Source organism: Quercus robur, chromosome 5 (genome assembly GCF_932294415.1).
Source record: "Quercus robur chromosome 5, dhQueRobu3.1, whole genome shotgun sequence".
Taxonomy (NCBI): domain Eukaryota; kingdom Viridiplantae; phylum Streptophyta; class Magnoliopsida; order Fagales; family Fagaceae; genus Quercus; species Quercus robur.
Genome location: NC_065538.1, coordinates 50,134,245 through 50,203,659, shown reverse-complemented (window position 1 = coordinate 50,203,659; position 69,415 = coordinate 50,134,245). Strand labels below are relative to the sequence as shown.

Sequence of the window (69,415 nt, the reverse complement as noted above, 5' to 3'; positions counted from 1 at the left end):
TACATCACGTGCTGTTCCTGAAGCTTCACCGGCTAGTATTCCGCAAGCACAGACTGCTCCTCATACTGATAGAGTTGGCAGTGTACTTGAGCATATTCAGAAACGCGTTAATGAGCTTGTGGCACTTCTCTACTCCACAAACAACTATGTCCAAATGCATCTCGAGACTATGGAGAATCAGCTAGATGATATTCAACGAAAGTTGGACGAGAGCCTTTAGCTATTCGTGACAAAAAGGGGGAGAGCATTCAGTAAGGAAGAGAAAAGTTCAAAGGGAAGTGTGCATATTGATAGGGGGAGTACACACATACTTTTGTCATACTTTTGTTTTTAGTCTTATCCTCTAATCTTATGGTTTTAGGTTTATGTTTGTTGGGTACTATTTAATGTTTTTATGGGTTTGATACACTGTGTTTTGGTGTATAGCTGTTCCTAACTCTTAACCTATACTCTTGGTTTAAACTTTAATATATTTTGATGATGTGTTTTTGTGTTTGTACCCATGTGCTTTTGTAAGCTTTTAGGGTTAATGTTTTATGCATAGTTTGTAGGCTTTATGGTATGTACCTTGCTTAATGCAGCCTTTATGCTATGTTGTATTCAGTACTTTAATCTAAATGTTCTGCATTTTAGTTTATGTACTGTCACTCTTGTGCCCTTGTAGGATTGTTCCTAGATGCATATGCCTTGTGTGTTATGCATTGGTTGAGTGTTGAGCATACAAGTGTCTTGCCTTGTGCTTGTTAACTTGTATGTCCTTGTGTTCATTCCAAGTGTGAATGAGCACTATGATCACTACCTTGTGGTGTTCACTTGGTTGATCAAGCCATGGTTTGTTTCTTAACTCCATCTTTGCTTGATCACATATTGCCTGTTTCATATGCATTTATAATTTTCTGCTAACAATGATCATGGTGTATTGTTGTGTTTCAAGAGTATTATGTTCATATGATTCAAGTGCTTCACAGCTTCTAGAGTTAGGTGTGAGTGAGTTTTGTTCAACTGTTCCCAACTCACATGTTAAGTCTAGAGTCTGTTTTAGGATTTTGTCACGGAATAGCCAAAGGGGGAGATTGTAAGGTTGAATTTATTCAACCATCTAATTGGCTTTATTCCGAGTCAAATTTGCTTGTAATTCAGCATTTAGTAACCCTGTATTTAGGTGGGTTTGTTGTAAGGGTAGTGAGTGAGATAGAGTGAAGATTGCTCAAGAGTGTGCAAGAAAACAGAGACTCGCGGCTGGGACTCGCGGGTGACTCGCAGCTGCAAGCCGCCAGAAGCAGCACATGTGCCAAGCATGCTGGAAGATGAATAGTCATGCTAGCTGGAGCACTACAGGACAAAACAGGACAACTGGCCATACGGTTAACTCTTGACTGGATCTCGCGACTTAGTCAAGCCGCGAGGTCAAGCCGCGAGGTCAAGCCGCGAGCCACCCCTGTTTTGTAAAACCTGACGTTTCACATTCCTCTCCCACTCCAGTATAAATACCCCTTTTACCCACGATTAAAGGAGAGCTTCCAGAGAGAATTTTGAGAGAGAAACTCTAAAGAAAAACAAGATTGTTTCACCCACAATCTATACCTTAGAGTCTCTTCAAATTCCTCTACTCTCTTCCTCTCCATTGTCAAATCCTTGAGAGGCATTATACCAAACCTGGTTCTCACCATCATCATCACTGTGAGACAGTTGTTTGGATTTCTGGGAAGTAATTAGGAAGGAACTAATCTTCATTGGTTGATGCTACGGTCTAGTAGCGGAATCCGGGAAGCTAGAAAAGAAAAAGGTTCGGCGCAACCTCGTTGGAGCAAGAAGCTTGGAGGGCTTAGGTGCACTGGGTAGATTAGGCTTGGAGGGTCTATTGCTGTCCTTGTATCCCAATTGTATTTTCTAGTGGATTGTTTACCGCTTGGAGGGCGGCGGAGAGGTTTTTCGCCGAGGACTTCGGTTTCCTCTTCGATAACACATCGCGTGTTGTCTTTGTGTTTGCATCTTCCTTCCTCTCTATCTTTGCATTTTTATTATCTGCTGTGGTTTTATTTTGTTATGGCTTAGATAGTCTTTAACCAATTTCGTATTATAGCATGTGTTAAGTTTCCGCACACTAGTTGTTTGACATATTGCTTGTATTGGTTAAGTTGTAATTTGGGGGTCTAAACGTTCAAAGGTGTTTTGTACACGTTTTTGAACTTTCAAAAGAGATAAAGAAATGAATCTATTTTACACACTGCTTTGTTTGGCAAAGAAATTAAAAGAATTAAATGTCCGAATGATTTGTGATCCATGACGTTGCTGAGAGAGCATAGTAAATGAAATGGCGAGAAATCGATTATTATTATTATAATTTTTCTTTTTTAAGTGAGTGGTATCTGAACCCAACCGAGACTAATACTTGTATTGAGACTAGTTGAGGGAAAAACTAGAAATGCATGGGGAGAGGGGGAGAGCATGGGGCATTTTGCAAAATACTTTTTCTAATAATTATTCGTCATATAGAGAAATTTTCAAATTATTTGGGAACCCTTTTTATTTTTTGATAACACAAGTTTGGACTTACCTCTCTAGCTAGTAAAACTTATTGGCAAATGACGCCACCCACCAGAAACAGTTGCCGGGTAATCAAGGGCACTCACCCGTGACGGGTTAAGCAATTTATGCTCATGCCCACAAGCAAAATTAATTGGGAATCCTAATTATTGAATAAGAGGTACAGAACTAAAGAGTAATGAATTTTAACCGTATGGTGCAAAAGTGGCTGCAAATTTGTTGTTACTAAACCTGTGGCATACTCACTTGGAAACCCGCATTTACATTAGCAAAGTTAACAAGAAAAACACAAACTCTCTGAATTATTTGCTCCTATTCAGACAAGGAAACGTTTTCTAGTAACCAGGGCCTAAACCAACCTAATCAAGAATACAATTGATAAACATCTACATCCACCTCGAACCTCGAAGTACAGTGGATGTCATCAAAAAGAATTTAGTGCCTGAATCATATACTTTATACAGAGTGAATGAGATGTATACTACAACAGCTCGGGTCCTAAGGAAAATAATATGCAATGGCCAGTTTACCGAACCGAGGCAATCACAGTAGACCTAGTGCACACCATAATCTTTTCAGTATGGACTATCTTTCCCAAAGCATAATTAAAAAATTCATGAGTATTTTCATGCTAACATATTTCTCTTTAACGTGTGTTTTCTATGAGAGAGAAATAGAGTGGGATTCGCAAATAAAATATTTGGGAATTGACTAGGAAAGGAATTGGGATAGTGGAGTCATCCTCATATTAAAAATTCATGTCCAATAGAAAAAAAGGAACCCACCCAATGTGATGTAAAAACTCAACTATGAGTTTAGCAAACTGTTTAATCCTTGAGGAGTGTATAAATATAAAATAGAAAACTCTTGCCTACGCTATTATACTTTCTAAGATTTGATCATAAAACCTACCTCAACCTCACTGCCACCATAAGCCTCAATTTGCTGTAAGCTAAAGCCTCATCATGCGACTTATGATTTGAGAACTACAAATAATGTCAGTATTTACCAACAAAACAACACAACACTTTGAATTGATACAATTTCACTAACGAGAAACTATAAATATACAATATTTTCACATTTGCATCTAGACCAGAATAATCTATCACTACTTGGTAAAAAAAAAAAATGTTTAACATATTTACCTACATTAAAAAACTATACACAAAAAATATAAGACATCCATTGCAGATGGCAAAACTGCATGAAATGACCAGGTACATTGTGCCCATCAATTACAATATAAAGAAAAACCAGAATGAGCCCATGAAATCAAATTTTCTATATAATAAATAAATACATAAAAATTAAAGTTTCACATTACAAATTTTGCTGAAGGATGCTGCAATGGGAAATTTTCACATGGAGTTTCCATTGGGAAAAAATCAAAGCAAGTGGCTTGATTTGAAATTCGAAAAAACCATCCCACTCTCACTTTCACTTGAAATAAATCATTAAACCGACCATTCAAAAACCCAGAATCTTGAAGATAAATTCAGGGAAAAGGTATGAAGAATGGTTACCAAACTAGGTAGAGAAGTAGAGAGAGAAAAGAGACTTCTGTTTTTTTTTTTAAGAAAAAAAAGTGAAATCAAATCAATGGTTCGATGTATTAGTGGGTACCATACCCAACTTGAGATAATATATTGAGATAGGTAAACTAAGTATTTGATTGGATACAGTGGTCACATCTAACATCTGCATTTCACTTCTTTTTTTTTTTCTTTTTCTTTTTTTTGAGAAGAGCGTTTCATTCATTTTCAATGGGTCCTATATACTATTCACAGGACCTACAAATCTCTTTTTCAACAAAACTTTCATTAAAAATAGATCTCACAGCACTATTCACACATTTAAAAATTATTTTACTACAGTGTTTATAGTTTTCAGTTTTTAGCAAAATAAGTGATATCTAAACATGCCCTAATAGTCAAATGTTTCTATTTGGTATAAAACTCTTTATGATTTTAAGTAATAATTGGTTTAAAACTCTTTAATTTACTAGTCAATTTAAAACTCTTATTTTGATATAATAATTAAATAAATTAAAAATGATGTGCAAAAAATTGTAGGACTACCAAAGTTCTTCGGTAGATAAAATTCTGTTTATTAAAGTTACCGTGATTGAAATTTGTTGGAGAGATTTAGGAGGATTTGTTTACGTCCTCTGTGTTTTTGATAGAGTATTTACGTCATCCTAAACTTTATGGATAACAATTTGATTATACTATGATTTGTTCACCAAAAGACTTGTTATATACTATGATTCTTCTGTTAATATGAGATTTTTTCCCACTATAAATATTTGGACTGATTCCTGAATTCAGTCAAAGAGTATTATTCTTTTTTTTCTTCCGAACGTTCACAGCAACATGGCTGCTTTAGGAAAAGTTTACTTTGGGATTTTCTTTTGTTTTTTCATCCTCACTCTTTGCACTTCTGGCCTCGAAGTTTCTCATGATGGAAGAGCAATTACAATTGACGGTGCACGTAGGGTGTTGATTTCTGGCTCAATTCATTACCCTCGAACCACTCCAGCGGTATTATTCTATTGATAAAAAGTTTTTGTTTTCTATTATAAACTGTTGATATGATCATACGACTAATATTATTAATAATATTCTTGTGAATTTTTAGTTTCTGGTTTGTTTTTGTAAAATTTTTAACGAATTACCCTATAGACATCGTTTTTAACTCAACTAATAAAACATTTTTATTGTTAAATAAGAAATTTTAGGGTTTAAATCATGTATATACCACATACAACACATCTATCGGTAATTTTAACAATATTTATTTTATAACTCAACTAAAATTCATACGAATGATCATCTTAGTCGGATGATTTAACAATAAAAACTCAAGAATTAGTTTTAACAATATTTATTTTATAACTTAACTAAAATTTATACAAATGATGATCTTAGTCGAATGATTTAACAATAAAAACTTAAGAATTAATTGTCTAAGGTAGTTTTATGAAATCGATTGATTTTAGGCAAAACAAAATTAGTGAATTAGTTCGCAAGGAACACTAAGCATTTAATGTGCCTGGAGTCTATGATAAATCAAAGAATTATACAGAACTAAACATTTTTCTAGATGAGTAAATTAATCAAAAACATAATAACATAAGTATTAAAACCATAAAATAATTGTTAAGAACATACCAATAAATGGTTGGGTTTCACCCCTTACCTTAGCAAAGGTTCACAAATAAAATTATAAAAACAGTAAAAAAAAAAAAAAAAAACTATAAAAAAACCTAAATTACATTTGTGGGGCCCAATAGTTTATGGGCCCGGCCCGCTCGCTTATAGGGAGTCTACAGGCCCACACTGAAGGAGGCCAGGGCCCAAGCTCAAAAATAAGAAGCCCAAAGTGGCCCGAAGATACAGCCGAGGACAGCTTAGTCCTCGGCAGGCCCGAAGTCTCATGGATGAAAGTGGCCTACAAGCTAACTTGAGAGATCAGAAAATATCTTGGGGCAATTGTCCTTAATACCCTTCACTGATATGACACTGCACACAACAGAGCCGGATTTTTAGGCTTTATTGATCATCTCCAACAATTTCGGGATTAGATTGATGGGACAGATATCTGTCCCGGAAAGATCGACCCTACACGTGGACAAGGGACAACAAACGTAGGCTAGTATAAAAGGAAAGGTAAACTAATAAGGAGGGGACCCCATTTTCACTTCCGGGAAAAAACTCCAGGAATGAGAATGCCCGGATAGCATATGCGCTCCACCATGAAAAACCCACCGTCGGGTAACCGGAGAAAACTTTAGCGCTCCTCGGACATGATCCGAGGAGCCAAATCCCTCAAGTTACGAAGGTGTAAGGCCTGAATATCCAAACTACAGTCTTTTCCTGTCTTGACTCATCTAAAGTCCGGCCTATACTAACGCCCCGTGACCCAACTCTAGCCTTTCAAGCCCACTCTTTACAAATGTTATTGTAAGGGATTTTCTGTAGGCGAGCCCATCATCGTTGTTGGGCCGCTTGAGAATCGTGTCCTTACAATTGGCGCCGTCTGTGGGAAGGCTTGCGCGTTGGCGCGAGTGGCGCATAAGTCAGCTCTCTAGAAAGCAGAGATTCACGAGTTTTTCCCACCTCCGATGACGTACAGCTGTTGCTCCGCCATAAGTTTCTGCTAGGGGCTACGCCTTGCACTGCTAACGGCGCGGGCAGCTCTAGGGGCTTCCGGACTCAAACCAGCTCTCCCCTCCCTGGCCTAGGGGCTAACCTGCGAAAAATAAATAAGTATAGAGAAAAGACTACTCAACAGGAAATCTTAAAAGTTTTGGATAGAACCAAGGTCTTGCATGGTCCTCGGACCCAAGCCTATGGGGAAACCAAATACAAAAAAGAAATCCTACAAGTTTTGGACAGAACCAAGGCCTTGCATGGTCCTCGGACCCAAGCCTATGGGGAAACCAAGTACAAAAAAGAAATCCTACAAGTTTTGGACAGAACCAAGGCCTTGCATGGTCCTCGGACCCAAGCCTATGGGGAAACCAAGTACAAAAAAGAAATCCTACAAGTTTTGGACAGAATCAAGGCCTTGCATGGTCCCCGGACCCAAGCCTATGGGGAAACCAAGTACAAACAGGAAATCTTAAAAGTTTTGGGCAGAACCAAGGCCTTGCATGGTCCCCGGACCCAAGCCTATGGGGAAACCAAGTACAAACAGGAAATCTTAAAAGTTTTGGGCAGAACCAAGGCCTTGCATGGTCCTCGGACTCAAGCCTATGGGGAAACCAAGTACAAACAGGAAATCTTAAAAGTTTTGGACAGAACAAAGACCTTGCATGGTCCTCGGACCCAAGCCTATGGGGAAACCAAGTACAAAAAAGAAATCCTACAAGTTTTGGACAGAACCAAGGCCTTGCATGGTCCTCGGACTCAAGCCTATGGGGAAACCAAGTACAAACAGGAAATCTTAAAAGCTTTGGACAGAACCAAGGTCTTGCATGGTCCTCGGACCCAAGCCTATGGGGAAACCAAGCACAAAAAAGAAATCCTACAAGTTTTGGACAGAACCAAGGCATTGCATGGTCCTCGGACTCAAGCCTATGGGGAAACCAAGTACAAACAGGAAATCTTAAAAGTTTTGGACAGAACCAAGGTCTTGCATGGTCCTCGGACCCAAGCCTATGGGGAAACCAAGCACAAAAAAGAAATCCTACAAGTTTTGGACAGAACCAAGGCCTTGCATGGTCCTCGGACTCAAGCCTATGGGGAAACCAAGTACAAACAGGAAATCTTAAAAGTTTTGGACAGAACCAAGGTCTTGCATGGTCCTCGGACCCAAGCCTACGGGGAAACAAAGTACAAAAAAGAAATCCTACAAGTTTTGGACAGAATCAAGGCCTTGCATGGTCCTCGGACCCAAGCCTATGGGGAAACCAAGTACAAAAAAGAAATCTTACAAGTTTTGGACAGAACCAAGGCCTTGCATGGTCCTCGGACTCAAGCCTATGGGGAAACCAAGTACAAACAGGAAATCTTAAAAGTTTTGGACAGAACCAAGGTCTTGCATGGTCCTTGGACCCAAGCCTATGGGGAAACCAAGCACAAAAAAGAAATCCTACAAGTTTTGGACAGAACCAAGGCCTTGCATGGTCCTCGGACTCAAGCCTATGGGGAAACCAAGTACAAACAGGAAATCTTAAAAGTTTTGGACAGAACCAAGGTCTTGCATGGTCCTCGGACCCAAGCCTATGGGGAAACCAAGCACAAAAAAGAAATCCTACAAGTTTTGGACAGAACCAAGGCCTTGCATGGTCCTCGGACTCAAGCCTATGGGGAAACCAAGTACAAACAGGAAATCTTAAAAGTTTTGGACAGAACCAAGGTCTTGCATGGTCCTCGGACCCAAGCCTGTGGGGAAACCAAGTACAAAAAAGAAATCCTACAAGTTTTGGACAGAACCAAGGCCTTGCATGGTCCTCGGACCCAAGCCTATGGGGAAACCAAGTACAAAAAAGAAATCCTACAAGTTTTGGACAGAACCAAGGCCTTGCATGGTCCCCGGACCCAAGCCTATGGGGAAACCAAGTACAAACAGGAAATCTTAAAAGTTTTGGACAGAACCAAGGCCTTGCATGGTCCTCGGACCCAAGCCTATGGGGAAACCAAGTACAAACAGGAAATCTTAAAAGTTTTGGACAGAACCAAGGCCTTGCATGGTCCTCGGACCCAAGCCTATGGGGAAACCAAGTATACAAAATAAAAACTGTAAGTTTTGGACGGAACCTAGGCCTTGTATGATCCTCGGACTCAAGCCTATGGGGAAACCAAGCACACAGAAGCACCATCGGAGTCCCCTACTTCCCAGTCGATTGCTCGGATGGATTATTTAGAGATTATCAGCCTTAGACGGTGTTCACACGCTTATCACAGAATATTCGACTGTTATCCCGGTTAGTTTCCTAAGTCTGATTTACTATGAATTATCGATATAATGCCTGGTAGTATTGATAAATTGGAGTTAGTTAAGTTATGTTTCAAGCTATTTTGCTCTAAATATTCTGAAAGAAACACACGCATGGGGCACACTCACTCACAGAGTAGTGTAGTCAAAGGAACAGCATCCAAAACAAGAGAAGAAATTTCCATTATCACTAAAACAAAGAAATAGTACAGCGTATAATGAAAAGCTGGAATCAGTTTGCGTCAAAGCTCATTACATAACCGAAAGGAAAGGAAGATACAAGAGAATAAAATGAAGCTGAGGAAGTAGATCAGAGGAGAGGTTGGCTACAGCTCCAAGACCTTGTTCTTCCTCAATGCTTTCGCATGCCCACAACTCAAACAGAAAAAGAGACCCAACTTGAGCCTGACACCGTTGAAGGAAAGGTGCAGGGAGTTGGAGGTTGAGGGCCTTTCTCTAAATATACGCCTGCCGCAAAGCAGAGGCGCTGATGGCGGAAAATCTTTCTTCTGCCATACCAAAATTCTGGCATGGACAGAACCTGCTTCGGATTTTGACTAAAAGAGGGAGAGATCCCCTTCCCCTTCGGTCGAAATGGAGTGCTCTCCTGAACTTATGCTTCCTGTGCCCATACCTTATTACTTTGAGTCTCATGAGGACACGGTGCTTCTGCGGCGGAGAGAGTTCTTTCTTCCCAACCCTTGCCTTAAACATGTTATGCTAAGGGAGGAGAGCTCCGGATATGGAAGCTGTGATGTGGGAGAAAACTGAAGGATTTATGCGTATATAAAGCAACTTTCCCTCCCTCCCATTTATTTGAAAAGACAAAGTGATGGCAGTCAACTCATGCGGCGTCCCAAGGAACGCTACAGACAAAACAGTTCTGGCTCAACTTCCAACATCAACTGCAACCACAAGATTAAAGAGTCTCATAAAGGCGCACCTCGGTCACTGTGACATCAGAGAGTACCGCGTGGCCAGAGGTTGCAGATATATCTCTTAATTCATGGGCTAAGTGGATTCGCGGCCCAGGCCCGCTTTGCGTGAGGGCCCAGGTACTGTGGCCCACGCCGAGCAATGGCCGTGGCCGAGGACAACCCCTGCTCGGCGCTTTGGGAAATGCCTTATGAATAGGAGAATCTGAACTCAAAGAGTCTTGGACAGAACCTAGGACTTGCATGGTCCTCGGACTCAAGCCTATGGGAAAACCAAGTATGAAAAAGATATCTTATAAGTCTTGGACAGAACCTAGGACTTGTATGGTCCTCGGACCCAAGCCTAGAGGGAAACCAGGAACATAAAAAAGATATCTTATAAGTCTTAGACAGAACCTAGGACTTGCATGGCCCTCGGACTCAAGCCTATGGGGAAACTGAGCACCTAAAAGAAAAAGTATAAGTCCTAAACAAAACCCTGGCTGTGCGGAGTCCTCGGACTCATGCCTTTTGGGAAATCAACTACTCGGATGGAGAAGTTTCTCGGCTTAGATACTGGAAAAGGTTAAGGCCAGTGTGTTAAGAAGATGGCGAAACGAACTAATGATCGTTAGCCTAAAGAAATCGCTCATTGAAAGGGTGACATGTCCTCGGATAATTACTTCTTGCACCTTATCAAGCACTTAATCCCCATCGCGATTAATTTTAAGGTAAGTCTTGTTCCTCACTGGTCGGATTGTTATGTCGAATAATAATTTTGTTAGAGTTATTATGGCGTCTTTTTATTAGCAAGTATTTTGGCCTTAGTTGTCATTGGTTCAAATGCTATACTACTGTGCCGAGCAGAACTTGCAAATTTATTAGAACATATAAACAGAACATGCGAAATAGAATAACAGTAACTTTTATTAATATAAAAAATTATTACAACGTACAAGAAAGGGCTTAAGCAAGCCTATACAAAAAATGAACTGTTGAAGCAGTAATAACATCCGTAATACAGATAAGTAAACCGCCAGGTGTCCTTTAAACTCGCCTTCAAAGTCTCTCTAAAATCTCTGTCTCAGTACTGTTCATATCAGAAGAAGAACTTTGTATAGAAAGAGAGAAGGGGAAGGAAGAAGAATTGGAACACATGGAAGCACTTCAGCAAGCTCTTGTCGCTGAGGAGTGCAAAGGAAAAAGAAGATGGAAGACATGAGCAGGAAGGAGGAGAAGAAGAGGGAAGCAATGAAAAGAAAGTAAAAGGAGCAAAAGAGGGAAAAGGGGAGCCATATTAGGTATGCTCATGAGAGAGTGGATGGAGATGACAAGGGAGGTTTTCGACTCAGTCACACCGGAAGTGGGATGTGACGAGTCCCTGCTTCGAATTTTGGCTAAAAGAGGGGGGAGGCAAATCTTGAGTCTCCGCCATCCTTGCCCCGACCGAGCCATCTCAAGTTTTGTTAGGGCATGGCGTTTCTGGAAAAGGAAGGATTTATTCATGGCCGACTACTATGGTGGATGTATTATTGGATAAGGAATAACCAGACGGAAGAAGTGAACTATGAGAAGGGCCTAAAGGATTCAGATATGAAAGAATCACCTCTTGTCTTCTCTCTTTATATAAGGGAGTAAGACAAGGGCACGTAACACGTTCTGATCCCCAAGGAAATCTGCGAATAAATGTGCATCCGTTTCGTTCCCCCACACTATCAGTAACCGTTAGATTTGGGAGGTCTCGTAAAAGGAAGATATTAAAGGCGTGCTACGAATAACCAAACGGTATAAGCGCATCACGCGTAAATCGAGGGAAACATCTTGTAGACCGGCGCATTCCTCGGGGAGGTGAAGAGTCGCCAACGTTGATCAAGGGCCGAATTAAATGAGCCGCAATAAAGGCTTGGTATTACCAAAACCCACCTTTCCAACCAAGACGTTGGACAGAAGAGTTTTGAGGGGCTATTGTGGGGCCCAATAGTTTATGGGCCCGGCCCGCTCGCTTATGGGGAGTCTACAGGCCCACACTGAAGGAGGCCAGGACCCAAGCTCAAAAATAGGAAGCCCAAAGTGGCCCGAAGATACAGCCGAGGACAGCTTAGTCCTCGGCAGGCCCGAAGTCTCATGGATGAGAGTGGCCTACAAGCTAACTTAAGAGATCAGAAAATATCTTGGGGCAATTGTCCTTAATACCCTTCACTGATATGACACTGCACACAACAGAGCCGGATTTTTAGGCTTTATTGATCATCTCCAACAATTTCGGGATTAGATTGATGGGACAGATATCTGTCCCGGAAAGATCGACCCTACACGTGGACGAGGGACAACAAACGTAGGCTAGTATAAAAGGAAAGGTAAACTAATAAGGAGGGGACCCCATTTTCACTTCCGGGAAAAAACTCCAGGAATGAGAATGCCCGGATAGCATATGCGCTCCACCATGAAAAACCCACCGTCGGGTAACCGGAGAAAACTTTAACGCTCCTCGGACATGATCCGAGGAGCCAAATCCCTCAAGTTACGAAGGTGTAAGGCCTGAATATCCAGACTACAGTCTTTTCCTGTCTTGACTCATCTAAAGTCCGGCCTGTACTAACGCCCCGTGACCCAACTCTAGCCTTTCAAGCCCACTCTCTACAAATGTTATTGTAAGGGATTTTCTGTAGGCGAGCCCATCATCGTTGTTGGGCCGCTTGAGAATCGTGTCCTTACAACATTCTACCGCAGCTCTCTCCTAAATTTTGCCCTAAAAACCCATAATAAAAAAACTATAAAAAAAAACCTAAATTACATTCTACCATAGCTCTCCCCTGAATTTTTCCCTAAAAACCCGTAATCTTATTACAAGTTGAATTCCCTTTTAAAGAAAATCTCAAGTTTTTAGGCTTCAATTAATCGACTTTTTGGCCCATTTAATTTCAAAGTTAGCTTTCCAGCCCAACTTGAATCATCTCGATTGGACATCTGAGTCGAAAGTGATGCTCCAAATATGGACCAGCCTATAAGGCCAAAAGTGATGTGAGGAAGAGGAAGAGGAATGGTGTCGGGTGAGATAAAAATTGAGCTTGAAATGGTATAGTAATTACTGATTACTGAGCCCGGAATCACCACAACATGGCCCAGCCCACAAGGCCAACAGTGAGACACAGACAGTAATCTTAGAGCCTGTTTGGCCAACAAAATTTGATCACTCAATTTCCGTCACTCAATTTCCATCACTCATCACTCATCACTCATAACTTATCACTCATCACTTATCACTCAATTTTTCACATCCGTTTGCCTTTATCACTCAATTTCCATCACTCATTATTTTTCACATTATTTGGGGAGCCCACGCCTGCCACAGTGCAGCTTTTTTTTTTTTTTTTTTTCAGTACCCAGAAACCTAAACCCAGTGAAAAAAAAAAAAAAAAAAAAAAAAGGAAACCCAGTGAAGAAGACCGAACCCAGTGAAGAAGAAAAAAAAAAAAAAAAAAAAAAAAAAAAAAAAAAAAAAAAAAAAAAAACCAGTGAAGACCGAACCAGTGAGAAAGAAGAAGAAAAAAAAAGTCAGTTGGTCAAAAGTTGCTGCTGAGTGGGTCCCTCATGTGTGTTTAATTACAAAAATGTCATTGAGTTATGAGTTATGGAAACTGAAAACAGCCAAAAGGTGTTCTCAGTTTCCATAACTCATAACTCAAAAATCAGAGAATTGAGTGATGGAAACAAAAAATTAGAAACTGAGTTATGGCTTGCCAAACAAATTTTCTTTTGAGAATTGAGATGGGTTCCACCATTTTTGAAAATTGAGTTATGGAAACTGAGAATTGAGCAATGAGAATTGCCAATCCAAACAGCCCCTTAATCTTTTTGTTTCCTTTTGCCACTCTTGCCTTGTCTTGGATTCTCTAGAGAGAGAGAGAGAGAGAGAGAGAGAGAGAGATCCGAGTTTTTGATTCAGAACATGATAATGATGAGTTTATGTGTGCAGTGTGTACTAGACTTAGTAGTAGCTGGTTTCTCTTTGATGATTGGTCTCGGAATTTTTGCCTTTATTGCCTCCGTTCTTTGCTCTGCTGCTTTCTTCCACAACGCCAAGGAAGTGTTTTAATTCCATTTCAAGGTATTTACTACTCTTTTTTGGTATTACTAACACTAATGAGAGAGAATATAGTGATTTACCATCGATATCAATATCTCCTAAACTCAACAAAACATATTGCTTTTTCTGTAGCCATTAATTAGAGGACGGTTGATTTCCAATTATGCTCACAATCACAAAATGCTATGACAATAATGTTATTAGGCCTTGCTAATTCATTATACGGCAATTTGTATATAAAGGACCCAATGAACATTGAAATCCAACAACTGAGGAACTAACTTTCGCTTGAGATCTTCTCAGATGAAGCTTCCATTGTATGGTTGATGGAGGTGGAGCTGCAGAAGAACAAATTGCTCTGGATGGCATGCTAGACATGTAATCCTCAATATGAGCAAAATTCATTAGTACAAAAAAGATATTTTTATATATTAGATTTTTTTTTTAGAAGAATATAGATTAGAAGTTATTTTAAGCTTTTATGGGTTTTAGATTTCTCTACTATTTAGACCAGTTCTCTAGCTGTTTTGGTAAATCCCAAACTTATTAGATACTTGTTGATCTGATAATATGATAGTATATCTCTTCCTTTTAAATGTTAAGTTCAATTGGTACTTCTTTGTGTTCAGATCCCTCATCCTCATCGTAATTATCGAGTTATCAAATATATATATATATATATATATATATATATATATATATATATATAATAAGAAAGAAGTTTGTTTTTATTGTAACTAGTGCTAACTTTTGCAAAACAAACACATTATAGTACATAAGACAAGGATAATAGCTCATATAATTTTGACTTATGAACAGGTTGCTTAGAAACAATATTGTCCAACATTTAATATATTATTGCAAGAATAATATGTCAAGTGCAGTCTTAGTCAAAACTACTTGGAGTTCTCTATGTGCAATAGTTGCTAATATGTCTGGGACTTGGGGTGCCCAAACTAGTGCCATGAAACGCATACGTTGAAAATCCAAATATGGATTTTCATTCTTGTATTAGAATCTACAAGATGAATATGCAAGCAGAGTATAAGTTTATTAATCTCATGGTCTACGTTGGTTGTTTCAGACTATAATTTGTAGTATGTTGATTGTAAACAGGTTTACAGGAAATTAATTGTTACTGATTCAATGATTAGCACTTATTAGATATCCCTTTGCGGTTGGCCAACTTTATATTTTCATTACGATTTGCTCTTGTAGCTTTGTGGTAGTCTGTTTTGTTATAAATCATTGCAAAAAGTGTACATTCAATTACTACTTACTACAAGGATGTGACATATAATGTATCTGTATTACAGTGAAAAATGCATTTTTGAACAGACTAAGTTTTTTGATAAAAACATGATTTCATCAAACAGAACAAGTAACAGCATTATTCATCCAAGCATCCCAAGCAACACTGAGATGGAAAGATTTATTACCAACCAGAACACTTTTGTGGCACAACAGGCTTTAAGTTGAATGGGAATGTAATTTTCTTTTTACTACACTCTTTTCAGGTTTTTACTTGTTATACTCCCATTTTAGTGCTTTTCACAGATTAATATGGATATAATAACTTGTGTATTGAATTAATATTTTTAGGTGTTCCTGGAAGTACAGAAGGAAGTTTGAAAATGTAGTTTCTTGTTTCTTGTGGAACTTCTAACTATTATGGGAGTGACACTATGTTTCCACTCGCCTGTATGTACTCAAAGAATGTAGCATTTTTCCCACTATTGAGCAATAAAATCTGGCAATTTTGATCTTTACTAGACTTTTTTCAGCATTTTTTTTCTTTTCAATTTTGAACATTTTGGCTTACAAATTTGTATACGGTAGCTTGGAGCAGGGCTGGCACTAGGCTTAGGCCTAAAGCCTCCCATGGCCTCTCATACAAAAAGACCCCAAAATTATATTCTCACCCAAGGAAGCCCATTAATTCAGTTTCAAAATATTTATTTTCTCCCCCTTCAATATCCAAATTCACCTTCATTTCATGAATGGGTTTTAGAGAGCTGGAGTATGGCAATCTAGCTTTGTTAGCCAAGCAAGGTTGGCTTCTAATCCACAATCCACGATCATTATAATTCCGAGTACTGAAGGCTAAGGTTTTATTCTTACATATCATTCCTAGAAGCCCCAATGCCCACCCAATCATCTTACACTTTGCATAGTATTGCATGGGCAAGACATGTTATTATTGATTTATTGTGGGAACACGTTAGGGTATTGGCAATGGGGATAGCATGCAAGTTTGTCAAGATGGAAAACTCTATAGACACCCATTTACGTGCCAAAATCCAAACATACTTAAGTGACAACTTGTGATTGGTGCACCAAAATTAAGTTTTTCATTATGTTACAAATGGTGGTCCCATGTACAAGTGTTGATATCCAACCAAAAATTGTCACCCAAGCATGTTGTAGTTTGGGTGTGGAAATAGTTTTGCCTGTAGGCGGACTGTTGGCCAGACCAATGGTTATCGACCCTGACCACTTATCATGTCTAGCTCAACGTGTCAACCAATGCAACCACCCTTCGCTCCTTTTGGAATTCACTCTAGTCTCTACAAATGCAACCGAAAGTCAACTTCATATGGAGAATGTATAATGGAATCTTGTCCACTTAAACAACTCTGTTTAAGAGAGGAGTCATCTCTTAGAGTTATGTGTGTTTTGTGCCAAGGATGTAAAGACTGATATTCATTAATGTCTAAGGGGTCTGGAACAGAAGTACCTTACTATTACATCAACTATAGGAACAGCCCAAGACTAGATGGATTTCTGTGAAGATTGCCATGACAAAGTTTTAATCGCCTGATATTGAAATCTCTATCTCGATCCTATGCAATGCACGGAGGCTGGGTGATACACACAGCAATTTGGAGTCTTAGTGCAGCAAAGCGAAGATGGCAAAATTACAATTTCATGAGATCAGAACTACGCAGAATCACAATGTTGTTCTGGGCCTTCTGGCTTCCAAAATGGTCACATCCTCTCTAGCAGACTGATATGTAAGTTTAGTTTGGCCAATGCCTCTACCAAATTGAGACTATTAGGAGGAATTGAAGCTGTGATCCGTGATGCAGCTAGACAAGTGTTGGTAGCAATAGTGGAACCATTACAACTGTGATTGCTCTCTCCATAAGCATGTTATATTATTATGCACTATTTGAAGATCTCCTCTACTGCAAAGATATTGGTTTTTGGGCACTGAAAGTTGACTGTGATAATAGGCTGTTTTACCTTTTGCCTACAGCTGTGGCACCATATTTCTCCAAACTGGGTCTGCTGGTTGATTCAATCTCTACTCATGGGCTTTCAATAGGTTTCTTTCATGTGCATCCAAAAGAAATGTAATTGAGCGGTTTGTGCTCTTTTCCTTCTTACCATTGTAAACTTTGATTTATAGTTCAATAATATTTCTGGGGTTTAATTCAAAAAGAAAAATTATAGGATTATAATCGTTATTGTTTGGTAAAAACTTTGAACTATTATTATAATTGAGTATAGTTCTAAATTTTTTTTTTTTTTTTTTTTTTTTTACTATCTACTAGAAGACACAAGACCTGGAAAAGCTACAGAGGCATGAAGAAGTGAGAGGGGTTGAATGTGAAGGAGAAAAAAGTATCGATGATTTGGTTGAAAAATTAACTGGGAAGTCTATATCAATGGATTTCATTATCTGCCTCATGCAAAGAACCAACAAAGAAAAATTGGCAAAGGGGCTAAAGACTTAACTAAGGAGAGAAAACCAGTGCCTAACAAAGAAGAAATTCAAAGTCAAGAAAAAGAAACCACAATTGATGGAGCCAAAATAGATTAAGACAAGGGAGATGAACACAAAAGGACAGACCCAGGCTATGATGCTCAGGTCACGGTAGAAGCCTCTAAAGATATAGATGCTAAGGTTGTGCATAATTTAATATCCTGTCGGGAGTTGGCTCAAAGGTCAAGCATTCAATTCCAAGGTGAAGAAGGCTATTATTGGTAAGTCTTCTCATCAAAAGACATCACCAAAATAAAATACAAGGATAGATGATTCTGTCAGTTTCAAGAAGTCTGATTAGATGAAACGATAATTATGTGCAAGGGCTTGTTATTGGTAAGTCCTTAGTAGCTAAATTAACCCAAAAAACTTCACTTTATTACTTTAGCTAATGCATTTTTACAACAAATGCATCAGCTTCAATACTCTATTCTTATTTTATTAAAATATTATTTTTTCCACTCAAATATTTTTTTTCACCTCTTTCTTTTCCATTTCACTTCTACAATCACTGTGAAAACTCATATCAACTACAGCAAATTCACATCAAACCCATATATGTTTGGTGTACGTGTGAATGGAGACTTACATTGAATAATGATGAAAATAATGAGTAGTTAATCTAACATAGTTGATCTCATACACATAGGGTTTAGGCCTTTTGGGTTATGTGTGTCTCTAGTCTTTGCAATGTGTATATCTTCCCAACAAGTGGTATTAGAGCACATGGTGGTGTGGGGGGAAAAGGTGGCAATTTTATTAAGGTTCCATTTGCAATTGGAGCGGGCACGGGGTGTGTGTACTTGGCTCCCTTTTGCAAATGGAGTAGGGACGAGCCACTTTCTCATTTGGAGTAGGGACGATATTTTGCACAAGGCAAGCCCATAAAAGCCTACACAGACGATCTTGGAAAAAGGCCCAACAAAGGAGTATTTATCAATAGTGCTAGACAACGATGAGGTGTGAGGTTTCCATGGATAAAAGACATAGGACTTGTTAATGGCCTAAAGAGAGGCAAAGACTCACACGTGAGGGGGGAGATTGTTGGGTATTGATGTGTGTGTGAAGTCCCACATTGAATAATGATGATAAAAATAAGCGGTTAATATAATTGAGCTCATACTCATTGGGCTTAAGCTTTTTGGGTTAAATCGGTCTATGTATGTTATATTAATTACTCAAGGTCAAAGAGTCTCAAATCCAACACCAAATATCAACAAATCTCAAAACCAACTAGCAAATCCAAACCCAGTTGAGTTGCAAGGAACACCAAATATCAACAAATCTTATAACCAACTAGCAAATCTAAAACCCAGTTGACTTGCAAAGGCCAACTCAAATGAAGGCTCAAAGGGCTCTTTGCCACTTCATTAAAGCTTACTCAACTCTCACATCATTTCACACTTTATTGAAGCTTACTCAAACTCTCACATCATTTCATCTTATTAAAGCATATTGCAACTAGCGAACTGTCTTACAGATGATTAACAATAAGGAAACATGGTAGATTCAATTCAATGCACTTACCCGACCCCCGTTTCACTCTTATTAATATATACATTAAACATGTGCCTGCAATGGCTACAAGTACGTTAAAGCTCTCCATCCCACAGCTCTTCAATGGACTTGTATGGTCCATGAGCAGAAACAAGTTCCTCTTGAAGCATCATTCTGTGCTGCTTGATTTGACCAATCTTGTCATAGTCATCCTCCGATAGTTCCCAATCAAATATCTGCAGGTTCTCCTTCAACCTCTCCTTGTTGTAGCTCTTGACTATAAGAGCAGCACCTTGTTCATAAATCCATCTGAGACAAACCTGCCAATGAACCAAACAATCATAAAGTTAGTTGAACATATTGGGACACAGACACACATGTATATATAGCTATGGTTTCTGTATATATAATTGTGTGTCTAGGTGAAATTATGTCACATATGATCTGTTTTTGAACTTTCTTTGTATTTATTTTCTCTCCAATACGTATAGTGTTTTGTGTTTTTTGCATAATACATACACCAAATCAGTCTTTTGTATATGAAATTTGACCCTCTGCAATCTTTAAAACTACATAGTAGAACCTGAGCAACAGTCTTTCCACGAGTTTTCGCAATCTCTTTGAGCACTTCATTGTCCATAACATCGTTGGTGCCCCAACTAACCCCTTTTGCTCCCAAAGGGGAGAAAGCAGTGACAATGATACCATTTGCCTTGCAAAACTCTGTCAGCTTGTTCTGTTGCCAAACTGGGTTCATCTCCACCTATAAAAACGATCATATCCTAATCATCATTGTTTATCTACAGGCCAAATTAAATTTGTGAAAATCATTGTCTAGAATATTTAAGTTGCAGCAATGACTCACTTGATTCACTGAAGGTGGGATAGTAGCAAAGGAGAGCAAGTTTTCGAGCTTCTTACAAGAGAAGTTGCTGACTCCAATGGACTTGGTAAGGCCAAGTCTCTGGCACTCTTCCATGGCTGCCCACACAGACTTGAAGTCCATTGGCATAAGGTCCTGTTTATCAAAAGGGGATTCCCCCTTTCCAGGAGTAACAGTGATGGGCCAGTGGATCAGATAGAGGTCTAGGTATTCCAGCTGAAGAGTCCTATACAAATTAGTCATTCAAAAACATGATTTGCTTGAATAGGTATTTAATTAGTTGATTTTCCATATATGATTGTAAATTATTCCTGGAAAGTTAATGATGCAGTTGTGATACCATAAAAGAGGTTCATGTCAATCATAAAGTCCCCAAAATATTTTAATCTTTGACCATGGCCAAGACTAAGTTTGCAATTTCCCAATTGGAAGTTTCATAAATGTTACACCAGAAAAGGAAATTAATCTCTCTACTTAAAATGTATGATTGAATTCTGACCGTTCCAACTTCTTTTCAACAGATTTTATAGATACATGAAAATGGTACTCTTTTTTTTAGTCTTGCTCTAAATGTCATCTGGTTGGTATATATATTTTCTGTTTTGTACACCTGTACTGACTAAAGAACAGAAAAACATGGACAAACATGTCCGTGCAAATTCTTTGCTTCTTGGTAAACATTTAAAAATGTTAAAACAAACTGAAGCAGAACAACCAGAACTAAACTGAAACAATAATAAAATAAAGGGATATGATCTAGAAGTTAGCACCTAGGCCTTACTTGGAATCAGCATCAAGCGGGAAAACCATTAGGAGTTAGCACCTAGACTGAACCTAGAGTTAGCACCAGACCAAAGAAAGACCAAACAACTATTTTTTTTATTCATCAAAATATCAACTAACTCCTCAAGAGTACAATAAATTGCTCATAAAGGATTGTTAAACCCTAGTTCTAATTAGCTAAAAAACTTTAATTGCCTTATTACAAAAATAACCTTGCTTTCAAATTAAAATATTAATAGCTTAATAAAAAACTAGGACCTAAAACATAAAAAATACAATTAACTTGCAAATATAAATAATACTAAATAAAAATCTCCTTTCGTCTCCCGCATCACAAACCAATCCACAAGAATAAAATTCTCAAATCATTAAAAATAAATCCAAATGAATAAAGGAAACAAAATTACGAACATGAGATGGATAATATAAATGCTAATTAATCAAAATGAGGACCTAAAAGGCCAAAAGAATTTTTGCTTTAAACACTAAATAGAAAGTTCTTCCCATTTGTTTACTAGGGTCCCACCAGGCACAAATTCTAAACATAAAAGCAGGTATGTTTAGCTTGATCACAATGTAATTCAAGGCAGTGTGCTTTGGTTCAGGTTGACAAGACAAGACTCACCGAAGTGATTTCTGTAAGGAAGGAAGAACAAGATGAGCATGAGCTTCAGTAGGCCAAAGCTTGGAAGTAACGAATAGGTCATCCCGAGAGGGAATAAGACCAAGTCTAAGTGCTTCAGCAATAGCTTCTCCTAAAGCCTGTTCCGACCCATATGCTGAAGCAGTATCAAAGTGTCTGTAACCAAGCTTGATTGACTCCAGCACAGCTGATATCAAGGTGGCACCGTCGTTGTTGTCAGCCGCCGTGCCGAAGCCAATCACGGGCATGGACACCGGGCCGGAGGAGGAGCTCAGCTCCATTTTTGGGATTTTAGTAACTGAATTTAGCGTAGTAGCAGCCATGTGTGGTGAGAGTGAGAGAGAAACTGAGAATGCGCTGAACCTTGAATGTTGAATGTTGGCTACTTTTTTTTTTTTTGGTAAAGGTACTCTTACTTATTATTAGTCTTATATTTATATTTATATTTATCTGTCATCAATCCCAATAATTCATACCAAGTGACATCAGTGATGACAATTGATTAAAACAGTGAAAAATATTGTGAAAATGTGTAACCAACACAAAAGGCTCAAAGAGTGCATATCACGTCCAAAAGTTGTGTTCGTTTTTTGAATTTTACTTTTTAATTGACTACCTTTTCGAAACCGGCTTACCTCACCTTTAATATACATATACATATATATATATATATATATATATATATATATATATATATATATATATATATATATATATATATATAATGAGAGAGAGAGATACTATATGGCGCTAAGCGTCACGCGCCAGAGATTTGCTGCTATCATATGGAACATGTGTAAGAAACTAAATTTGTGATTGAAATGAATAATCTGTTATTAATGGAATGATATGTACACTTATATACCCAAACGGAGCATGTAACTGCCTAAATAAACTGTCATGCACATGTGAACACATTCTAACAATTTATCTAACTACCACACGTGAGTCATTAGCCTACCTTTAGTTAGGTACAAAACTACAAGTAGCTTACAGCACAAAACCAACTATACTACATCCTTATTCTGTAGTTTAGGCATATTTATACAACTCTTAATTCTCTTCAACTGTGCTATATCAGATTCACTAGTTAAACAATTAGTTAGCTCTTCAATCTTCACATTTGTTACTTTGGCACTTGCTGCTACAGCATCAAAGGGTCTTGCTTGATCTGATGTACACTGATGCTCTGTTGATACATTGTCTGCTGAACTATGATGCAGCTTGGGCTGCATCAGTGTGGCACCTGAGGCACCTGATGCACATGTAACAAAACTTGCTGATGCTTTAGAACTTTGACACGCCCCCTCAAGATGGACTGAGGGAGAGTAAATGTTTATCAGTCCCATCTTGGACATTAACTCAGAAAATTGCTTATACCCCAAAGCTTTGGTCAACAAATCTGCTAACTGACAATGGGTCCTTACATGATTCAGCTTGATCACTCTAGCCAACACCTTATCCCTCACAATATGACAATCAATTTCTATGTGTTTTGTCCTTTCATGGAAAACTGGATTTGATCCTATGTGCAAAGCAGACTGACTATCACAGAATAGAAGTGCTTCTCTATCATGCTTGACATGTAAATCCTTTAGCAAGTAGAGAATCCATACAATCTCACAAGTGCTCACAGCCATTGCTCTATACTCTGCCTTAGCTGAAGATCTTGATACAATAGCTTGCTTCTTTGATTTCCAGGAAATTAAAGAATCTCCAAGGAAGATACAATACCCTGTTACAGACCTCCTTGTGTCTGGACAAGAAGCCCAATCAGCATCACAAAAGCCCTTTACATGAAGCTTTGAGCTAGCAGAAAAGAAAACCCCTCTACCTGGTTCATTCTTGAGGTAATGTATGACTTTAAGAGCAGCTGCATAATGGGGTTTTCGTGGCCTTGCCATGAATTGGCTTAGCTTGTGGACTGCAAAGGTAATATCAGGTCTGGTTATGATTAAATACAAGAGCCTCCCAACCAGTCTCCTATATTGGCTCGGATCATCAAGTAACTCACCATCAAACTTACTAAGCTTCAAGGTTTGATCCATAGGAACCTTAGAAGGCTTACATCCTAGCAAACCAGCATATTTTCTTTGGCATAAGGAGATTCCTTTATCTATTCTAGCAACCTCCAATCCAAGAAAATACCTCAATTCTCCCAAGTCCTTTAACTTGAACTTTTGATCTAACAACACCTTGAAATCTTCAACCCTTTTTTGATCATTACTTGCAATTAAAACATCATCCACATGCACTAACAATACAATGAATGACTCACCTTGTTGTCTAGTGAATAAGGAATAGTCCGCCTTAGATTGAACAAAGCCAAACTCAACCAAAGCAGTGGAAAACTTGGAAAACCACATTCTAGATGCCTGTTTTAGGCCATATAAAGATTTGTTGAGTTTACATACCAGCTGTGATTGCTCCCCCTTGTTGTGAAATCCTGGTGGAAGGGACATGTATACTTCCTCATGCAAATCTCCATGGAGAAATGCATTGTTAACATCAAGTTGGCTGAGAAACCAGCCTTTCACAGCAGCAACAACAAGCACACACTTCACAGATACCATCTTAGCAACAGGTGAGAATGTGTCAATGTAGTCAAGTCCTTCCTTTTAGGTGAAACCCTTAGCAACAAGTCTTGCTTTATACCTCTCAATGGAACCATCTGATTTGTATTTGACCCTATAGACCCACTTACATCCAATAGGTTTCTTTCCTGGTGGCAATGAAGTAATAGTCCAAGTATTGTTAGCTTCTAATGCCTTAATTTCAGCATCCATAGCATCTTGCCATTTGGGATTACCAACTGCTTGGTGGTAAAAAGTAGGTTCTGTGATTGAGGAAATGGCACAGCAAAATGACTTGTATGAAAGGGAAAGGTTAGTATAAGAAATACAAGATTGAAGGGGGTGTGAGATACCTGAAATGGAGGAAATTGGAAGGGTTGCAGATGAAACCTGATTACAATGGTAAGCTGCAAGATAGGAAGGAGTCTTAGTAGGTCTATTAGACCTTCTAAGGGTAATAGGCGGCTAATCAACATGTGGCTGTTCAACAGGTGGCTAATTGGACAAATCATGGACATGAGATGAATCAAATACATCAGGAAACTCCTGAATGTCCTCATCAAAATCATGATGGATTTGGACAATAGTATCATCAGATATGGGCAAAGAAGAATAGAAAGGATTGGAAGAAGAAAAATCAGTGAAAACAGAAGATTGGGTAGAATTAGAAGAGAAAATTGGCAAAGGAATGAGATTAAGAGACTGAGAATTAGTATTAGAAGAGAAAGGAAAATGTGATTCATGAAAAATAACATCCCTAGAGAGGAAAGTGGTATGAGAATCAAGATCAAGAAGTTTATAACCTTTGACATTAAAAGGGTATCCTAAAAAAACACATCTTCTAGCTCTAGGAGTGAATTTATGCTTAAGAGGAGTGAGATTAGTAGCAAAACATAAGCATCCAAAAGTCCTAAGGTGAGAATAAGAAGGTGGTTTGTTGAATAGGATCTCAAAAGGTGTTTTATGATCAAGGATTGGAGAAGGAAGCCTATTAATCAAGTAGGCTGCAGTGAGAACACAATCACCCCAAAAGGATAAAGGAACACTAGATTGAATTTGCAATGCCCTAGCAGTAGCAAGAATGTGTTGATATTTTCTCTCCATAACTGAATTCTGTTGTGGAGTATAAACACAACTCATTTGATGAATGATTCCATTGGAATTATAGAAGTCTGAAATGCTAAACTCTAAGGCATTGTCAGATCTAATGGCCTTAATTTTGGTTCCAAATTGTGTGAGAATCATGTTGTAAAAGGAAACAATTAATGGTCTAACATCAGATTTTGCTCTGAGTAAGAAAATCCAAGTAGCTCTAGATGCATCATCAACAATAGTGAGGAAGTATTTATGACCATTAGAAGTTAAAACAGAAAAAGGGCCCCAAACATCCATATGGACAAGATCAAAAGGATGAGAACATTTATTATTATTGAAGGGAAAAGGAATTCTTTTCTGTTTTGCTAAAGGGCAAACAGTACAAGTTTTATTACAACAGTTCTTGAGAAAAGGAAAAACATGACTTAGGGACTGAACCTTCACATCAGAGGGATGTCCAAGCCTTGAATGCCAAAGGGAAAACAAATTGCTAGAAAGAGTAGATGAGCAAGTAGCAGAAAAAGATTTGAAAGACTACTTTGACAGAAAATCAACAAGACAAGTGGTGGCTTGATCCAATCTGGAATCTTGCAACATATACAGGCCATCATGCATTTGGCCCATTCCAATCGTGCTCCAACAGGTAAGGTCCTGTATAAAACAAAATTTGGATAGAAAAACAAGGCATATGGGTTGAGTTTTAGTTAAAGCACTGACAGATAGTAGGTTAAAGGTGAAAGAAGGCACACAAAGCACATTGGTAAGGGTAATGTGAGAGGAAAAGTGTATGGTTCCAACGTGTGTGACAACAACAGCCTCCCCATTAGGCAATTCAACCATGGAATGTGAAATTTCAGTATAAGAAGTCAACAATTTTATAGAGCAGACTATGTGATCACTAGCACCAGTGTCTATAACCCATGTGTTAAAGTTATAAGCTCTCCTATTTACTGTCTTAGCATAGAAGACTAAGTGCTTAAAGTTAGTGAGGTTACCTGCAACAGCATTGGATGTGTAAGTCACAGCATTGGCTACATGAGGGGCTTGACCTGTTGTGGGTTGTGAAGTAGAACAAGAACCAATCAAGGTTAGGAGCTGCTGATACTGATCTTGAGTGAATGAAGGAGTTTGAGAAACAGGCATGTTTGAAGTAAATGCATGAACTCCATTACACTGATTGCCTTGAATCAACTCAAGATTAGATGACACTTGATGAGCAGTGGCATTCTTGTTGTTCTTGAACTTAAACCCTGGTGGGAAACCATGCAACTTGTAACACTTGTCCACGATATGACCCATTTTCCCACAATAAGTACATACAAGTCTTTCTTTCCCTTTGAAATTGTTGCCTGAGCTTTTGGTAGCCAAAACAGTTGATTCAACTCTAACAGGATTGGTCACAGATCTTTGCATTTCTTCTTGAATGAACAAGGAGTGTGCCCTATTGACAGAAGGCAAAGGATCCATCAACAATATTTGAGTTCTGACTTGAGAGAAAGCATCGTTTACCCCCATAAGAAACTTCATGGTGGATTTCTTAGCTTGAAGACTCTTTAGCCTTTGATTGATGCCACACACACATTGACCACAGGTACATTGAGGAAATGGACTCAAATTCTGCAACTGATCCCATAAAACCTTGAGTTGAGTGAAGTAATCAGTGAGTGATTGCTCTCCCTGATGAATCTCAGCAATCTGTTTTTGGATGTTGAAGACTTTGGTCCCATTTCCTTGACAGAAAGTATCTCGAAGATTAGTCCAAATCTCCAAAGCAGTGTCTCAGTAAATGATGCTACCTTGGAGCTTTGGTGATACAGAATTGATAATCCAAGTACCTACCATATTGTCTGCACGTATCCAAGCTTGAGCAGCTACTGGTGTATTCACCAATGGTGAAGAGATGGTTAAAGATCCATTAATAAATCTAAGCTTGTTCTTGGCAATCAGAGATTTCCTCACTGATCTCGCCCAAGCAGGATAGTTTTCTCCTCCAATTAATGGTTGAGAAGTGAGAATTGCTCCTGGATTTTCTCCAGGATGCAAGAACAGAGGATCACTAAGATTGTATGAATCTTGCGAAGAAGATGAAGCCTCTGTAGTGGAAGTATTGCCCGCTGCTGTTTCTGCCATTGAAAGAGCTTATAGAACACAACAATGGTGAATGAAGAAAGCTTCGAGGAAGATGACAATGGCGGATGAGAAAATCCCCAAAATTGAACTAAGAAACCCTAGAAAAGAGAAGAGAAATTCTATGGGTTTTGCTCTGATACCATATAAGAAACTAAATTTGTGATTGAAATGAATAATCTGTTATTAATGGAATGATCTGTACACTTATATACCCAAACGGAGCATGTAACTACCTAAATAAACTGCTATGCAAATGTGAACACATTCTAACAATTTATCTAACTACCACACGTGAGTCATTAGCCTACCTTTAGTTAGGTACAAAACTACAAGTAGCTTACAACACAAAACCAACTATACTACATCCTTATTCTGTAGTTTAGGCATATTTATACAACTCTTAATTCTCTTCAACTGTGCTATATCAGATTCACTAGTTAAACAATTAGTTAGCTCTTCAATCTTCACATTTGTTACTTTGGCACTTGTTGCTACATCATCAAAGGGTCTTGCTTGATCTGATGTACATTGATGCTCTGTTGATACATTGTCTGCTGCACTATGATGCAGCTTGGGCTGCATCAGTGTGGCACCTGAGGCACCTGATGCACATGTAACAGAACTTGCTGATGCTTTAGAACTTTGACATGATAATCACAAACTTCAGCATTACAATCATCCTCATCCGCAATATAGCTGGGCCAATATCTCCCAATATTAAAGCCACTAACCAAAGCAATATATTAATTGAGAGCACATGTCTATTGAGAGAAAATAACAATATATTAAGGCGCAAAGGTTTAGGGATTCACATACAACACATCTATTAGTAGTTTTAACAATATTTATTTTATAACTCAACTAAAATTCATACGAATGATAATTTTAGTCGGATGATTTAACAATAAAAACTCAAGAATTAATTGTCTAAGATAGTTTCATGAAATTGATTGATTTTAGGCAAAAAAAAAAAAAAAAAAAAAAAATTAGTGAATTAGTTCACAAGGAATACTAAACATTTAACGTGCCCGGAGTCTACGATAAATCAAAGAATTATACAGAACTAAACATTTTTCTAGATGACTAAATCAATCAAAAATATAATAACATAAGCATTAAAACCATAAAAATAATTGTTAGGAACATACTAATAAACGGTTGGGTTTTACCCATTGCTTTAGCAAGGATTCTAGCAAGCCATAACATAAATAAAACTCTAAAAAGGTAAAGAAACTTTAAGAAAACCTAAATTATGCTCTATGACAGCTCTCCCCTGAATTTTTCCCTAGAAACCCTTTAAATAGGTTAAGGAATCCTATTAAAAGTTCAATTCCCTTTTAGAAAAATTCTCAAGTTTTTAGGCTTCACTTAACCGATGTTTTTGGCCCATTTAACTTCATAATTCGGATTTTTGATAAACTATAAAGTTGTAACCTTTAAGTTAACTTTCAGCCCAACTTGAATTATCTTGGCTGGACATCTGAGCCAAAAGTTATGCTCCAAATATGGACCAGCCCACAAGGCCAACAGTGATGTGAGGAAGAGGAAGAGGAATGGTATAGTGATCACTGATTACTGAGCCCGGAATCACCACAACATGGCCCAGCCCACAAGGCCAACAGTGAGACACAGACAGTAATCTTAATCTTTTTGTTTCCTTTCGCCGCTCTTGCCTTGTCTTGGATTCTCTCAGACACACAGAGAGAGAGAGAGAGAGAGAGATATCCGAGTTTTTGATTCAGAACATGATGATGATGAGTTTATGTGTGCAGTGTGTACTAGACTTAGTAGTAGCTGGTTTCTCTTTGATGATTGGTCTCGGAATTTTTGCCTTTATTGCCTCCGTTCTTTGCTCTGCTGCTTTCTTCCACAACGCCAAGGAAGTGTTTTAATTCCATTTCAAGGTATTTACTACTCTTTTTTGGTATTACTATCACTAATGAGAGAGAATATAGTGATTTACCATCGATATCAATATCTCCTAAACTCAACAAAACATATTGCTTTTTCTGTAGCCATTAATTAGAGGACGGTTGATTTCCAATTATGCTCACAATCACAAAATGCTATGACAATAATGTTATTAGGCCTTGCTAATTCATTATACGGCAATTTGTATATAAAGGACCCAATGAACATTGAAATCCAACAACTGAGGAACTAACTATCGCTTGAGATCTTCTCAGATGAAGCTTCCATTGTATGGTTGATGGAGGTGGAGCTGCAGAAGAACAAATTGCTCTGGATGGCATGCTAGACATCCTCAATATGAGCAAAATTCATTAGTACAAAAAAGATATTTTTATATATTAGATTTTTTTTTTTAGAAGAATATAGATTAGAAGTTATTTTAAGCTTTTATGGGTTTTAGATTTCTCTACTATTTAGACCAGTTCTCTGTTTTGGTAAATCCCAAACTTATTAGATACTTGTTGATCTGATAATATGATAGTATATCTCTTCCTTTTAAATGTTAAGTTCAATTGGTACTTCTTTGTGTTCAGATCCCTCATCCTCATCGTAATTATCGAGTTATCAAATATATATATATATATATATATATATATATATATATATAAATAAAATAAGAAAGAACTATTGTCCAACATTTAATATATTGCAAGAATAATATGTCAAGTGCAGTCTTAGTCAAAACTACTTCGAGTTCTCTAAGTGCAATAGTTGCTAATATGTCTGGGACTTGGGGTGCCCAAACTAGTGCCATGAAACGCATACATCGAAAATCCAAATATGGATTTTCATTCTTGTATTAGAATCTACAAGATGAATATGCAAGCAGAGTATAAGTTTATTAATCTCATGGTCTACGTTGGTTGTTTCAGACTATAATTTGTAGTATGTTGATTGTAAACAGGTTTACAGGAAATTAATTGTTACTGATTCAATGATTAGCACTTATTAGATATCCCTTTGCGGTTGGCCAACTTTATATTTTCATTATGATTTGTTCTTGTAGCTTTGTGGTAGTCTGTTTTGTTATAAATCATTGCGAAAAGTGTACATTCAATTACTACTTGCTACAAGGATGTGACATATAACGTATCTGTATTACAGTGAAAAGTGCATTTTTGAACAGACTAAGTTTTTTGATAAAAACATGATTTCATCAAACAGAACAAGTAACAGCATTATTCATCCAAGCATCCCAAACAACACTGAGATGGAAAGATTTATTACCAACCAGAACTCTTTTGTGGCACAACAGGCTTTAAGTTGAATGGGAATGTAATTTTCTTTTTACTACACTCTTTTCAGGTTGTTACTTGTTATACTGTCATTTTAGTGCTTTTCACAGACTAATATGGATTTAATAACTTGTGTATTGAATTAATATTTTTAGGTGTTCCTGGAAGTACAGAAGGAAGTTTGAAAATGTAGTTTCTTGTTTCTTGTGGAACTTCTAACTATTATGGGAGTGACACTATGTTTCCACTCGCCTGTATGTACTCAAAGAATGTAGCATTTTTCCCACTATTGAGCAATAAAATCTGGCAATTTTGATCTTTACTAGACTTTTTTCAGCATTTTTTTTTTTTCAATTTTGAACATTTTGGCTTACAAATTTGTATACTGTAGCTTGTAGCAGGGCTGGCACTAGGCTTAGGCCTAAAGCCTCCCATGGCCTCTCAAACAAAAAGACCCCAAAATTATATACTCACCCAAGGAAGCCCCTTAATTCAGTTTCAAGATATTTATTTTCTCCCCCTTCAATATCCAAATTCACCTTCATCTTCATGAATGGGTTTTAGAGAGCTGGAGTATGGCAATCTAGCTTTGTTAGTCAAGCAAGGTTGGCTTCTAATCCACAATCCATGATCATTATAATTCCGAGTACTGAAGGCTAAGGTTTTTTTTCTTACATATCATTCCTAGAAGCCCCAATGCCCACCCAATCATCTTACACTTTGCATAGGCAAGACATGTTATTATTGATTGATTGTGGGAACACGTTAGAATATTGGCAATGGGGATAGCATGCAAGTTTGTCAAGATGGAAAACTCTATAGACACCCATTGCCAAAATCCAAACATACTTAAGTGACAACTTGTGATTGGTGCACCAAAATCAAGTTTTTCATTAAGTTACAAATGGTGGTCCCATGTACAAGTGTTGATATCCAACCAAAAATTGTCACCCAAGCATGTTGTAGATTTGGGTGTGGAAATAGTTTTGCCCGTAGGCGGACTGTTGTCAAGACCGATGGTTATCAACCCCGACTACTTATCATGTCTAGCTCAACATGTCAGCCAATGCAACCACCCTTCGCTCCTTTTGGAATTCGCTCTAGTCTCTACAAATGCAACCGAAAGTCAACTTCATATGGAGAATGTGTAATGGAATCTTGTCCACTTAAACAACTCTGTTTAAGAGAGGAGTCATCTCTAAGAGTTATGTGTGTTTTGTTCCAAGGATGTAGAGACTGATATTCATTCATGTCTAAGGGGTCTGGAACAGAAGTACTTTACTATTACATCAACTACAGGAACACCCCAAGACTAGGTGGATTTCTGTGAAGATTGCCATGACAAAGTTTTAATCGCCTGACATTGAAATCTCTATCTCGATCCTATGCAATGCATGGAGGCTGGGTGATACACATCAATTTGGAGTCTTAGTGCAGCAAAGCGAAGATGGCAAAATTACAATTTCATGAGATCAGAACTACGCAGAATCACAATGTTGTTTTGGGCCTTCTGGCTTCCAAAATGGTCACATCCTCTCTAGCAGACTGATATGTAAGTTTAGTTTGGCCAATGCCTCTACCAAATTGAGACTATTAGGAGGAATTGAAGCTGTGATCCGTGATGCAGCTAGACAAGTGTTGGTAGCAATAGTGGAACCATTACAACTGTGATTGCTCCCTCCATAAGGATGTTATATTGTTATGCACTACTTCAAGATCTCCTCTACTGCAAAGATATGGGTTTTTGCGCACTGAAAGTTGACTTGTGATAATAGGCTGTTTTACCTTTTGCTTACAGCTGTGGCACCATGTTTCTCCAAACTGGGTCTGCTGGTTGATTCAATGTCTACTCATGGGCTTTCAAAAGGTTTCTTTCATGTGCATCCAAAAGAAATGTAATTGAGCGGTTTGTGCTCTTTTCCTTCTTACCATTGTAAACTTTGATTTATAGTTCAATAATATTTCTGGGGTTTAATTCAAAAAGAAAAATTATAGGATTATAATTGTTATTGCTTGGTAAAAACTTTGAACTATTATTATAATTGATTATAGTTTTAATTTTTTTTTCTTTTTTATTTTTTTTTTATTTTTTACTATCTACTAGAAGATACAATACCTGGAAAAGCTACAGAGGCATGAAGAAGTGAGAGGGGTTGAATGTGAAGGAGAAAAAAGTATCGATGATTTGGTTGAAAAATTAACTGGGAAGTCTACAATAATGGATTTCATTATCTGCCTCATGCAAAGAACCAACAAAGAAAAATTGGCAAAGGGGCTAAAGACTAAACTAAGGAGAGAGAACCAGTGCCTAATAAAGAAGAAGTTCAAAGTCAAGAAAAAGAAACCACAATTGATGGAGCCAAAACAGATTAAGACGAGGGAGATGAACACAAAAGGACAGACCCAGGCTATGATGCTCAGGTCATGGTAGAAGCCTCTAAAGATATAGATGCTAAGGTTGTGCATAATTTAATAGCCTTTCGGGAGTTGGCTCAAAGGTCAAGCATTCAATTCCAAGGTGAAGAAGGCTATTATTGGTAAGTCTTCTCAGCAAAAGACATCACCAAAATAAAATACAAGGATAGATGATTCTGTCACTTGCAAGAAGTCGGATAAGATGAAAAGATAATTATGTGCAAGGGCTTGTTATTGGTAAGTCCTTGATAGCTAAATTAACCCAAAAAACTTCACTTTATTACTTTAGCTGATGCATTTTTACAACAAATGCATCAGCTTCAATACTCTATTCCTATTTTATTAAAATATTATTTTTTCCACTGAAATATTTTTTTCACCTCTTTCTTTTCCATTTCACTTCTACAATCATTGTGAAAACTCATATCAACTGCAGCAAATTCACATCAAACCCATATATGTTTGGTGTACATGTGTGAATGGAGACCTACATTGAATAATGATGAGAAGAATGAGTAGTTAATCTAACATAGTTGATCTCATACTCATAGGTTTTAGGCCTTTTGGGTTATGTGTGTCTCTAGTCTCTCCAATTTGTATATCTCTCCAACAAGTGGTATTAGAGTACATGGTGGTGTGGGGCAAAAGGTGGCAAGGTTATTAAGGTTTCTTTTGCAATTGGAGTGGAAACAGGGTATGTACTTGGCTCCCTTTTGCAAATGGAGTAGGGATAAGCCACTGGACGATATTTTACATAAGGCAAGCCCATAAAAGCCTACACAAACGATCTTGGAAAAAGGCCCAACAAGTGGTATTAGAGGACATGGTGGTGTGGGGCAAAATGTGGCAAGGTTATTAAGGTTTCTTTTGCAATTGGAGTGGGAACGAGGTGTTTGTACTTGGCTCCCTTTTGCAAATGGAGTAGGGATAAGCCACTTTCTCATTTGGAGTGGGGACAATATTTTGCATAAGGCAAGCCCATAAAAGCCTACACAAACGATCTTGGAAAAAGGCCCAACAAAGAAGTATTTGTTAATAGTGCTAGACAACGATGAGGTTTGAGGTTTCCATGAATAAAAAACATAGGACTTGTTAATGGCCTAAAGAGAGGCAGAGACTTACACGTGATGGGGAGATTGTTGGATATAGATGTATGAGTGAAGTCCCACATTAAATAATGATGATAAAAATAAGAGGTTAATATAACATAATTGGGCTCATACTTATTGGGCTTAAGCTTTTGGGTTAAATCTGTCTATGTATGTTATATTAATTACTCAAGGTCAAGGAGTCTCAAATCCAACACCAAATATCAACAAATCTCAAAACCAACTAGCAAATCCAAAACCCAACTATCAACAAATATCAACAAACCCAACTATCAACTTGCAAGGAACACCAAATATCAACAAATCTTTTAACCAACTAGCAAATCTAAAACCCAGTTGACTTGCAAAGGCCAACTCAAATTAAGGCTCAAAGGGCTCTTTGCCACTTTATCAAAGCTTACTCAAACTCTCACATCATTTCACACTTTATTAAAGCTTACTCAAACTCTCACATCATTTCATCTTATTAAAGCATATTGCAACTAGCGAACTGTCTTACAGATGATCAACAATAAGATCTTATTAAAGCATATTGCAACTAGCGAACTGTCTTACAGATGATTAACAATAAGGAAACATGGTAGATTCAATTCAATGCACTAACCCGACCCCGTTTCACTCTTATTAAAATATACATTAAACATGTGCTTGCAATGGCTACAGGTACGTTAAAGCTCTCCATCCCACAGCTCTTCAATGGACTTGTATGGTCCATGAGCGGAAACAAGGTCCTCTTTAGTCATCATTCGGTGCTGCTTGATTTGACCAATCTTGTCATAGTCGTCCTCTGATAGTTCCCAATCAAATATCTGCAGGTTCTCCTTCAACCTCTCCTTGTTGTAGCTCTTGACTATAAGAGCCGCACCTTGTTCATAAATCCATCTGAGACAAACCTGCCAATGAACCAAACAATCATAAAGTTAGTTGAACATATTGGGACACGGACACACATGTATATATAGCTACGGTTTCTGTATATATAATTGTGTGTCTAGGTGAAATTATGTCACATATGATCTGTTTTTGAACTTTCTTTGTATTTATTTTCTCTCCAATACGTATGGTGTTTTGTGTTTTTTGCATAATACATACACCAAATCAGTCTTTTGTATATGAAATTTGACCCTCTGCAATCTTTAAAACTACATAGTAGAACCTGAGCAACAGTCTTTCCACGAGTTTTCGCAATCTCTTTGAGCACTTCATTGTCCATAACATCGTTGGTGCCCCAACTAACCCCTTTTGCTCCCAGAGGGGAGAAAGCAGTGACAATGATACCATTTGCCTTGCAAAACTCTGTCAGCTTGTTCTGTTGCCAAATTAGGTTCATCTCCACCTATACAAACGATCATATCCTAATCATCATTGTTTATCTACAGGCCAAATTAAATTTGTGAAAATCATTGTCTAGAATTTTTAAGTTGCAGCAATGACTCACTTGATTCACTGAAGGTGGGATAGTAGCAAAGGAGAGCAAGTTTTCGAGCTTCTTACAAGAGAAGTTGCTGACTCCAATGGACTTGGTAAGGCCAAGTCTCTGGCACTCTTCCATGGCTGCCCACACAGACTTGAAGTCCATTGGCATAAGGTCCTGTTTATCAAAAGGGCGTTCTATAGTGACTGGTCCAGGAGTAACACTGATGGGCCAGTGGATCAGATAGAGGTCTAGGTATTCCAGCTGAAGAGTCCTATACAAATTAGTCATTCAAAAACATGATTTGCTTGAATAAGTATTTAATTAGTTGATTTTCCATATATGATTGTAAATTATTCCTGGAAAGTTAATGATGCAGTTGTGATACCATAAAAGAGGTTCATGTCAATCATAAAGTCCCCAAAATATTTTAATCTTTGACCATGGCCAAGACTAAGTTTGCAATTTCCCAATTGGAAGTTTCATAAATGTTACACCAGAAAGGAAATTAGTCTCTCTACTTGAAATGTATGATTGAATTCTGACCGTTCCAACTTCTTTTCAACAGATTTTATAGATACATGAAAATAGTACCCTTTTTTTTTTTCATTCAGCAAAGTAGAAAACTCATATCCAATTTTAAACAGGGAAAAAAAGGGGGTTGGTTTGTACACAAGGAGTTCCCATTATTTTATTTTACTAGCCTCACAAAAATGCTCTATATAGATGTTGCTCGGAAGAAGAAGAAGAAAAGGATCATTTTGTGGCAAGTGTTTTAGATGTTACATATCTCAAAGTGAATGGACAAGTTGCTTACTTGAAGATAGTCTTGCTTTAAATGTCATCTGGTTGGTATATGTATTTTCTGTTTTGTACACCTGTACTGACTAAAGAACAGAAAAACATGGACAAACATGTCCGTGCAAATTCTTTGCTTCTTGCTTGGTAAACATTCAAAAATGTTGAAACCAACCCACATGAATAAAATTCTCAAATCATTAAAAATAAATCCAAATGAATAAAGGAAACAAAATTACGAACATGAGATGGATAATATAAATGCTAATTTACGGCAGTGTGCTTTGGTTCAGGTTGACAAGACAAGACTCACCGAAGTGATTTCTGTAAGGAAGGAAGAACAAGATGAGCATGAGCTTCAGTAGGCCAAAGCTTGGAAGTAACGAATAGGTCATCCCGAGAGGGAATAAGACCAAGTCTAAGTGCTTCAGCAATAGCTTCTCCTAAAGCCTGTTCCGTCCCATATGCTGAAGCAGTATCAAAGTGTCTGTAACCGAGCTTGATTGACTCCAGCACGGCTGATATCAAGATGGCACTGTCGTTGTTGTCAGCCGCCGAGCCGAAGCCAATCACAGGCATGGACACCGGGCCGGAGGAGGAGCTCAGCTCCATTTTTGGGATTTTAGTAACTGAATTTAGCGTAGTAGTTGCCATGTGTGGTGAGAGTGAGAGAGAAACTGAGAATGCGCTGAACCTTGAATGTTGAATGTTAGCTACTTTGGGGTACTCTTATCATTAGTCTTATAATCTATATTTATATTTTTATATAGGGTAGGTTTGTTTTAGCTTTCTAAAATTGAACTTTTTGAAAAAGGTAGATGTTTTAAATAGTGCAGTATTTGGTAAAAATTATTAAAAAGTGCTTTTTAAAAAAGTTGGATGTTTAGTTAGTTTTTATAAAAGTGACGATTTGAGTTATAAATTACCAAAAAGAACCATGTATATATAAGATAGTTTATTTCATACTTAATTCAATTATTTAATAATACTTACTTAAAAAAAACTACTTAATAATAATAATAATTTATTGTTAACTAAAATTTGTTGTAAAAATATTTTAGCAATATTTTCACAATAAATCATATGTTACTGATTTTAATTTGAACACACCACTTAATTTTTTTTCCACTAATATTAACTAGTAATAATCTAATACTGAAGATTTATTATGAAAATATTATAATAGCAATTCTTAGTTTTAATTTCTTATTCTTTATTTTATTTTTCTCTCTATCTTTTTTTCTTTCATCCTCATCCACACGTTAATTAATTTTTTTCCTCTTTTTTACTCCTCCACACACGTATTCTTTATCTTCTCCTTATCTTCCCTTTTGACTTTTCTTTATGCTTTTCATCTTCACCAGACTACCATTTGTCTTCTTTCTTTTTCATTTTCTCTCTCTCTGTATTTCTCCACACATTCAGTTCTTTTTATCTTTCTCTGTTTTCCTCCACATGTTCAGCCACACAGCCCACACCCACGCACTTCTTTGCCTTGATCTTCTTTATTCTTTTCTTTTTCTCTAAACTCAACCACACACAGCCCACACTCACGCATTTCTTTACCTTGATCTTCACAGGTAATTTCTCTTAATTTCACCAAAAATCTTCAATACCTCTTTTTTCGTAACTCCAAAACCAAATGGGAATTGAAGTTAGATTGATGCATCAGAGCTCCTCCTCGTTACTCAACCTCAGCCATGTCGGAAGATTCAGGTCGGGTTGTTGAGAGTGAGATTGGCAGGAGAGGTTCCGGCATTTTGTAGCTATTATTTTCTATGTTTGCCTTTTCAGACTTTTCAGTGTATTTTGTAGTTAGTGTTATTTCTTGCCTTTCTAAAGAAAATATTGATCAAAAGCGCAAAGAAGAAATATGAAAATTAATCCTAATTTTTAAACACTTTAATTAGTAGATCACATTTTTAAACTATATTTTTTATTAATATTTTTACTCTTAAAAAGTGCGTTTTGAAAATCAGGATTAATTTTTCATTTTGGCCATTTACAAAAACTCCTCAAATTCATTAGCCCGTTTTGGCTTAATTCTTTACATTTTAAAGCGTAGCTTTTTGGAAAATGCATGTTTTGAAATATTATCAAATGCCTGACTTTCATTTTTGCTCTCAAAAAGTGCATTTTGACTTTTAAAAACCGAAACAAACGGGTACATAGTCTGTCATCAATCCCAATAATTCATACCGAGTGACATCAGTGATGATAACCGATTAAAACAACGAAAAATATTGTGAAAATGTGTAAACAACACAAAAGGTTCAAAAAAAAAAAACACACACACACAAAAGGTTCAAAAAGTGCATATTACGTCCAAAAGTTGTGTTTGTTTTTTGAATTTTACTTTTTAATTCCCCACCTTTTCCAAACCGGCTTACCCCACCTTTAAAATATATATATATATATATATATATATATATAGATGTCTTGACAGTATAATTGCATAAAATCATTAGAATTAATCAGTTAAAGCACATAGTGCAGTCTGCATTGGGGTATATGCTAGGGTTATCTAAACTACATAAGAAATTATAAAAATATCCACCGGTGATTATTGGTTTGAGAACTTTAACATTTCAGTGATGATCAAATAGTTTAGAGTCATACAGGTTTGGTGTCTGCAAATACCCATGTACTCAACCCCTTAACCGTGATAAATAAGTCATATAATAATAACAAGGCAGTTCGTGAGATGACCTATTTTTCATGGACACACAAATTGGTCAAATGTATGCTATGAGCAGTTCCTTTAGGCTCAGAGGCTTTTTTTTTTTTTTTTTTTTGTTCTAATAGGCTCAAAGGTTTTTAACTTATTTTTGAGAAAATTACATTTTATCATTCTAAACTATATACCAGATTACACTTTTCACCTTAAACTATTTAAATGCACACTTTTCACCCTAAACTATCACACTTTGCATCTCGGTGTTACTTTTACCGTTAAGTTAGAAATTAATAACATATGACTAGCACATGATTTTTGCTAAGGTGACACACTATCTAGACCAAAACACTCTTTCACAAACAATTAAAAACAAGTGCTTATTTAGTTTTTTTCCAGGTCATTCTCTGCGTACTGCGTACAGGTCTTCCCTCTCTCTCACCCAGCAGCTCTTCTCCTCTTTCTCATTGTTAAGTTGCTCCTCTACCCAAATAAAACATACAAGTTATCTCTAAGTCCAAAACAAAATCATCAACGGTAATAGTATCAAAACAAAGCATCCTAACATTTTCGGTTTTGCAAATTAGATAAAAAAAAAGTACTCAGTTAATTTGTATGTACAAAGTATCATAACATTATAATAATCAGTTTGTATGTAGAATCTCATTTTACACCTGGTAAATCAATTGACTCTGTAGCGTGGACCACTCCATGGAATTAGGAAAACTTGTTTGTGATATAAACTGAAGTATCAAGGATCTATTATGTATCATAGGCTAGAGTTGAACATTGGTTAGTTTTGGGGGATGGATATTCCCAATTTTCTTATCACAAACCAATCTCTAAAAAAACATTGGTTAGCTTTGGAAAATGATATTCCCATTTTTTTTTAATCATAAACCATTTTATAGAATAACATTGGTCAGCATGAGGACTGATATTCCCATTTTCCTTATCACAAACTAATCTCTAGAATACTTGAACTACAACTCAATCCAAACTTGTCAACCCACTTAAACATGAAATATAAAGGTTATAAAATGTTAGAAATTATATTTAGTACATGGTAAGTGGAGGAAGCTAACAGTGTTTACCCTTGGAATATTAACTATCAATCTATTGGGTTGAGTCTAGACTTTGAGATTGTACATGGATAGTTTAAACTTTAAAGTGTGAGGTTAGCATTCCTACTTTAGTGCTTTTAGCATTCGACACATTGGTCTACCTCCCACCATGGGGAGACAATCCTATGGATTGCAATCCTAGAGTTATTACCAATCAAGCTAAGAAGCGTTGGGTGTGGAAATGCATTGCTCTCTAATTACACTGCAAACTTGGTGACCCTGACATTCTTACTGTTGAAGAAAATTGGACCCAAGACCTATTCTTTGTTTTTTGTTTTTTTTGTTCTTTTGTTTTTGTTTTTTTTTTTCCTATTTTAAAACCATCTTTCTTCCTTTTTTTTTTTTTTTTGGCTATAAATTCTTACCTTTAGACACTTATACTTACAAATATTTTTAACATTTTGCTTAATAAATAAGTTGCTTTGAACTCAGTGGTTTATGAGAAGCAACATAAACTAAGAATCATGATGAATTGATGATAATTCATGAGCTTGACAACGTGCCTTATTGCATAATTTCCTACCTGTAATTTCCTATCGTATCTTCTATGTACATGTTAATGAAGGTCTTCCCTTCCCACCGATTATCTTGTAGTTGTGGATTGTGGTGTTTATTGTTATGTTTGTAATTTTACTGTTGTATTTATGTCTTAAAAAAAACATATTTTCAACTCCAAATTGATTTTTTTTAACTTTAATCCATATAAATTTTCTTTCGAGTTTCAAGAATCAAAATTTAGAATGGAAATATTGTTGACCTTAAACAAAATTATTTTCTTGTTATATTTATGTTATTGTTATTTTATTAAATGTTTTTTTTTTCCAGAAAAATAATTCTAAACATTATATTTCTAGAACCATTTTAGAATTTTTTGATGATATATGAAAACAATACTAGTTTTATAATCTAACGTAGGCAAAGATTAATTTAGCCAAATACATTTAATACTCTTTTTAGTAGTTACAATTATAAGACAAAAATGAAAGTAATTAGATTCAATCAATCACGACATTCCTAAATTTATAGGGGAACTAATAATTACTTAGGGCTTGAAAATTTTGAAACATATGTGTCTATTACATATATGTTTAATATATTTGACTTTTAAAAACCTAATTAATTCAAATAGTGATCGATTTTTTTTTTATAGCTTCTTATTTATATTTAAAAAAAAAAATAACATTTGTTTGTGAAAACAGAATTAGACTACATCTTTTATTTACTAATTTTTATTATTATTTATTTTTATTCAAGATTTATGACCATTTTGATAACCAAACAACTACGTCACTCAAGAAAAACAATGATATCAACTTTATCTTTGTTAATATGGGCTCTCTTAAGCTCGTAAAGCATTACATAAAACAACTTTTGAAATATATCTCCAAGAATTTTGAAGCTATGATTCCAAATATCTCCCCAAAAAGCATTTGGCATTACTAAATAATGCTACATTTTTTTTTAAAAAAAATTAACCCACGAGACTTTGGTTTATTTGGAATTTATCTTTTCTCTAAACAGGGTAAGACATTTGAATAGAAATACAAAATCTTGAAATTTTTTACTATTATTATATTATATACTTTGTTACTCAATTTGATAGTTCATAGTTATAATTATAATTATAATTATAATTACATATATATATATATATTGAAAAAAAATAAAAGTAGAATTAAGGTGTCAATCCATTCCATTGTAGTACTTGGTATAGTTATGTTTTTTACTTTATTGTTGTATTTGTCTTTAAACATATAATTAACTCAAAATTTATTTTTCTCAACTTCAATCATAATTTTTTATCTATCATATGAGAAAGTAGGAAGTTTAAGAATCAAATATGCAAACTTAGGGTGGAAATTTAATTTTTTGCAACACATTGTATGTATGATATTATACTTGCTTATTTTTTCAAAATATTTCATTTTTTGTTTCCGAAAAGAGCATGACATGTCTCTAATTTATATGACCAAACTTGAACTCCAGGTGAAGTTCAATGCCTAATCCGTATTGTTAGATAATTTTGGAGATCAACGTAGAAAATCAGCCCTATAACAACTTAGTCGTCGGGGATGAAAGTTGAAAAGACCTCCCTTGATATGCTTTACTCCACAACTTACATGAAGGGAGAATACGATGACCGAGGTCACCATCCATTAGGATATTTAGGTGGAAGCCATGACCTTGTTTCATATAGTGATGCCTAGTTCGATGGATTACCTGTAAGGTTAAAGTCAAGTAAACATCCAAACCTAATATTTTCCACAACTGGTAACATGATATATTATGATTATTGTGTGATACAAGCAATGTCATTAATCTTACATTAATCACGATAGGCTTTGTTAATTAATAGTTGGAAAAAAATTATTTTTATATTCACCATCGCTTCCCCTCTTAGTCTCTACTTTTCCCTCCTCCTATATGTCCAAACATAATTATCCTTTGAAAACCAATTTTTGAGGGTAAAAATTATCAACAGGACCTAAGACTAGAACATTCCTTGCACTTTCCACAAAATTTTAGACTTTGTTAGAGAGAGAGAGAGAGAGGTGTCCAATAATAGTAGCAAAATAGCAAGGTAGTCTTCCTTGAATTGGTCCACAAGGTTAATTATTTTAAAGATGTACCTCCAACCAACACCTTCCTTAGACTATTTTGCAAGGTTAGTTGCTTCTCTCTCTCTTTTTTTTTTTCTCCATCTACATGCAAGGCTTTTGTTGATTATGAGATTGAGGGATGGAAACTATGCTTGTGATATGGTGCACTATATGAAGGCAGGGATAGACCCAAGTAGGGGCCTAGGCCCCCCCTAGGTCCAATTTATTTATTTATTTTATAGTTATTATATATTTTATTTTTGTAGTTGGACCCCCTTCCAAAACCTTAGGCCTCCTTTCTCCTCAATAAACCTAATTAGCCTCACCTAAATAGCAACTATCCAACCCAAAAACTTAACAAAAATAATATATATAAAATCACAATAGTGAATGTATTTTAGCAAAAAAAAAAAAAAAAAAAAAAAACTATTTTACCAACAAAGAACCAAATAATCATGTATTATTGGAGAAGCTAAAGCTAAATTTTTTGCAACTACAATAAATTGGTATAAATACCAGTTGACTGTAGCAAATTGTTGAAAATAAAATACAATATTTTATTAAAATTATATCTCTTCCTTCAATTAAAAAACTCAAATTCTCTCATTTCCTTAATTATTTTGATGAGTTGTCTATATCATTTTAAATGAAGTGATAAACAAAATAGAACATTTGATTTGATATTGGGTGTATTGTAAAGCGAGGTGGTAAAATAAATCAAATAACTTTTTGAGGTGCTAAAAATTTTACAAAAAAAAAAAAAAAAAAAAAATCCTAGCCAACCTAGTATTAAAAATAACATTATTTTGTTTTTGTTTTTATCTTTGTTGGTAAATAATTGTATCTTAATGTATTTAGAAACAACGGCTTTGAGTATTTATAATTTTTTAATACTATATGTATGCCTATTTAGAGTTTATTTTTTCTTTATACTCTGACCTCCGCTAGTTTAAAATCCTGGATCTGTCCCTAACGAAGGTATCTCTATAGTTTCAAATTTCTAAGTCAAATTTATATTTTATAAGCCAATATGTGTTCAGGGCCGGCCCTAGACATTTTGGGGCTTAGGACAAGAATTAAAATGGGGCCAGCCTTTTTTATATTTATATATTAATTAAATTAAAATTTATTTAATATTTTTATATTATAATATATTTCATTTAAAATCTATTTTTCTTGCATTTTGAGATGCAAATTGACTAATTAAATCTTTTATTCAAGTTCTTTTAACATCTCCTCTTCGCTCGATAATGTAGCTAATCCACTTTATTAATTTCAATTTTGAAAAGCAAAAGTAATTGTAATAAAAAGACATCTTTAATCAAACAATATATTTATAAAGACTGAAATAAAAAATGACTTTCAAATGTAGAGCAATAAATTAATCCTGATGTATATAAAAAGTATTATTGTAATTTCACTGAACAATAACAAGTATCTAGCAATCTCAACCTGCATAAATAAAAACATATTCATTATATTACCTATAACAATATATATATTTATATATATATATATATATATAAATGCAAGATTAAATTAAAAAAAAAAAAAAAATCCAAGGCCCAGCCAGAGCAGAAGTACAAGTGTACAACTCCACCCACAACCACAAGTCTCCTTAAATAACACTCCACCCAAAAACAAAAAATAAAAACAACCTTCAAGGCCCAACGGCCCCAGCCAGAACTTAAGTAGGCCCAGCGGCCCTAGCCAGAAGTCTTATTAGACAAAATTCCACCCACAAAAAACCACGGCATTTGCAGAATCAAATGGGAAAGAGAATAAAACCATACCTAAGTTTAGAGTCTTCAGACGTAATTATATGATTCAAATCGGAGGAAGCCTGAGTCAGCAACAAAAGGATTTAAGAGGACCAATGGAGAGAAAGAATGAGTGAGGCGGAGAGCAAGAGTGAGAAAGAGAAACGGTAATATGAGTAAATTTGAGGGATTTTGTTTGTTTTGGTTTGTGGTTAATTTTTTAGAGCAGACTTGTATTTTATCTTGTTGAATTTTGGTTTGTCTAGAGGTTAATGATATTATTTTTGGGACAATTGATTTTGTTTATATCAAAGAATTTTTTGGGGTACAAATGTTTATCAGAATGTACCATATTTTTTGTTCTTTGGTCACAAGGATGTGCCAGATTTTTTGAGTTTTTTCTGAAACTTTTTTTTTCTACTACCCCTCATTTTCCAAAAATTTGGGGCTCCTCTTTCACTTGAGGGCCTTAAACAATGGCCTAATTGACCTAGTCGAAGGACTGTCCCTATATATGTTCATCCTCCGTTTGAAATGATTTAGCTTTATGCTACATTATATTATAACTTTAAAGATGTGTCCAATATTTCATCATTTAAAATTTTAAATGACATGCTAATCTATATATTGTTAAATCGTAGTAGTAAAATGTGATAATCTATATATTATTAAATCTTAGAAGTAAAATATTTACAGTAAAATAAAACCTTTTAACTCAAATGAAATAAAGAAGATCTTAATCCTATTTTTGAACAGTTAAATTCCTAAATATCATTAACTAGATAATGGGCACGTTTTTCTCAAAAAAAAAAAAAAAAAAAAAAAAAAAAGAAAAAGAAAAAAGATAATGGGCACGTTTATCTTTGCGTTTCTTACTTTTATAGTTTTATTATTTCTCTGCATTTTCTTCTACATACAATTTACAATATTTCTATTTTACATTTGACATACCTTATTTTTTCAATTAATATATCTTTTTTTTTAGAAACAACACACACACAAGGGAGAGGTAGTTGTAGTATGTCTTTGTGTTGGAACCCCAATTAACGTATCTTGAATTAAGCCATAATGTTAGTAATTTTTTTCAGATATAAAAATTTCCATCCATTAATGTAAATGACTTTAATTAAATTACATGAATTTTAAATAGGTCATGTTGTTAAAAGTATACGTGAATAATCATTTGAATCATTTTGTAGTGAGTTTGTAAATTTGGTCTAAACCATTTTTTTTTTTTTTTTTGAGAAGATGGTCTAAACTAATTTCAAAGAAAATATAATCTTTATAATAGCTTATTGATAAAATATCTAGTTTGTCCTCTACTTACATAATTTACCCAAAAAATTAAGTCAACTTATTCACCAAATCGAGTAACCCAAAAACTAGGAGATTTAAATTAATGACATTAATTTCTTGTACTTCCCTATAAATTTATAATAAGTTAAGTAATAATGATTCTTGAAAAAAAGGCAACTATCTCAAAAATAGCTTCTTCTTTTTTTTGTTATTATATGATGCCCCATATGTCTCCAATCTCAATAGTATAAAAGCATTAGAAAGAATATACTAATATCTACATTCGGTATAAAAGCATTAGAAAGCATGTACTAATATCCACATTCAGTGACAGCTCTAGAAATATTTTTCAGGGTGGTCATTAAAAAACTTAAATTACACAAAATTTAATTAAAAGAGAACTTCATATATTGGCCCAAAAAAAACACACACTCACACAAATACATAAAGTCTTACAATTTCTTTCTACAAATTTTTTTATTTAAAAATTTTATATGATAGTCCCTGTAGGGACACAATTTGTAACGACCCACAAAATAACGTTGGGTTCGCACGTTTAGGGCCCAAACAATACAATTTGTAGCGAGTGGGCTTGTAAGGCTAAGCCTTGGTCACCGGACAGCAGTTTAGCCATGGTTAGCCATGGTTTCTGTGGAAATTTACATGAAGGCGAATCCATTGGTTTCTGTGGAAATTTGCATGAAGGCGAATCCTAACGAATTTAACGAGATCTTCTTCTGGTGGCAACAATGAATGGTTCCCCTTTTTTTTAGACTTTATCCGAGGAGCTTAATGTTGTTCTTCCCTTTTTTAGACCTTCTTCGAGGAGCTTCCCCCCCTCTCCCTCTTGGTTCCCCCTCCTTTTTATACTAGTGTTTACCCCTATTCTAGTGTCCACGTGTAAGCTGCATTTTCTGGGGTTGAGACTTGTCCCATCCGCCCATACTTGGAGTGGATGAGAGTAGTTGTAAGAGCTGGATAGCATGGTCGAAGGCATGGACCTGTCAGACGCAGGGTTCTTTATTGCTGTATTGACAGCTTTTTCCCTTGACCTGCTTCTACACTGAGCTTGTCCTTTTTCTTTAGGCATCCTATGGGGTGCTCAGTGTGAGGTCATTCTCGGCCACATCCTTGGGCCTTTTTGGACTTTCATTATGCGTCCTCAGCAATGCGTCTCCTCGGCTTGGGTCTTGCGCCCTAATATAAAGTGGGCCGGGACCACAAATTCTCCGGCCCCACAGTCCCATTACCAATGTTGCAAGTTACATCTCTATCAAATTTTTAGTTAGATAAAAATTTTCTTAGGATTTTTCTTTTTGTTTGTAAGGATCTAATATATTGTTAAGGGGACTAAAGTTTAAGGAAAAAGTTTTGCTACAAACTTCATTATACCCTAAGGCTACAACTCTCATTAAATAAATTAACATGACCAATTTTGAAAATCTAATTGTTGAATTGCATGTTCTTTAATCTTTACGTTCTTAAAACGCATATCAAATTCCATGTCAATCGTATATTATTTATTTTTGATCCATAAATTTATTTTTTTAGTATAATTTTAGATTACAAAAACTCAAAATTTAAAGATTTGATTGATGACATAGTTATTAATCTTTGATATTCTTGAAATTTTGCAAATATGAAGGATATAAGAAGAAAATGTATCTATTTGTGGATTTGTCAAAATTTACATACAATAAAAAAAAAATAATATATATATATATATATATATATATATATAGGGTAGAGTTATAGACTTAGTTTACAACCAAGTTTGTTACCAAATTTTGTCCAAAATTTAATTATGTTGGGCCTAAAAAATTTTAGGAAGTTCACAAATATTTTCTAAGGATTAAAAAATCATAAATTTTTAAAATTTATATATAATAAAAAAAAATTTCAGGTCAGGGTGATCTTGTAACCACCATGAACTGAACGTAGAGCTACTAGTGTCTACATTGGGGCATATAGTAGGTCTATCTAAACTGTAAAAGCAATAATGAAACTTGTTGTGCCCTACCCTCTCATAAAAATTACCATACATTTTAAGTAGAGTTTGTGATGTAACTTTGTGTTGAACGATTTTCTCTCTCTCTCTTGTGTGTGTATGTTTTTTTTATTTTTATTTTAAACATCATTGTCTCACATTATTTAAGTGAGTGCATTGTGTGTAGCATAACTTATCTCACTATCTTCTAAAAGTTACCATAATTTTTTAGTGAAATTTATAGTGTGTCTTTATGTTAAAACCACTATATTTCTTTTTCTTGTGAGTGTGTTTATTTCTAAAAATAAAAAATAAAAACAAATCCAATTTTAATAACACTATATGACGTTGCATGTTGCTCATGCATGCAGGCTGCATGCACCAAAGTTCACGCGTCTTCTTCAACGTTCATGGATGGGAGAGTTTAAATAATGACTAGTTCTTTGGGAAATAACCGGTGAACACCCAGGCAAGCATGAATACTAGTTAAAATATAATGTAGGCGAAGATTAATTTAGCCAATTATATCTATACTATTTATTTAAGGGGTTTTCGTTGTTTGAGATACCCATTTTTAGGTTTAAAAATGTTTTTATATCCTTATGTTTAAATAGAGACAAAATTAAATGATAATTCGATAAAAATACAACTCTAACTCGTACTAAAATATTGCCTAATAAATAAGGTCACTTTCCTATTAATTTTTAAATTACTTTATCTACTTATAAATTATATTCTCAAAATAAAAATTATATATAAAAAATAAAAACTTTTTTTTTTGGCTATAAAATAGGACCACTAATTAGCCCAACAACGTTTTCACTTTTTTTTTTTTTAATCTCACGTTTTTATTATTTATTTTGGTTTTTGTTTTTATTTTTTCAAATCTCTTCTTCTTTATTTTTGAATTATTAAAAAAAAGTAATTTTTAATGTACTCCATGTTTTTATTTTTAATGATTTATTTATTTATGTTCGTATTTGAATTTTTTTTTCTCTTCACATTTTTTTTTCTCCATTTTAATGAATGTATTTCTGTCCAAAATAAAAAATCAATATGCGTGTGGTTTAATTGGATAGAAGAGAAACAAGTCTCAAATTGAGATGAATAGAAAATTATGAAACTAAATAATTTTTTTTTTTAAAAAGCCTTATCACCCATGTGAAGCACGTGTGATAAAGCTAGTATTTAATAATCTTTTTGTAGTTACAATTGTAAGACAAACACGAAAGTAATTAGATGAAATTTTTAAATAATCTAACAAAAATTTAAGAGATTCTCGGAGATTATTTAATTAAAAAATACAGAGCATTTTGTCAAATTTCTTTATAGAAAACTAACAATTACTTAGAGCATGAAAATTAAGAAACTTAATAGTCTCTTTCACACACACACGAAACTATTGAAAAACCTAATTAATTCAAATATTGATATAATCATTTTTTTGTGTATACTATTTATATTTGAAAAAATAACATATGTTTGTGAACAAACGTAGATTACATCTTCCTTTTACTATTTTTTTTTTTAATTCCTTTTTGGATACATGTCTATTTCGATGACTAAAAAACCAGGTCTCTCAAGCCAAATGGTGATATGAAATTTAGCTTTTTTAATAATTGAGGCCTTATTTACTCCCTGTTTAGTTTCATTTTCATGGCTAGATACAATTTTGCACGTTAGGTGCAGGAATTGCATTAATAATAGATACACTTAGAGGACGTTTGGTTCGCTTGATACTACGTCAAGTGTGATGTTATATTATTGTAATCCTAGATTCATGTAATGTGATTAATGGAATGCAACATTACAATGTTTGGTTCATTAATTAAATTATCATCACATTTCAAAAATGTAATGTTACTTTATTTGGTTAATTTTCATAAATGTCCCTCGAAATAACTTCAGTTACTTTACCAAATTTTATAATCACCTTAATGTCATATTATCGTGAAGCGCATCACATTAAAGGCATATCATCGCAAACCAAACGCCCCCTTATGGTTTACAAAATTGCCCAACAATAATTTTGGTTTATTTAGTAGAATATTGTACCCTTTTTTTTAATAATTCTGATTAACACGCGACATCATTTTTGCATACATTATCTTCTCTCAAAGCGAGGTAAGTAAGATATCTAAATAAAAATTTGTATTGTTCAATACTTTGTTTCACAATTTGATACTTTTTAATTAATAATTTTTATTTAAAAGAAAAATATAGTAGAATTTAATTAAGGTGTCAATCCATCCCATTGTAATGCTGTTATGTTTTTTGTTTTATTGTTGTATTTGTGTCTAAACATACATTTAAACATATCAATTCTAAATGAATTTTTCTCAACTTTACTCCTTAAAATTTTTATCTATCATATGAGCAAGAAGGAAGTTTAAGAGTCAAATAAGAAAATTTAGGGTGGCTACTTAATTTTTTGCAACACCTTGTATGTTTGATAGTATATTGGCTTGGTTTTTCAAAAATCTTTCACCTATTATTTTCAAAAAGAGCATGACATGTCCATCAATTATATGGGTTGAACTCAAAACCCAAGATAGCTTTCAGAGATCAAAGTAGACAATCATTCATGTAACAAGTTAGCAGCCAAGCATGAAAGTTGAAAAGACTACCCTTGATCCTTTTTATTCCACAACTTCTATGAAGGGAGGAATACAATGATTGAAGTCCCCATCCACTAGGATATTTAGTTGTAAGCCAAGACTTTGTCTCATTAGTGATGCCTACTTAGTGTCCGTTTGGGAATAGCTTATTTAACTGAAAACTTTTTGCTGAAAGTGTGCTAAAGTATGCTTGTACCTTGAAAAAAATTTGAAAATGTGAGAAAAGACGGGAAAAAAATGAGACTTTAAAAAACTGTACATAAAAGCTAAAAATAGCTAAAAGCTAAAAGCTGAGCTTACAAGCTCATGCCAAACACACTCTTAGATGGACTACCTGTGAGGTTAAAACTGATTGAACATTCAAGCCTAATATTTTCCACAACTTCTAACAAGATTTGTTATGCTTGTTGTATAATACAAGCGAGGTCAATGATTTTGCTCTAATCACAATAGCCTATGTTAATTAATAGTTTTGAAAAATATCATTTTTATAGAAATGAGTTCAACAATCACAGACTTAGATGGCTCTTTAGACTTCTAAGACTTGCAAAATTTGAATCCATTTGAATTCGAATGTGTTCTCTAGTGGCTGTTTGAGGATACCGGGCGATATTTCCCTCTCTTTTTTTTTCTTTTTGGATTCTAACAAAGCTTTCTCAATGATTCTATTCTAATTTACTGTTATTGAATGCCCTTTACTGTTGGTTGCTTCCCCTTTTTATAGTGTCATCCTAGGGTTCTTGGGGTACCACTGATTTCCTCCATTTGTTACCCTGGGTACCAAAACCAATGTTGAGTTAGCAACATTGGTGGCTGGCCCCTTCCTCATTCCTTATTATTTTCTTCTTTTGGAGTTTCTTCCTCAAAAGTCTCCTACTGCCTTTCTGTTTTAGTATGTCTTAAAGAGTTGACCTTGAGTTTTTCTCTTTTCAAGGTTTCTAGTTCCCACCTTTTCAGACTCAACTTTTGGCTACCTTTCCTTTTGTCATTTTTCCCAAGTGAGCTGATTCATTCCTGCCATGTTGAAAGTTTCCTAGCCACTTCCCTTCATGGTTCTTCTTTCTGAGTTCCCCGAGGTACCAGCCCCTTGTTCATGAATTATTGGTTTTCAAACCTTTTGATTCCTTTCTGCATCATTGGGTGGCTGATAGGGACATATCTACTCTCTTTCCTTGTGTTTCTTGGCATCCCCTTTGAACTGTCTTAATCCAACCTTGGTTTTACTGTATGTCCTGAGGATCCCGAGCTTCTGGCAGTCCCCAGGTATCCTGGTCCAGTTCTTACCACTGGGCTTCCTAGCGATTTTCTAACCTTGGCAGACTGGGCTTTTCTTCTTCCCTTTGTTTCATGAGTTCTAAGGCTTACCCATTCGTGGGTTTGGGTTCCTCCTTAAAACCCTTAATGGATTTGGGCCTACTCTTTTTCTTTATTATAGGCTCAAGTATTTTATTTTTATGGAATTCAATTCTCTGTACCACACCAACACCCCAACATCAAACCCTTTCAATCAACTTCTCCTCACTATTACAAAAAATGATTTTGCACTACTCCTTCATAGAGACCTGAGATTAGGGTTATTCATATAAACTAAGAAGATAACAAAGTTTGGTAGCTAAGGGAGACCCTACTCAATGCCAATGTACTATAATAAAAGAGACAGCGAAAAAGTTATAATAGAGCCTGACCATGGCATTCCACATTGTAATTGTTGTAGTGAGCAAGTCAGGTCAATGGTAGTACAACAGGGAGGTGTTTCTGGCCTATCACGGGTCTATTTCTTAATGGTGTGTAAGGCTTTCGTTGATTATGAGATTAAGGAGGGACGAAAACTATGCTTGCGTTTTGGTGCTCCATATGATGATATCTCTCTCTAGCTTCAAATTTATCTTTTATAAGAAAATATATGTTCATACTCCGATTAAAATGATTTAGTTTCATATTTCAGATTTAAAATTATAAATTTATAGATGTATTGAATGTCGTGTCATTTAAAATTTTAAATGTTGTGGCAATCTATATATTATATAAATCCAAAAAACAAAATCTTAATGGTAAAGAAAACCCTCTCAACTCAAGTGAAATAGAGATCATCTTAATCCTATTTTTGAAAAGTTAAATTCCTACATATCAATTTTAATTAAGTACTCCATATGACATTGCATATGGCTCATGCAGGCTGCATGCACCACAATGAATATGTTTACAACTTTCATGCATGGGAGAGTTTCAATAATGACTAGTTCTTCGGTGTAAAGTCCAAAAGGGAACAAAGATGAGAATACAAAGGGTAGACTATAAAAGTTTTCGTCCGGTGACCACCCAGGCATGAGTCAGGTAAATCTAATCTATAGTTAAGTTTGTGCATATATGGTTTAAACATTCTATTGTACGCAGTGTCTAAAACTAACAAGTAATTCATTATAATAATTTTTTTTTACTGAAACTAATTCTTGATTTGATTGAATCTTAACTTTCTTGAATGGGTGTTTGGCATTTCCCTAAAATTATGAAAATAAACATAATTTCAGAGTGGATATTTTTTTTTTCTTTTTTCTCTCATCAATTACTTCAAGTTTTATCAACTATTAATAGAAATGTGTTATTACATCTTTTCGTAGAAAATTCTTTAATAGAGTGCATCACAAATTGTAAAATTATGAATGTTTACATATGACCTTTCATAGAGAAAATGGGCAAATGCCCATTTCAAAAAAAAAATCCAACATTTTGCCCTCTTTCCTAAACTAATTAGAGAAATACTCTTCTTTTGAAACTCTATTTTCTCAAAATCAAGTTATAAAAAAAGAAAAAGAAAAAATATTCTGGAGCCCTATAGTAGCGTTTTTAAGGAGCCTATAGTAACGTTTTAAGGACCTATAGTGACATTTTGTAACTTGATCTCCATGAAATCGAGTTACATGCAATTTTTTTTTTCTTTTTTTTACCTATAACTTGACTTCATGGAGATCGAGTTACAAAACGCCACTATAAGTCTTTAAAATGTTGCCACAGGCTCCTTAAAAACGACACTATAGGGCTTAACTCGATTTTGAGAAAATTGAATTTCAAAAGAGGGGTATTTCCCTAATTAGTTTGGGAAATATGGCAAAATGCTGGATTGGTTTTTTAGAAAGGACAAAAGCCAATTTTTTCCGGCCTTTCACTCTTTCAAGTTTTCATTAATGAAAGTGGGGATAAAATTGCCTTATGCCCTTTTCACCCAAATTATATAGCCTTATACCCCCCTTCCCAAACTAATTAGTAAAATGCCCCTCTTTTGAAACTCTACTTTCTCAAAATCGAGTTAAGTTTATTGCCTATAACTCGATTTTATGGAGATCGAGTTACAAAACGTCACTATAGGTCCTTAAAACGTCACTATAGGTTCTTAAAAACGTCACTATAAGGCTCCAGATTTTTTTTTTTTTTAACTCGATTTTAAGAAAATCGAGTTACAAAAGAGGAGCATTTTCTTAATTAGTTTGGGAAGAGGGGCATAAGGAAATATAATTTGGGTGAAAAAGACATAAGGCCATTTTGTCCATGAAAGTAGTGATTCCCACTATATATAACATATATAGAAGGAATGAACTTCCTCGAGTACTGGTCTATGCTCACATGTATGTCTACATACCTTCTTATAACTAATTATTGGTTTAACTGTTTAAGAACTTTCAACATTTCAGTAATACTCGAGTGATTTACAGGCATACAGGCTAGGGTGTTTGCAATTAGTAAATTTCCTCATATTCTCAACCTTGACCGTGATTTCCAAGTTAATAATAACAACGCAGTACGTCAAATCAAGATGTATGCTACGAGTAGTTCTTTCAGGCTCAGAGGTTTAATGGCATGATGTTGCATTATCTTGTGTGCAAGTAATCTGCTTCTATGCAATGTTATTAAACTAACTTTCATTTATTTTAAATAGTCTAAACCATTCAGGACATTTTCGTTGTTAGGGGAGAGGGGAAGTTCATAAATCATGTGAGAATGATAGTCTAGGATTTGTCCAAGTATCATAATGCATGGAAAAGTAATGGCAACAATGATTTATATTTAAATCAAATTCTGGAAATAAAAAAAATGTGTCCTTATTTCATTTTAACCTCAAATTTTTATTTATTTATTTATAATTAATTTTTGTGTGTGTCAATAATCAGTTTGTATTTAGATTTTCATCTTACACCCACACACCTTGGCAAGTCAACCGAACCAGAAAAACTTGTTTGTGATATAAATTAAAGTAGCAAGGGTCTATTATGTATCATAGGCTAGAGTTAAACATTAGCTTTGGGAGATTTTGGACAAAATTGGCATTTGCCCCTTTCTATCAAACAACAATAACAATAATAACAATAACAATAAGAATATAATAACAACAACAACAACAATCTCATCTATTATTAAAGGAAGACGAAAAAATGCTTAAACATTAAAAAAAAAATTAAATAAATAACCAAACAAATAAACAAGTGTCAATAACAATCAATCAAGTTAAGATCGAGAGGAAACTTATAAAAAAGAAAATTTTCTTAATAAAACACAAACTTAAGAAAGTAAAGGGCTTAAGTTGTCAATACAATGCTAAATTAAAAATTTTAAAAAATAGAACGAATTACCTAGCTATGCCCTAAAAGACAATTATCTAGCCACTATTCTTATTTAATTAAACTAATCAAATCCTTCGTTTGAACCCTCCTATACACCACGTTTGCTAGTCGTTCCTCTAAATTTTTCACAAACTTTTCCATCAAAGCCGTGCAATGCTTAAGCTCATGCAACTCAAAACCTTCAATGCACTCGTCTGACAAAAACAGTATCGTCTTCTTCTTCTTCTGCCCTCCTCTATTCAAGGGTTGTTGTTGTTGTTCATAAAGAAAGCGATTCACCACGGAGTCCACGGAAGGCTCACCAAAGGTGTACATCTTGTTCATGGGAGAGAAGACAATGGCAGCAACTTGGGCACCACACAAGGTATGGAGCTCCCTAGCCTTTCTGCATAGACCATTGCGACGCTTTGTGAAGGTGCAGTACATGGCTCCCTTGTTCTGTATTTCCTTTATCTCTATTTTGCTGCGTCCCATGCCTTTCGGTCTAACCATCATGTAAAGTAAAAGTGTAAGCAAACCCCAATAAGAGATTCTCAAAAGAAAAAAAAAAACAAGGATTTTGTTTTTGTTTTTTTGTGCTTGCAATTTATCTCAGAAATCAGAATAGAAGAAATAGAAAAGACGTGTGGTATATATATAGAGAGAGAGAGAGAAGTAATAAACATTCCGATTCGATGTAGGAATAGAAATTAGAGTTTAGGTAGTGATAAACTTTGGCAGTTTATAGTGAAATATGAAACTTGGCGTGAAAGTATTGGTGGCGGTGATGTTTTGTGAAATTTATAGGGTTGGCTACACAGAGTTGTGTTATAGAGTGGTCATTGCATGTATTCCTAAGTCTAGTTGGTAACGAAGTATAGACCAATAATAAAATTTGCACTACCACGTTGCTTGCATCAAATACCTCAATAAAACACATATAGTAAAATTAATAAGAATAATAATAACTAGTCACTAACCCGTGCTATGCACGGGATCCTACTTATTTATGTGGTAAACTAAAATGATTTTATAAAATTTTAAATTGATTAAAAAACTACATTATTGCATGAATTGCTCTTGTATAACTTCAATTTGTGTTACAATTTGATAAGGAAGTCATTGTTTGAACGTGCAATGACTTACGAAAAATATTAAAGAATAGTTCATGACTATAAACCTATAACCATTGAAAAGAATCAAAAGATTAAGAGCTTAAAAATTATGAAAATATATATGTATGTGTGACTACACAACAGAGAAATATAAGAGAAAAATTTGTTACACTCAAAATAATAATTCATGGTATAATCATTGAAATTTTCCAGATAGTTTTAGATATTACAAAAATATAACTCAAAAAGTCAGATGTTAAAACTTCCAAAAGGCCAAAAAATATTAAGGAATCATAAGATTTACATCCTATAAATTATTGAAACAAAACTATATATATATATATATATATATATATATGATTTTATAATAGAGAAATATAAAAGAAAAATTGATTACCTTCAAAAGAATAATACATGGTATAGTTGTTGAAACCTGCTAAACATGTTCAAATATTGCAAAAACTAACAAAAATTCAGATGTAAAACTTCCAAAATGCCAAAAATATATGACTATTCAAAAGAGAAAAATAAAAAGAAGAAAAAAGTACATGAACCTATAAAGTAATAAGTTTTAAATTTTAATGGGTCTAAACTTTAAACAAAGAAAAAAAATCACATGTTAGGTTGTGTTCCTAGCAACCTTGAAAGAAAAAGTAAAGGGAAAAAAAAAACCATGATATACCATCAAGCAATAAGTTTTAATGGGTTTAAAATACAAACAATGAACAAAAATAATCATAAACAATCATAGGTGCAGGGTTTGCTTCCTACTATGGCTTCAATTTGATATGTGTTAGTATGAAGGGTTTCAACCTTGGCAGAAGCTTATATTTGTGAAAATTTTTGTTATAGAATTTTCAAACTTTTGAAACATATATCTAATAGAGTTTTATTTAAACTAAACTATTGTAATACTTGATAAGATATAAAACCAAAAATAAAAAGAATCTAAAATAAAAAGAAAGTGTTAGTATGAAGGGTTTTGACCTTGGCAGAAGCTTATATTTGTGAAAATTTTTGTTATAGAATTTTAGTTGAAATAGAATTTTCAAGCTTTTGAAACATATATCTAATAGAGTTTTATTTAAACTAAACTATTGTAATACTTGATAAGATATAAAACCAAAAATAAAAATAATTGAAATAGAATTTTCAAGCTTTTGAAACATATATCTAATAGAGTTTTATTTAAACTAAACTATTGTAATACTTGATAAGATATAAAACCAAAAATAAAAAAGAATCTAAAAGAAAAAGAAAAAGAAAAAGAATATAGTGATGACGTGAAAAATTGTGGGAGATCCAAAGTCTTCGGTTTTATATATATATATATATATATATATATATAGATAACAATAAAAATGATAACAATAATAATAGTAAGAATAACAATAAGAACAATAACAATAATAAGAATAATAATAAAAACAATAAAAAGAACAACAATAAGAACAAGAAAAACAACAACAACAATAATAAGAAGAATAACAATAATAACTAGTCGCTAACTCGTGTGATGCACGGGAAAGCTACCAATTTTTTTAATTAAAAATAAATAAAAAATAAGATGAACTTCCAAATGATGTGACATTAGCTATTGGAATTCAACATCGATTCTCTAGCAGCACATTCTTAGTAAGTGGAAGTTTCATTGGGTGAGCAAGTTCCAAGTCCTGAATGAATTCATTTATTCATTCATTGAATGGATATGAGTATGGGGTCTTGGCTTTTTTAGGTGGTAGATCTTTGGCTACTTCAACATCAATCTAGGGGAGTATTGATTAGAGTGGTGGGTCAAACTCCTCTAATGAACCCAGGCTTACCCAAATCCATTTATTAGTTTGGAGTATCTTGTGGTAGGCTTTGTGGTCAAATTTTCACCTCTTTAGTGGTATAGTATCAATGAAGTCATATACGTCTAGCAGTAAAATAACAATGAAGCAACCCACATTCAACACTAAAGCCATCACAAATTAGAAAGTAGAGGAACAATAACTTATTATGAATCTAGCAATAATAATGGTTTATGAGTCTAGTAGTAAGATATTAGTAAAATGATGTGACATTAGGATTGTAATAGCCATCAAATAATAACAAAATATACATTTTTCTTGATTAAAAAAATGACACAAATAGCTCAGTCATTTGCTAGTGTGACAGTGTTGCATCACTCCCAAATGACACATACACCACAGAATCATTTGGTTGCTTGTTTAGCCAATCAAACAGTAAGTCATTCTTGGATGAGTTACCTAATTGTGTTATTATCAAACAACAAGACATTATTTCATGTCTTCTACTAAATATTCAATGTATTCATTATATTAAAAAAAAATGTTGAAGTAAAGCTGTATCCTGAAATAAGTAAATATAAGAGTTTAATTCCCCTCTGTTTCAATTTAAAACCAAATTGTGCAAATTTTTCTTTTTTAGTCTCCTTCATATCATCAAACAATTTGATTGTGAGAGAAGGCAACTTACCCTCATAAAAAAAAAAAAAAAAAAAAAAAAAAAAAAAAAAAAAAACAACGAGAACTCTTCCTATACATGTTATTTTCTTCAAGAATTAAATAGATTAGCATAAAAATTTCAATGATTCTATCAAATGAAAAAACAGTTCAGCAAAAGCCTAATCTTTAAAATCTAATCTTTAATAGTTCTATTTTTTTTTTTAACTCATGTTTTCCATAGTGACCAGTAATTTAATGAATCAGCTAACTTTGACTCATATTGATTCTTTCCATGTATTCCATAGTGACCAGATTTGATGAATCAGCTAACTTTAACTCATGTTTTCCATAATGACCAGTAATTTATAGAGGAAAAGGAACCCAAATATTAAAAGCAAAAGCCTAAACTAAATCCTCTAATTGATTTAAGAATTCCATTTTGTTTTATGCAGTTACTTTCAGTTATAGTCTTGCAGCCTTGCAAGTATTTGAATGTATCTTATCTAATCAATGTGTCAACTACATCATACCTTGCATGTCCATACGTTCATGTGTTTGAAGACAAAAATAATGTTGTTGAGCAATACAATATTCAAATTTGAAAAACTAAACAACACTGTGCTTAAAGGCATTTCTAAAATTTTAACAATGTTAAGCTACACTCTACAATTTTCTGTTTGTGTTGAAAAAAGTTTTAAACACTTCGGTCACATGGGCTACAAAAAAGGTTTTAAGCACTTTACACATAGTTTAATAGTTTAATTTCACTTCTAGAGAAATTATAATCAACATTAACTTTCAAGCTCTCTCATGTTCCTTCAATCAAACAATAAAAAACAGAATATTGATTCAAAATGACAACCATATATTTGCTGTGTGTTTGGAAAAGAGCGTACCCAAACAACCTTCAAGGATCCTTTGTTGTTTCTTGAAATAATCAAATATCAGTTTCCTTTTCCTACAATTAAATGCATTCCAAAAGAGCTTAACATCAACTATGTCAAAGAGTAAGAATTTGTTCGATGATATTAAAACTCCAAGCATAAAAGCAAATTTAAAACAGCAACCATATATTTATAAGGTTTAAAACAGCAAGAAGGTTAGATAGATAAATATTTATAAGGTTAAAATAAGATATTAAAACTCCAAGAATAAAAGCAGATTTAAAACAGCAAACGAATACCAAACATAACTTTTAGAAGAGAGCATTAAATGATCATTAGATTCATAGATTAATATTTGATTTTGTAGAAGTTCAAAATACCTCAGTTAAGAAGACTTTTTGTTGCAATGCAAGTACAATGATAGATAAGAAACTAAGGTGAATACAATCCTCAAGAGACTAATTTTCAATTTCAAAGTCTTAACTCATATTCCAATGCTATTGATTCGAAATAACTTGATTCAAAACAAACTGACTTGAATTGAACTATTCCTAAACAGACTAACTCAAAGTGCACTTAATCAAAGTAAACAAAAGTAGATCTGATCCTAAGTCATAATTCTAATATCAAATTGATTGATAGCAAGTAAACAAAAGCAGATCAGATCCTAAGTCATAATTCTAACATCAAATTGATTGAAAGCAAGCATAAATGCAGACCAACCATAGACTACCACTAAACAAATTCAAACCCATAGCTTAGTTTCCACACAAAAGAAATCAAATTGATTATCGTCAAAACACAATACTAAACTCAGTTACAGAGTTCCAAACCCAAACACTTATATAGTGTGTGTACGAACTCAATTACAGATACAAAGAGAAACACAGCTAAAACTACAATTTAATCAACTCTAGAATACAAAACAGAAATCAATGAAGTTGGGGTAGAAAAACTCAGAAAGGCTAAGAAAAAAAGTTAAACTAAAAGCTAAGAAATCCAAACTATTCTAAGTCTGAACTTGAAACAGTCAAAACATAAACTACCCAGCTATAGCTTTAGTGTAGTTATATCAATAATTGAAACTTAAAGAGAACACTAAAATAGTTAGAAACCGGCTGTATTTTTTCTGCAAAAATTGATATAACTACACTAAAATTTGAGTTTCATGAGTTCTTTAAATGTAAATAGAATACTAATCACAGAGGCAAACGTTACAATTCAAATTGAGAGAATACCATACCTTTAACCCTGATTCGAATGGAGGAAAAGAATGAAGACAAAGGCAATAAGAATAAACCTAGAAATTGAATAGCCATGAAAAAAAAAAAAAAAGAAAAAAAAAAAGAAGACTAGTAAGAATCAACTATTTATAAGATAATAGTTATAGAGTCCTAATAGCTATAGAGTTCGGATTCAAAAAAAGAAAAAAATATATTATTAGTTACCTTTGGGCTAGTTTCGACGGGTTGGATTAGGTGTATTGCCGATCGACATAGTTGATGGGCCAGGGTTGGATGAGACCCACAGCAAATTGGGTGCCGGTTCTGCATGCGGGTAGTTTGTGGCAAATGGGTGGTCTGAGGAAGAGCGTGTCTATGGGTTTGTGGGTATGGTGGGCATGGTGGAAGATGTCTGTGGGTTTGTGGGTATGGTGGGTGTGGTGGGTTTTGATTGAGGATTCTATGGCCATGGGCTTCATGAGATTCACAGCAAATGGGGTGCTGTTTCTGGGTTATAGAGGTTGGATGTGGGTGGTGGGTGGTCTGGGTAAGGGTGAGTAGAAAGTCACCGGCACCGATCCAATCGACCGATGCCGATCGTCTCACACCGCCATTGCAACCGACCGATGAAGCTGATGTCGGCGATTGGAGCACGAAGGGAATCCCGATGCCGGTGCGGTGCGGTCACCGGAGTTGGAAATCTGAAACCGATATATGCCGAACTGAACCAATACCTGTATGTATATCGTTCTCCACTTCTCAGCTTCTCCAGTTCTTCTAATCTAAGTTCTCATTTTAGATATGACGTCATTCGAACACAGGTTCTCATTTCTATTTTTTATTTAATAAAACATTGTTGTATGATCTGGGTGTTATTAAAAAAAAAAATAATAATAAATAAAAGACAAAACAATGCCGTTTTGTTTTATGTTTTCGGATTCTGCCCACTATAAATTCATTCTTTTGTGACCATAACCCTTTAACTCTCTCTCTCTCTCTCTCTCTCTCTCGTTCTAACCTTTCTCCTGAGTTTGAAGATGGGACTATCCGTATATGGCATTCTACCACTTTATAGGTACTTTTCTTTTACAGTAAAAGTATGTCTAAAGTTTTATATGCCTCTGAGGTTGGCTTGGTGTGAGAGCCTCTTTTGTTGACTCTTTTCCTTTAGAGACTTTTTTCTTTGGTGGTAAATCTAGAGTTGATAAAGGTGTTCTTAGATAAGGTATAGGAAATAATTGTTCAAGTATATTATTTTAGCATTTCATTTCTTCTGTGGCCTATATTTTCCTTAGCAAATAGTATTCTGTCAAAAGGAAGCCACAAGGTGCTGGGGCTTTTTAGATTGTTTATCCATTCTGGAGCTCCTTGTTTCTTATTTTAATACTCTAATATATCTTCATGTGAACAAATTTTTTGCTCAGGTTTTGGATCATTACTGTTTAGGTGAACAGATTTTTTTTATAAAGTTTCTATTGAACATATTTTTTTTTTTTATAGGTTGAACAGATTTTTTTTAATTAAAAAAAAAAAAAAACAAAACAAAAACAGATGGTTAATGTTTCAAACTGACCAAACCGATTAATCTGAGCTGATCAAACCGCACTACTATAGGTCAAAAAACTAATCCTAATCGGTATGCATCGGTTTTAATTATTACAAAACCGATTCCTATTGGTTCGGTAACAAATTTGAGAAAAAACTGAGCCGACCGAACCACGCACACATCTAGGTTTGAGGAAGGAGATTGATTTCGATGTGTGTTGGGTATGGTGGGTGGTTTGAAGAGCTGTGGGTATTTAGATGATCGAGGAAGAGCTGATAGAGAAGGAGCTGGTAGAGGAGGAGCCGGTAGAGGAAGGCAGGGAAGATATGGCAGACGATCGTGGAAGGGAAAGGCAGAGCATCGTGAAAGGGAACTGAAGCAACCCAAAAACTAAAAGATTTAAACTAATGACGTTTGTTTTCAGGAGTTGTGTTTCTCTACAAATTTAAAATAAATTTTGTATAGTCATGTGTCTTAAAAAAATTTCAAAATTACAAGCTTTTATTTATTTTGTTATTGTATATTAACCCACACAGGTACAATTAAAATTAATTACAATTATATAGTTCAAATTATGCATTTTTTAGAAGAGATTCAAATTATATATAGTATTAAGTTATAATTTTTTTAAACCATACATTTCTAAAATATATACGTAATGGTTTCTCATCATATATGTGGACACATGGCGGAAAGTTAGACTCCAATTAAAATTCAATTAAGAAATTAATTGGATTTTGACTCTTTGATTTGTACACTCAATAATTCACTTGGCACAAAATTAAAAATTTAATGGGACATGTGGCGTAAAATTGAGAATCCAATTAAAATATAATTGGATTTTTTTCGACCTTTGGCTATATATATATATATATATATATATATATATATATATATATGTCTTAATGGTATAATTGCATAAAATCATTAGAATTAATCAGTTAAAGCACATAGTGCAGTCTGCAGTGGGGCATATGCTAGGGCTATCAAAACTATATAAGAAATTATCAAAATATCCACAGGTGATTATTGGTTTGAAAACTTTAACATTTCAGTGGTGATCAAATGGTTTAGAGTCATACAAGTTTGTTGTCTACAAATACCCATGTACTCAACCCCTTAACCGTGATAACTAAGTTATAGAATAATAACAAGGCAATTCATGAGATGACCTATTTTTAATGGACACACAAATTGGTCAAGATGTATGCTATGAGCAGTTCCTTTAGGCTCAAATGCTTTTTTTTTTTTTTTTTGGTTCTAATATGCTCAGAGGTTTTTTTATTTATTTTTGGAAAAATTACATTATACCATTCTAAACTATACATCAGATTACACTTTGCACCTTAAACTATTTAAATGTACACTTTATACCCTAAACTATCACACTTTGCACCTCGGTGTTACTTTTACCGTTAAGTTAGATTGAAATTAATAACACATAACTTGCACATGATTTTTGCTAAGGTGGCACACTATCTAGACCAAAACACCCTTTCACAAACAATTAAAAACAAGTGCTTATTTAGTTTTTTTCCAGGTCATTCTCTGCATACTGCATACAGGTCTTCCCTCTCTCTCACCTAACCTCTCTTCTCCTCTTTCTCATTGTTAAGTTGCTTCTCTCCCCAAATCAAACATACAAGTTATCTCTAAGTCCAAAACAAAATCATCAACGGTATCAAAACAAAGTATCCTAACATTTTTGGTTTTGCAAATTAGATATAAAAGTACTCAGTTAATTTGTATGTACAAAGTATCATAACATTATAATAATCAGTTTCTATGTAGAATCTCATCTTACACCTGGCAGATCAATTGACTCTGTAGTGTGGACCACTCCATGGAATTAGAAAAGCTTGTTTGTGATATAAACTAAACTAGCAAGGATCTATTATGTATCATAGGCTAGAGTTGAAAACTGGTTATCTTTGGGGGACGGATATTCCCATTTTTCTTATCACAAACCAATCTCTAAAATAACATTGGTTAGCTTTGGAAAATGATATTGCCATTTTTTTTAATCATAAACCATTTTATAGAATAACATTGGTTAGCTTGAGGATTGATATTCCCATTTTCCTTATCACAAACTAATCTCCAAAATAATTGAACTCCAACCCAACCCAAACTTGTCGACCCACTTAAACATGAAAGAAAAAGGTTATAAAATGTTAAAAATTATATTTAGTACATGGTAAGTGGAAGAAGCTAATGGTGTTTACCCTTGGAATATTAACTATCAATCTATTGGGTTGGGTCTAGACTTTGAGATTGTGGACAGTTTAAAGTGTGAGGTTAGCATTCCTACTTTAGTGCTTTTAGCATTCTACACATTGATCTACCTCCCACCATGGGGGGACAATCCTATGGATTGCAATCCTAGAGTTATTACCGATCAAGCTAAGAAGCATTGGGTGTGGAAATGCATTGCTCTCTAATTACACTGCAAACTTGTTGGTGACCCTCACATTCTCATTGTTGAAGAAAATTGGACCCAAGACCTATTTTTTGTTTTTTTTTTCTATTTTAAATCCTTTTTTTTTCCCTATAGATTCTTACCTTAAGACACTTATGTGGCGTTTGGTATGGGGTGATGTTTTAGGATTCTCAAGAATGTTTAAATATTTCCATGTTTGGTTGCAAATCACACTAGGGAATCAAATGCCAGGAGAATTTGGATTCCCCCTTTAAGCCCCTCTCAGTAGGAACTTGGATTCCCTTTAAAACCGGTGGGTATCCAAATTCCCAAGCTTTAAAGGAAATTGTTTTTTTTATAAATTGACAATTTTAACCATTTTTCCTTATCATTTAAGCAATTAAGATAAAATATAAAACAAATCATCAATATCTTTTCCCTGGTCTTTATCTTTTCCCGCCAAAACAATATAAACAGGATAGACAACTATGTTGATATATTCTTTAACAAAGTTCTATTTAGGTTTCACATGTGGGAAAAAAAAAAATTTGAAGAGGACCCTCCATTATTGCTAGGTATTCACTTTTACTATTATGTGTGTGTTGCTCAACAAATTATTAATGGATTTATTTTTATGGAAATTTGTTAATGTATCTATTTGTCTCAGATCTTGGTTTTGTTAATGTATTTGTAGGGGTGAAAGGCCCAGGAGTACATATTTACATATGTGTTGGGCTAGGGGCCCAATCCGAGGATATTAGGCGGTCCAAGGACAAATAAAAATTGTCATAAGGGTCCGTGTTAGTGGGTAAAAAGGCAAGGTCTAATCATGATCACTTAGGAGTGGTTCGAGGAGGAATGTCACCTCAACTGAGCAAGACTGAGGTCAGACGATGTGGTCTGCCCTCAAGAACGACGTTCTAGACCGTTCCATGGATGGGGATAAGTATTAGGAAGGAATAGGACAGAGAAAAACTATGAAATATCTAAAGAAAGTTATGAAATATCTAAGGAAAAACTGCTACCACTGCATTGAATGCACTGCAACTAACTCTCTGGCCATATTAAATGAGGAGGTGATATCTGAACAGTAGTTTTCAGCCTTACAGCTACTACCCAAAGACTTTAGGAAGGTGCTGATGGGACAAGAATCAACACCAACACTCTGATCTGCACGTGGATGGTAGAGATGAAAGGGGAATGTGATATAAAATAGAAGGGGAGACCCTGAGAGAAGGGGATCGGAGATTTGAGAAAGAAATACTATAGTAATCAAAATTGTATTTGTAACCAATTTCAAGTGATATATACAAGAGCTGATCTCCTCAGACTGTGCCGAGGATGATTTTTCTTAGATAAATCCAGTCTTCTTTTACTTGATTGTCTTCTAAATCCATTCTAATTATTATCCAGCTCATTAGAACCTAGTCTTCCAACTCACTCTCTATAAATTCATTGTATTGGGCTCATTAGGCCTAGTTCCACTTACACTTTGGGCCTGGGATCCAAATCGTGTCCTTACAGTATCTATTATACTTGTCATTTTGAAATGTTAGACTACAATTTTAATAAATTTGTCATAATTAATAGTTTATATTTTGTTTTTCATTATTTATTTAGAGGAATCTTAATAGCTTCCCAATGAAACCAAACATAGGAATAGCTACATTCCTAGACATCTAGATTGCAAGGAATCACATTCCCAAGAATCTGAATGCCAAGAGTAATGTAGATTCCCCCATACCAAACGCCACATTATAGTTACAAATATTTTTAACATTTTGCTTAATAACATAGGTTGCTTTGAACTCACTGGTTTATGAGAAGCAACATAAACTAAGAATCATAATGAATTGATGATAATGCACAAGCTTGGCGACGTGCCTTATTGCATAATTTCTTACCTTTTATTCCCTATTGTATCTTCTATGTACATGTTAATGAAGGTCGTCCTTCCCACCGATCATCTTGTAGTTGTGGATTGTGGTGTTTATTGTTATGTTTGTAATTTTACTGTTGTATTTATGTCTTAAAAAAACATATGTTCAACTCCAAACTGATTTTTTTCAACTTTAATCCATATAAATTTTTCTTTCATACAAGAAGGGGGGAGGTTCAGGAATCAAAATTTAGAATGGAAATATTGTTAACCTTAAACAAAATTATTTTCTTGTTATGTTTATGTTATTGTTATTTTATTAAATGTTTTCTTCAGAAAAATAATTCTAAACATTATATACCTATAACATTTTTAGAGTTTTTTAATGATATATGAAAAAAATAATAGTTGTAATCTAACATAGGCAAAGATTAATTTAGCCAAATACATTTAATACTCTATTTAGTAGCTACAATTATAAGACAAAAATGATAGTAATTAGATTCAATCAATCATGACATTCCTAAATTTAAATAACCTAATAGAAATTTAAGAAATTATTAGTAATTATTTAATTAAAAAATATAGGGGAAAATTGTCAAATTATTTATAGGGGGACTAATAATTGCTTAGGGCTTGAAAATTTTGAAATGTATGTGTTTGTTACATATATGTTTAATATATTTGACTTTTAAAAACCTAATTAATTTAAATAGTGATTGAATTATTTTTTTATAGTTTCTATTTATATTTGAAAAAATAACATTTGTTTGTGAAAACAGAATTAGACTACATCTTTTATTTACTAATTTTTATTCAAGATTTATGACCATTTTTAAAGTTCAAATAGTGTACAAAACACCCTTGAACATTTAGACCCCCAAATACAAAATAACCAATTCAAACTTTATGACAAACAAAAAGTGTGCAGAAAATGAATACAAGCTATAAACAGAATTGGTAAACAATCTAAGCCAATTAAAATCATATCCACATCAGAAAATAAAAGGCAAAGATTAAGGGAAGAAAGATGCAAACACAAGGACAACACAACAATGTATTATCGAAGAGGAAACCGTAGCTCTTGGCGTAAAACCTCTCCGTCGCCCTCCAAGTGGTAAGTAATCCACTAGAAAATGTAGTTGGGATACATGAACAACAATAGACCCTCTAAGCCTAATCTACCTAGTGTACCTAATCCCTCCAAGCTTCTTGCTCCAACGAGGTTGCGCCGAACCTATTTCTTTTCTAACTTCCTGAATTCCGCTACTTGACCATAGCATCAACCAATGTGAAATTGGTTCCTTCCTAACTGCTTCCCAAAACACCAAACAACCCTCTCACAGTAATGGATATGGTGAGAAAAGGTTTTGATAAAAAACCTCTCAAGGATTTAACAATGGAGAGGAAGAGAGTAGAGGCATTTGAAGAGTCTCTTATGTGAATATTGTGGATGAATCAATCTTGTTTTACTCTAGGGTTTCTCTCTCAAAATTCTCTCTGGAAGCTCACTTTCTTTTATGGGTATAAGGGGTATTTATATTGGATGAGAATAGAATGTAAGAGTCAGGTTTTTCAAAACAAGGCTGGCTCGCGGCTTGGCCTCATGGCTTAACTGAGTTGCGAGATCCAGCCACGAGATAACTGAACTACCAATTGTTTTATTTTGTCTTGTAGTGCTCCAGCTAGTATGACACTTCAACTTCTAGCATGCCTAGCACGTGTGCATCTTTTGGCGGCTTGCAGCCGTGAGTCACCCGCGAGATCCAGTCGCGAGTCTCTGTTTTTCTTGCACACTCTTGAGCATTTTATCACACTATCTCACTCACTACCCTTACAAAAATCCCACCTAAATACAGGTTTACTAATTGCTGAAATACAAGCAAATTTGGGACGGAATAAACCCAACAAGATGGTTGATTAAATTCAACTTTACAATCTCCCCCTTTGGCTATTATGTGACAAAACCCTAAAACAGACTTTAAACTTAACATGTAAATTGGGAATAGTTGAACAAAACTCACTCACACCTAATTCTAGAAACTGTGAAGCTCTTGAATCATATGAATATGAATCTCCTGAAACACAACAATACACCATGATCACTGTATGCAGAAAAGCATGAAATGCATATGAAGCAGGCATGATGTGATCAAGCAAAGATGGAGTTAGAAACAAACCATGACTTGATCAAACAATCAATCACTATAAGTTAGTGACCACAATGCTCATTCACACTTGGAATGAACACTTGGACATACAAGCTAACAAGCTCAATGCAAGTCACTTGCATGCCCAACACTCAACCAATGCGTAATACACTAAGTATATGCATCTAGGAACAATCCTACAAGGGCACAAGAGTGACAGTACTTAACAAGAAAATGCATGACATTTAGTTAGAAGTACTGATTTAACAAAGCATAAAGGTTGCATAAAGCATGGTACAAACCATAAAGCCTACAGATAATAAAAATCAAATCCTAAAAGCTTACAAAAGCAACATGGGTACAAACATAAAAAGCTAAAAAACAACTTAAAGTAAAATATTGAAACTGCTTGCTGAAAACTCCCCCTTAGATAATTTTCTCCCCCTTTGATCAAGCTATCACTCCCCCTTTCATTGTATTCCCCTTATGACATCATCTCCCCCTTTTTGTCATGGAATAGCTACATATCCTCTTCTAGCTTCCTCTGAATCTGATCTAATTGAGTTTGTAGGGAGGTAAACTTTATATCCCACTGAGTTCTGTGATGGTGTAAAGTAGATATGAGTTCGGACATCTTGGTACTCAACTCGTGAACAGATGTCACAATGTTGTCGAGTTTTTCGTCAAGGGAGAAAGTGCTAAAATGCGAACCACTATGAGATGTGGAAGTTTTCAATTTGACTCTTTTCCGACTATGACCAATGCTTGCGTTGAATGTACGCATGTTGATT

At 34.8% G+C, this 69,415-nt stretch overlaps 2 protein-coding genes and 1 long non-coding RNA gene across 10 annotated transcripts; 1 reads left to right on the top strand and 2 right to left on the bottom strand.

Moving 5' to 3' along the window:
• Window positions 1-13,806: 13,806 nt before the first annotated feature.
• On the top strand, window positions 13,807-33,380 carry LOC126726240 (uncharacterized). 3 transcript variants are annotated; one of them, XR_007655755.1, is made up of 4 exons: window positions 29,024-29,269; window positions 30,501-30,611; window positions 30,727-32,466; window positions 32,676-33,380. It is a non-coding gene; the product is annotated as an uncharacterized LOC126726240 (long non-coding RNA). The 3 variants fall into 3 exon arrangements; XR_007655754.1 differs by having other exon boundaries at window positions 30,727-32,477; XR_007655753.1 differs by lacking the exons at window positions 29,024-29,269; window positions 32,676-33,380 and adding an exon at window positions 13,807-14,013 and having other exon boundaries at window positions 30,727-30,893.
• LOC126726238 (non-functional NADPH-dependent codeinone reductase 2-like) lies at window positions 19,019-37,055 on the bottom strand. 6 transcript variants are annotated; one of them, XM_050431458.1, is made up of 4 exons: window positions 36,621-37,055; window positions 20,124-20,367; window positions 19,842-20,021; window positions 19,019-19,578 (listed from the first exon to the last, which is right to left on the bottom strand). In XM_050431458.1, exons 1-4 carry the CDS (start codon window positions 36,959-36,961, stop codon window positions 19,354-19,356), a joined length of 990 nt encoding a protein of 329 aa, XP_050287415.1. In that variant the 5' UTR covers window positions 36,962-37,055; the 3' UTR covers window positions 19,019-19,353. The 6 variants fall into 6 exon arrangements, with proteins under 6 accessions (XP_050287415.1, XP_050287414.1, XP_050287418.1 ...); XM_050431457.1 differs by lacking the exon at window positions 36,621-37,055 and adding an exon at window positions 21,550-21,977; XM_050431461.1 differs by lacking the exon at window positions 20,124-20,367 and adding an exon at window positions 35,534-35,783 and having other exon boundaries at window positions 19,246-19,578; window positions 19,778-20,021; window positions 36,621-37,051.
• Window positions 37,056-55,027: 17,972 nt separating this feature from the next.
• LOC126728319 (agamous-like MADS-box protein AGL62) lies at window positions 55,028-55,471 on the bottom strand. Its single transcript, XM_050434166.1, has one exon. The coding sequence runs from the start codon at window positions 55,469-55,471 to the stop codon at window positions 55,028-55,030; it is 444 nt and encodes a 147-aa protein (XP_050290123.1).
• Window positions 55,472-69,415: the final 13,944 nt, after the last annotated feature.

What these genes read in the sequence shown, in the direction of transcription:
- LOC126728319 (XM_050434166.1), bottom strand. Translation starts at nt 55,471, where the DNA reads ATGGTTAGACCGAAAGGCATGGGACGCAGCAAAATAGAGATAAAGGAA.
- LOC126726238 (XM_050431456.1), bottom strand. Translation starts at nt 36,961, where the DNA reads ATGGCAACTACTACGCTAAATTCAGTTACTAAAATCCCAAAAATGGAG. An exon ending in TCCTTACAGAAATCACTTCG is followed by an intron (nt 35,784 to 36,620) that starts GTGAGTCTTGTC and finishes TAATTTGTATAG; the next exon opens with GACTCTTCAGCTGGAATACC. An exon ending in GTGGAAAGACTGTTGCTCAG is followed by an intron (nt 34,989 to 35,251) that starts GTTCTACTATGT and finishes GTTCATTGGCAG; the next exon opens with GTTTGTCTCAGATGGATTTA.